At 47.1% G+C, this 72,089-nt stretch overlaps 2 protein-coding genes and 1 pseudogene across 3 annotated transcripts; 1 reads left to right on the top strand and 2 right to left on the bottom strand.

Annotated features, from left to right (window-relative positions):
* The first annotated feature begins 17,238 nt into the window (after positions 1 to 17,238).
* LOC125535533 (uncharacterized) lies at positions 17,239 to 24,174 on the top strand. The gene is made up of 8 exons (XM_087540833.1): positions 17,239 to 17,253; positions 17,721 to 18,092; positions 18,277 to 18,636; positions 21,341 to 21,430; positions 21,507 to 21,637; positions 21,757 to 22,694; positions 23,218 to 23,308; positions 23,782 to 24,174. The coding sequence occupies exons 1-6, from the start codon at positions 17,239 to 17,241 to the stop codon at positions 22,691 to 22,693; spliced, it is 1,905 nt and encodes a 634-aa protein (XP_087396959.1). The 3' UTR covers position 22,694; positions 23,218 to 23,308; positions 23,782 to 24,174.
* On the bottom strand, positions 19,088 to 20,557 carry LOC147983696 (uncharacterized; annotated as a pseudogene). Its single transcript, XR_015617820.1, has 2 exons — positions 20,418 to 20,557; positions 19,088 to 20,166 (listed from the first exon to the last, which is right to left on the bottom strand). The product of XR_015617820.1 is annotated as an uncharacterized LOC147983696 (transcript).
* A 7,698-nt stretch (positions 24,175 to 31,872) lies between the features above and the next one.
* On the bottom strand, positions 31,873 to 33,948 carry LOC125540934 (COBRA-like protein 7). Its single transcript, XM_048704455.2, has one exon. It carries the CDS (start codon positions 33,946 to 33,948, stop codon positions 31,960 to 31,962), a length of 1,989 nt encoding a protein of 662 aa, XP_048560412.1. The 3' UTR covers positions 31,873 to 31,959.
* Positions 33,949 to 72,089: the final 38,141 nt, after the last annotated feature.

The following is a 72,089-nucleotide window of genomic DNA, read 5'->3' as shown; positions in this document are numbered from 1 at the left end:
CCTTAAATCAGTTGTGCCAACTGTTTTATGTCTCAGGGGCTACTGATATACATAATTATTAGATTTTCTTACCCGTATATCCTTTACATACTGGTCCGTGGCTCTGGCTAGACCATTTTGAGCAGCTCGGATGTACGCATCTCCTGAGTTGAAGGCATCAAACGCCTCTTGAGAGAAACAAGCGTCACGGAGTACGGCCCGGCGACGTCTGTGATTCATGGCACTCTCCACCTCGGAATTCATAGCGGACAGCCTATCTGCATCCTCTATAGGAGGAACATCCGGTGTTGGCCCCACGTTAGCGTCTGCCTCTAAGTCCGGCTCTGGAGCCCGGCTGGTGGACGCATGGTCGGCAAGCTCCCCGGATAGGATCCGGTGAGCATTTTTTCTGCCAGGAACCATGGACGTTATTATATTTTCAAAAGACGACAACCATGGAGCGGGGTTCTTTTTCATACCTCTGCGACGGCGTCTCAGTCCTAACCGCCTTCCTTTTAAGCCTACCTGGTTTTGGTGCCCCTTGTTGGTGAGTCACTGCGGGTTCGGCATGGCGTCTTGAGGACCTTCCCTGTAAGACACCATATGTGTGTGGTAGGTGAAGTGCGAAAAAGGGATCCTTCTAGGAAGTTGGGACTCTGGTTATACTTACATGCGATGCAGGGAGCAGTCCAGGATAATCAGCTATGATGGCCACCAAGGCACCACCGCAGCTTAATTGATAGAACGTCATGTCGATGAGCTCCACAAATGTGTCTGGATCTTCTTCGAGTCCGGGGTCGAGGGCCCGGTCAGGGTCCTCTGGTTGTGGAGACGGGTTGTGGACCTCCCTCACAGCTTTTCGTAGTGTGACGCCCAGATAATTAAGCTACAGTGATCCCCCGCTAATGATGCCACGTCGCCTCGGTTACTGTTGATAAACTCTAGTTAATTCAAAACCGAAACAAATTCAAAATTTAATTACAGGAAAACAATAAAAGTTTTCAAACATTAAAATAAAAATGTTCCATTTGTACTAAATATTACATAGATAATTATGGTGTAGAAGACACAGTTTTATAAAATGCATAAATATTATAAATTGAATTAAAACAGAAGAGAAAATAAATAAAAGAAAGAAAATACAAAAGAGAAAAACAAAACAAAAAGAAAGAAAGGAAAAGGAACCCCTCCCCCCTCACTGGGCCAGACAGCCCAGCTGGCCGACCCACCTGGCCCAACCCGGCCGGCCCAACTCCTCCCCCTTAACCCCACTCCCTCCCGAAACCCTAACCGGTCTGCCCCAGTCCCACCCACTTCCCCTCGATCCCCCACGCCCCTCTCCCCTTTCCCGATCGGATCGGGGCAGCACCCCGCAGGCCACCTCACCCGAGCCGCCTCGCCGGCCGTCCTCGACCTCCTCGCCGACCACCTCTCCCACCGCCCCTCCTCTGTTCGATCCCGTCTGGATCGGGGGGAGACACTCTACTCTACTGCGCGCATGCACGCTCCGCACCGTCGCGGCCCTCTGCTTGTCGCGCCGCTCGGAGCCGCGCCCCGCGCCTCGCTCTCCGCCGCGCTCCAGCGCCCGCTCGTGGCCGCCGCCGCCCCTCGCCGTTCCCGCTTCGCTCCGCCTACGGCCCCGCCATCCCGCTCGCCGCCTCGCTCGTGTGCCGCCCGACCGTGGCCACCCTCGACGGCCACCGCGACTCCCTGCCCTACCGTGGCCCACCTCCCCTCTCCCCTGCAGCCAACGCCCAGCCCGCCTCGGCGGCACTGGTGCGCGCGCCTGCGGCGTCCACCCGGGTTCGCCCGTTAACGGGCACCTGCCCATCGCCCTCCTGCCCGCTAATCCGCTAAGGCCTCCCCAGGCCAATGACAAGTGGGGACCCGCCCCTGAACGTTTTAGAATAGTAAAAAAAGAATAAAAAATATATATAATTAGAAAAATTAATTAATTAATTAATTAACTTATTTAATCATGTTTAAATTAACCTAATAATAGATTACCCTAATTAAATACTGTTAATTAACCTAAGTCCATGACCATGGGGACCCACTGGTCAAATTGAGTCAACGGTCAATGCTGACTCAGATGTTGACTTTGGCTGGCCCCACCAGTCAGCCCCTGCTGACTGGGTAGTTGACCAAGTCAACTGGGCCCACTGGTCATCCACACAAGCCCATCTGTGGGTACACTTCTGTGTACCCATAGCAATTTAACATTTAATTTTCGAATTAAAATATTTGAATAAATTCTAAAAATGATTAAATCTTTTAAAATTAATAAAAATTAAACCGTAGCTCGGATGAAAAAACTTTGTAAATGAAAGTTGCTTAGAACGACGAGACGCTTCCGGATAAGCAGCCCGTTCGTCCGCTACACATCCCTAGCATAGCAAACACGCAACTTTCCCCCTCCGAATCATCTGTCCGAAAACACGAAACACCGGGGATACTTTCCCAGATGTTTCCCCCTTCGCCGGTATCACCTCCTACCGCGTTAGGTCACCCCTAACACAACGTATTGCCGCGTCTTGCTTTGTGTTACATTTGATTGCTCTATTATTTATTGTGTTCCCCCTCCGTTACTTCTTTCCGGTAGACTCTGAGACCGCTGCCGATGTTCGTGTGTTCGACTACATCGAAGACGACCCCTCCTACTTGCCATGACAACCAGGCAAGCCCCCCCCCCTTGATCACCAGATATTGCCTACTCTACTCTTTACTGCTTGCATTAGAGTAGTGTAACATGTTACTGGTTTCCGTTTATCCTATCCTGATGCATAGCCTGTCCTTGCTACTACTGTTGTTACCTTTACCTGCAATCCTACATGCCTAGTATAGGATGCTAGTATTCCATCTGTGGCCCTACATTCTTGTCCGTCTGCCATGCTATACTATCGGGCCGTGATCACTCGGGAGGTGATCACGGGTATATACTATATACTTTATACATGATACATGTGGTGACTAAAGACGGGTCGGCTCGTCGGAGTACCCGCGAGTGGATCTTTGTGGCGGAGCGACAGGGCAGGTTGAGACCACCTAGGAGAGAGGTGGGCCTGGCCCTGTTCAGCGTTCGTGGATACTTAACACGCTTAACGAGATCTTGGTATTTGATCTGAGTTGGGTCGTTGACCTTATACGCACTAACCGCCACGTGGGACAAGATATGGGCAACCGGCTTCGTGGTATCAGCCGAAGCATTTCGTGACGTCAGCGACTGAGCGGCGCGCGCCGGATTGGACTGGAACGCCTGTTAGGCTAGGTCTGCTTCCGGCCGCCCACGCAACGTGCAGGTGTGCTAAGGGCGATGGGCCCAGACCCCTGTGCGCTTAGGTTTAGACCGGCGTGCTGACCTCTCTGTTGTGCCTAGGTGGGGTTGCGACGTGTTGATCTTCCGAGGCCGGGCATGACCCAGAAAAGTGTGTCCGGCCAAATGGGATCGACCGTGTCGGGTAATGTGGTGCACCCCTGCAGGGAAGTTAATCTATTCGAATAGCCGTGATCTTCGGTAACAGGACGACTTGGAGTTGTACCTTGACCTTATGACAACTAGAACCGGATACTTAATAAAACACACCCTTCCAAGTGCCAGATACAACCCGGCGATCGCTCTCTAATAGGGCGACGAGGAGGGGATCGCCGGGTAGGATTATGCTATGCGATGCTACTTGGAGGACTTCAGTCTACTCTCTTCTACATGCTGCAAGATGGAGGCTGCCAGAAGCGTAGTCTTCGACAGGATTAGTTATCCCCCTCTTATTCTAGCATTCTGAAGTTCAGTCCACTGATATGGCCCTTACACATATACCCATGCATATGTAGTGTAGCTCCTTGCTTGAGAGTACTTTGGATGAGTACTCACGGTTGCTTTTCCCCCCTTTTTTCCCCTTTTCCCTTCTACCTGGTTGTCGCAACCAGATGCTGGAGCCTAGGATCCAAACGCCACCGTCGACGACGACTCCTACTACACCGGAGGTGCCTACTATTACGTGCAGCCCGCTGACGACGACCAGGAGTAGTTAGGAGGATCCCAGGCAGGAGGCCTGCGCCTCTTTCGATCTGTATCCCAGTTTGTGCTAGCCTTCTTAAGGCAAACTTGTTTAACTTATGTCTGTACTCAGATATTGTTGCTTCCGCTGCCTCGTCTATGATCGAGCACTTTTATTCGAGCCCTCGAGGCCCGTGGCTTGTATTATGATGCTTGTATGACTTATTTAGGTTTGAGAGTTGTGTTGTGATATCTTCCCGTGAGTCCCTGATTTTGATCGTACACGTTTGCGTGCATGATTAGTGTATGATTGAATCGGGGACGTCAGAAGTTGGTATCAGAGCCGACTACCTGTAGGAATCCCCCTTCCTTACTCCTTAGCCGAAGTTGAGTCTAGACATTGCAAAACTTTTACTAACATGGCTGTGTGGCTTACGGGCCCACGTCGCCATCGGGTGGTATTAGGATCTTTTACTCCTCGTCTATACTCTGGGACTCTGATCTCTCTTCTATTCGGGTTAAATGATATTTACTAAAATCTAACTTTAGGTTCTCGAAAATACTTTCTCCCGGAGAGCCTCTTCAGTCCAGATGATTACTTGGTGCACCGAAGGATTCCGAAGATACCTTCTGATATTCTCTCGAGACACTTGTGCCCACCGCCTTTGCAAATTCCCTACCCCTATTATATCATTATGGATAACTACATACACTTGCCCTTTCAATCCCATGGATCTTGTTATTACAAGATACCCCGAAAATTCTCTCTATAGTTCTGAGAATTCTTTGTGCCTATTGCCTTGCAGTTCATTACCCACATGAACACTCCTACGGATAATTCCTCGCACATGCCGAGTATCCACCCATCCCCAGTTGTTTATGTGTTTCACTAAGGTCTTCGAAATACTATTCAATCTTCCGTAAATCCTTAGCAGCTTATTCCTCTTGAAATTCTTGCTTGCTTTCATTGATTAATCCCATAAGTCTAGTAATCTTATTGGCATCCTTTGACACTATCATTTTGAGTCCGTTGATTCTATATGTGCGTGAATGCACGCAATCATCAGTTGATCCTTATAAATTATCTTTCTGTCTCAGACGTCTTTTGAACATGAGCTGGTTCTCGGCCAATCAGATTGCCATCGATTGTACCCCTAAGTCTATTCAACTTATCCATCCTTGATCAGAGTGTTTGCTCCTGATCCCTTGATTTGAAAATCATAATTCCTTTGTTATTTAAACATTGAATTATTCAGATGTTCTATAAATCGATGCATTTGCATTCTTTCTTCCTTTGATTGGGTATCGATACTCACATCAGCTCCATTGTGGATCGCCATATCCACTGTTGGGTTATTATCCGACAGTGTCCTTCATAATTAATCACCTTGTGAGATCTTTCTCCAATACATAATGCCTTTGGTAAATTGTATCCTCTCCTTTTTGTCAACCATGCTCTATTTTCGAGCTTGTGTTAGTACTCTTGAAGCTTGTGGTATATGTTTCTAAGATACCCCGATGGGTTGAACCTATGCCTTCCTTAATATGTGTGAACTCGAAAGTTTTCACGAGTCATACTCTTCTGGTATTTTGCCAAATAAAATTTCAACACTACAACTTCATCGAAAGCGAGAAGTGAATGAAAGGTCATGCGTTGGAGAAGTGGGAGTCGACCTTGAACTTTGTGTTCATGCCCATGGACACGATGTAGATCTTATCATTAAAGCTTCTCTTAAATTAATTATTCCTTTGGTATAAGTTCATCTTATATCTGGGATCTGGTCTTTTGCAATCGTGGTTCCGACCATGTTCTCCTTTAAATACCATTTCTCGTGCAAGTTTAAGCACTTGTCTTCTGCAGAGTAATACCCCAGTTCAACCTCTACTTTGATATGTCGTCGAGTATTACCCCCCTGGTATCTCAAGATTATCATGGAACTGCATAACCTCTTATGAGTTCTTCATCAAGTACTACATTCTCACTGATTCCAATTTTTCACGGGCTCTGAGTTATTAAACACTCAAGGACACCGATAACTAAATCGAGATCGCACTGCGATTAAACAACTCTTGGTAACCTTCATTACTTATGAATTTGAACTTGATCACGTAAGTCCTAGCCTGCTCGGCTATATCATTATCGTGCCGATTTTAACTGTGCTACCTGGTCCTTAACCCCGGAGCACAACTTTCGATGATGAGCTAAGCTTATGTCGATCTTTCTCGTCATACCATTTCACCTTGAACAACAAGCTTGACTTCGAGTTTGTGTCGTACCTGTGGTTCCAATAACCTCTTGCTTCATCATCCCTTTGACTTGATGTCATCGCTGATCGATTACATCCTCATGAATCTCTCGACAAAATTTGTCATGATCATCATCAACATTTGACTCCTTTCAGGATATCGATCGAATTCATGAGGATAAGTACCATCCTTGTCCCTTGATAATTTGAGTTGCCACTGACAACATCCTTACTCCCTTTTCATCACAAACTTGTTCAGGTTATGGATGCAATTTTCTTTCTAGCTGGTATTATGTTCTACCTTGAAGTAGTACTGTCTTTTATGTCAAGGATGTTGTGAGGATTGCTCCACCTCTTAAGAATTCTTGGTATAGTGATACTTCTCACCATCACCATTCTTTATTGGTCCCCGTGTTGATTCTAACAAGTGAACGGTGTTGTTTGGATTCTTTCCTTCTAGCAACCCTATTGCTTTGAAGTTAATGGTCGGCCGTTCATTCTTAGACTATTGATTATTGTATCACCATTCCGACGTTGGTCGTGCAACCCAGCCCATATTTCGGGTGCACCTTTCAACCAATGTTTACTTGTGTATGTTTTCCTCGAGCATACATCATTATACCATCTGATCTGACAAATGTTATCCCCTTGTTCACATAATTGTCAGAAACCATCTTTTTAGAAATCTCGATGAGTTGTCGCCAACTCCATCAGCCACCTCCTCGTCCTCTCCTTGGTTTAATGATGAACTCTTGATTCAGGTCTTGCTTCCATAGTTCATTCCTCGAGGATCTTGCAACACCACCTCGTCAAATTGTGTTGCACCCCTTCCTTCCTAGGCATCCTAAGTCTGAGGTATCCTGACACCAATCATATCTGAATCTCGCTCAGATATGATGGCTGGAATATTTTCCAAGAGTCACAACATTGGTCTTTATATGACCCGGTAAGGTGATGACATGCCTAGCACACCTAGTCGGAGGACCTATTGTTATAGTTTCCATCTTAGCAAGGTTAACCATTATTCCATGAGGAAATGGTAAGACTTATTCTATAAGTTGTTCCTGATGAATCCTTTGTATATCCAAGTCTGACCTTTGCTTGAAGACCATGTCAATGCTATCTCGAAGCATGTCCGTGGTACTCCGATTTTCAACAAGAACATTTGAAGCCTAATGCTAAATGTTTCTTGCTCAATTATCCGAACACTGCTGTATAGGTAATGTCATGAAGTTCCTCTCCCCTTACCTAAAGGGTTTTTTACATTATATATTGTCACAGATATCATGCTCTGCTTGTCCTTGGGAAGGTTATACCCCTGAAATATGTGTTTAAACACATTATCCTTTCCGTGGCTATTTAATCTAGAAATCACATTTTCCTTTCCATTTTTTGTTTAAACTTTCTTGTGCACTATATGATCTAAGCAGAAATAATTTCCTGCTTATGTAAGCACCTCGTTGTACAACTCTGTCAGTAAGACCCTGTTACCATTGTTGATGACATTCCGGTAACCACCGATGGACTTGCCTATTGGTCCGCCTCGTTCAACGAGCAGGATAATGGTTCTCTTCGTCCCTCGCCCTTGGTACCGACATTGTTGCCGACATAACTGAGAGGCTACCCTCTGACATGTCTTGCTATCATGATCGTGCAAGATGTCAACGCCCTTCCTACTTTTAACCACATGGTGGGCCCATAACCCATAGTTCCATAGGATCGAAACATGACTCTCCTGTACACCCCTTGTTCCCAAAGTTATTCCTCCCGCTTGGACTCATATGTGATTCATGGGCCACCTTCCGATGAGATCATCAATTCTGGCATCGGACACAATAATTATTCCGTTGCTTGAAACCCCTTTCACCTTCTAACTAGGCATAGAACGATTGCCTGGCTGCTTGAAACTTCTTATTGTACCTTCCAACTTTGCTCTCGATGTGTTTTATTTGTTCAACTCGAGAGATACTCGTATGATCATTCTTGGGATACCCCCCCCCCCAGATGATTTTCCCTTATAACATTCAATTGTTGTAAAGCTGCCCCTTGCCTATTCGTAAGTACGATGGAGTTCCGGAAGAAAAGACGACAACTTCATCATGATGACCTAAAACAGCAGAATGAAGATATCAATGTAATGGATCAACCTCTTCGAGAAGAACAACCAAGACCAAGAACACTCCCTAGAATTTCGTAACTAGAATCTTCTTCCCCCCTTACGCCTCCTAAATCTCGAGACGAGATTTCTTGTAGTGGAGGAGAATTGTGACGCCCGGATAATTAAGCTACAGTGATCCCCCGCTAATGATGCCATGTCGCCTCGGTTACTGTTGATAAACTCTAGTTAATTCAAAACCGAAACAAATTCAAAATTTAATTACAGGAAAACAATAAAAGTTTTCAAACATTAAAAAAAATGTTCGGTTTGTACTAAATATTACATAGATAATTATGGTGTAGAAGACACAGTTTTATAAAATGCATAAATATTTTAAATTGAATTAAAACAGAAGAGAAAATAAATAAAAGAAAGAAAATAAAAAGAGAAAAACAAAACAAAAATAAAGAAAGGAAAAGGAACCCGCCCCTCACTGGCCAGACAGCCCAGCTGGCCGACCCACCTAGCCCAACCCGGCCGGCCCAACTCCTCCCCCTTAACCCCACTCCCTCCCAAAACCCTAAACGGTCCGCCCCAGTCCCACCCACTTCCCCTCGATCCCCCCACGCCCCTCTCCCCTTCCCCGATCGGATCGGGGCAGCGCCCGGCTGGCCACCTCACCCGAGCCGCCTCGCCGGCCGTCCTCGACCTCCTCGCCGACCACCTCTCCCCCGCCCCTCGTCGGTTCGATCCCGTCTGGATCGGGGGGAGACAGCCCCGACGTCGCCGCCACCCGAAGCCGTCGCCCAGAGTCCCTATCGCCGACCACTGCTGCCACGCCGTCGCTGGACCTCGTCGCCATCATCCCCGTCCTCCTCCTCGACACCCACTGCCTTGTCCCCTACGACCCGCCGTGAGGACCCCTCCTCTTCCCCTTTCCCTCTGTCGACGACGCCGTTCGCGACGCCCCGGCCTACTCTACCGCGCGCACGCACGCTCCGCACCGTCGCGGCCCTCTGCTTGTCGCGCCGCTCGGAGCCACGCCCCGCGCCTCGCTCTCTGCCGGCTCCAGCGCCCGCTCGTGGCCGCCGCCGCCCCTCGCCGTTCCCGCTTCGCTCCGCCTACGGCCCCGCCATCCCGCTCGCCGCCTCGCTCGTGTGCCGCCCGCCCGCGGCCACCCCGACGGCCACCGCGACTCCCTGCCCTGCCGTGGCTCGCCTCCCCTCTCGCCTGCAGCCGAAGGCCAGCCCGCCTTGCAGGCGCTGGCGCGCGCGCCTGCGGCATCCGCCCGGGTTCGCCCGTTAACGGGCGCCTGCCCATCGCCCTCTTGCCCGCTAATCCGCTAAGGCCTCCCCAGGCCAATGACAAGTGGGGCCCCGCCCCTGAACATTTTAGAATAGTAAAAAAAGAATAAAAAATATATAATTAGAAAAATAAAATAATTAATTAATCACTTAATTAACTTATTTAATCATGTTTAAATTAACCTAATAATAGATTACCCTAATTACATATTGTTAATTAACCTAAGTCTATGACCATGGGGACCCACTGGTCAAATTGACTAGTCAACGGTCAATGCTGACTGGGATGTTGACTTTGGCTGACCCCACCAGTCAGCCTCTGTTGACTGGCAGTTGACCAAGTCAACTGGGCCCACTGGTCATCCACACAAGCCCATCTGTGGGTACACTTCTGTGTACCCATAGCAATTTAACATTTAATTTTCGAATTAAAATATTTGAATAAATTCTAAAAATGATTAAATCTTTTAAAATTAATATAAAATAAACCGTAGCTCGGATGGAAAAACTTTGTAAATGAAAGTTGCTCAGAACGATGAGACGCTTCCGGATAAGCAGCCCGTTCGTCCGCTACACATCCCTAGCATAGCAAACACGCAACTTCCCCCCTCCGGTTCATCTGTCCGAAAACGTGAAACACCGGGGATACTTTCCCGGATGTTTCCCCCTTCGCCGGTATCACCTCCTACCGTGTTAGGTCACCCCTAACACAACGTATTGCCGCGTCTTGCTTTGTGTTACATTTGATTGCTCTATTATTTATTGTGTTCCCCCTCCATTACTTCTTTCCGGTAGACTCTGAGACCGATGCCGATGTTCGTGTGTTCGACTACATCGAAGACGACCCCTCCTACTTGCCATGACAACCAGGCAAGCCCCCCCCCCTTGATCACCAAATATCGCCTACTCTACTCTCTACTGCTTGCATTAGAGTAGAGTAACATGTTACTGGTTTCCGTTTATCCTATCCTGATGCATAGCCTGTCCTTGCTACTACTGTTGTTACCTTTACCTGCAATCCTACATGCCTAGTATAGGATGCTAGTATTCCATCTGTGGCCCTACATTCTTGTTCATCTGCCATGCTATACTATCGGGTCGTGATCACTCGGGAGGTGATCACGGGTATATACTATATACTTTATACATGATACATGTGGTGACTAAAGACGGGTCGGCTCGTAGGAGTACCCGCGAGTGGATCTTTGTGGTGGAGCGACAGGGCAGGTTGAGACCACCTAGGAGAGAGGTGGGCCTGGCCCTGTTCGGCGTTCGCGGATACTTAACACGCTTAACGAGATCTTGGTATTTGATCTGAGTTGGGTCGTTGACCTTATACGCACTAACCTCCACGTAGGACAAGATATGGGCAACCGGCGTCGTGGTATCAGCCGAAGCATTTCGCGACGTCAGCGACTGAGCGGCGCGCACCGGATTGGACTGGAACGCCTATTAGGCTAGGTCTGCTTCCGGCTGCCCACGCAACGTGCAGGTGTGCTAATTGCGATGGGCCCAGACCCCTGTGCGCTTAGGTTTAGACCGGCGTGCTGACCTCTCTGTTGTGCCTAGGTGGGGCTGCGACGTGTTGATCTTCCGAGGCCGGGCATGACCCAGAAAAGTGTGTCCGGCCAAATGGGATCGACCGTGTCGGGTAATGTGGTGCACCCCTGCAGGGAAGTTAATCTATTCGAATAGCCGTGATCTTCGGTAACAGGACGACTTGGAGTTGTACCTTGACCTTATGACAACTAGAACCGGATACTTAATAAAACACACCCTTCCAAGTGCCAGATACAACCCGGCGATCGCTCTCTAATAGGGCGACGAGGAGGGGATCGCCGGGTAGGATTATGCTATGCGATGCTACTTGGAGGACTTCAGTCTACTCTCTTCTACATGCTGCAAGATGGAGGCTGCCAGAAGCGTAGTCTTCGACAGGATTAGTTATCCCCCTCTTATTCTGGCATTCTGAAGTTCAGTCCACTGATATGGCCCTTACACATATACCCATGCATATGTAGTGTAGCTCCTTGCTTGCGAGTACTTTGGATGAGTACTCACGGTTGCTTTTCTCCCCCTTTTTCCCCTTTTCCCTTCTACCTGGTTGTCGCAACCAGATGCTGGAGCCCAGGATCCAAACGCCACCGTTGACAACGACTCCTACTACACCGGAGGTGCCTACTATTACGTGCAGCCCGCTGACGACGACCAGGAGTAGTTATGAGGATCCCAGGCAGGAGGCATGCGCCTCTTTCGATCTGTATCCCAGTTTGTGCTAGCCTTCTTAAGGCAAACTTGTTTAACTTATGTCTGTACTCAGAAATTGTTGCTTCCGCTGACTCGTCTATGATCGAGCACTTGTATTCGAGCCCTCGAGGCCCGTGGCTTGTATTATGATGCTTGTATGACTTATTTAGGTTTTAGAGTTGTGTTGTGATATCTTCCCGTGAGTCCCTGATTTTGATCGTACACGTTTGCGTGCATGATTAGTGTACGATTGAATAGGGGGCGTCACACGTAGTTCCTGCTATGAAATAGCAAGGTAAATACTTATGACGAAGAATGCGGGAAGGTTCGGAGTAAAAAGTAGCAGCTCACCCAGTTTGGGGGTTGTACATGGAGAATCCATCCCATGGCTTAATGCGGATGAACTCCTCTTCCTCTCCTTTGTATAAATCGGATAGAATTTTCGCTGGAGCGGCGACGGAGTCCGGTCCCTTACGACCGCAGCGGGTGGCATCGTCTTCTCCATTGAAGTGCCACATGGGTTGTCCCCGATATTGAAGTGGCTGCACCCCCCGCATTATACATATTGATATAACCTCGATTATAGTCAATCCTGATTTGGCCAGCGTTTTTATCCGGCCCATCAGGTAAAGGACCTCTCCGTTATCTTCCTCCTGGGGTCTCCGAGGGCGCCAGCTGCAGCGTTTCTTCAAAGGGGCGTTGTTGAACTCAGGAAGGCCCATCCGAATGGGGTCCGGAAGAGGGACGTCCTCCATATAAAACCACTTCGAAGGCCAGTCTTCGGATGTCTTCTTCGGAGTACCGGACAGGTATCCGGTCCCAGCGATGCGCCATATCTCGGCTCTGCCAACTTGATATATTGACCCCTCCTGTGTACGGGTTACGAGGCAGAATAGTCTCTTCCATAGCTCGAAATGAGTTTCGCAGCCCAGAAACAGCTCGCAAAGGGCGACATAGCCAGCGATGTGTAATATGGAGGTAGGAGTGAAGTTATGCAGCTGGAGGCCGTAGAACTCCAAGAGCCCGCGGAGGAACAGAGGAATTGGAAATCCGAGTCCCCTCAATAAGTAAGGGACAAGGCATACCCGCTCCCCCATGGATGGGTTGGGAAAGCTCTCTGCTTGCCCCCCGCCGTTGTAAGTGGCTAATCCGGCTCGGACGGGGACCATATACTCAGGAGGGAGAAACCCCTGGGTCTGTAACTCTACTAATTGGTTGTGGGGGATGGAACACTTCTTCCAATTGCCTGGCTTAGGGCTACGGGAGCGAGAGGAGGAGCTGCGATGGCCGGCCATGATGGGATGGACTTTTCCGGGCGCGCTCCGATGGATACTCGCTGTGGGAGGATGGTGTGATCTGGATCTGAGGATCCCCGTCTTTTTAAATAGACGATTTATTTACATGGTTAGGGTGGCAAGTGTAAAAATGCCCCGACTTCTTGCATTCGCTCGACACGTGGAGGATAGCCATTATTAGGCGCAGAAGCCAAGGAGTGCAACATTCATGGGAAGCCGGACACTACTCGACAGGTACTCAGGATTGGGAGAAGAACCAGCCTTGCAATGCCGAAGACAATCTGCGCGTCGGACTCATCGTCATTGAAGCCTGGTTCAGGGGCTACTGAGGGAGTCCTGGATTAGGGGGTCCTCAGACAGCCGGACTATATACTTTGGCCGAACTGTTGGACTATGAAGATACAAGATTGAAGACTTTGTCCCGTGTCCGGATGGGACTCTCCTTGGTGTGGAAGGAAAGCTTGGCAATTTGGATCTGTAGATCTCCTCCCTTGTAACGACTTCGTGTAACCCTAGCCCCCTTCGGTGTCTATATAAACCGGAGGGTTTAGTCCGTAGGACAAGGACAATCATAATCATAGGGGAGCTTCTAGGGTTTAGCCTATATGATCTCGTGGTAGATCAACTCTTGTAATACTCATATCATCAAGATCAATCAAGCAGGAAGTAGAGTATTACCTCCATCGAGAGGGCCTGAACTTGGGTAAACATTGTGTCCCCGCCTCCTGTTACCATCCGCCTTAGACGCACAGTTCGGGACCCCCTACCCGAGATCCGCCGGTTTTGACACCGATAGGGGGTCCCAAGCTGTGTGTCTTAGGATCGATGGGTAACAAGAGACGAGGGACAAAGTGTTTTTACCCAGCTTCAGGCTCTCTCGAAGAGATAATACCTTACATGCTGCTTTTGATTGTATTCGATGTATATGATTACAGAGTTGATCTATCTCGAGATCATATGTTGTGGTCTAAACCTGAGGGTATGATGAATAATGTCCTCATAATCTATCGACTAGCCTGGCCTCGGCTTATATAATGTACCAGAGGCCTAGGATAACAAGAGTCCTAGTCGAATACGTTGGTGGAGAGGAGTCCTTGTCTTGATTACCAAGTCTCATGGAGTCTTCCTTGTATGCGGCATGGGCTGCCTAGAGTGGCCCATTAGTGAATCGCCATGGGGGTCCTTGGCCCGATCCAGCCGGTCGGGAGACGACGTGTTGAGTACCCCCTAGTCCAGGACACCGTCAAGACCCCCATAGTTTCCTCATACATATTGGAAGATTTTGATGCATTCCATACTTTGCATGATTTCCATGAGTGCGTGCACCATATGCATTCCATGAATAACAATGCTCTACATATTTCTCATGATGCATTACACGATTTGAGTCTCCATTATGCTATACATAACAACAAACCTCTCATGATGGATGACATGTTTCTATATCACACATCTCATTTATTTGAGCATTGGATATTTCGTGCTAACCAACACATGCACGTATGCATCGTAATGGATGATGTGTACATCTATCACGCACACACAATTTTTCCTTTGTATTTTTTTTGTGTAGGTACCCATGAATACTTGTCAACCTCGCAATCCCACGAGTTGACAAAACGATCTCTAGAGAGCAATGATGACTTGGTATCCCATGGATTGTCTTTCCCACTGCTCTTTTCGCACAATGACTTCGCGCGTTTCTTCTACATGGCCCTCACTTGGCTATGGGTTATTGTCCTTTAGATATTACATGCCCATCTTGCCATGTTCACTTTGCATGACATGCTTATTCATATGCCTTTACCATGCATTTGTGACCCATGCTTTGAATTACACATGATGATTGATTCTACTACTTGTATTTGTATTTCCAAGTTTGGGGGAGATATTGCTTGTTCTTTCCATGTTTCCTTTGTGATCCGTTCCTAATACATTGATCTTGCTTTGTAATCGTGCTTGTGATATGTCATGTGCATTGCCTATGCCTATTATTTGCTCACATGACATGATTGCCATGATTACCTATAGTATGTTGCATCTTCGCGCTACTAGCTTGCACGACTTGATTGCCTCGCACATGTTGCACAATTGCTATCTCATTTGTGTTGAGTGCCACACTATCTTCACCACACCATATGGACATTATGCTTGGATTGTCTTTCACTTGCCCCATGTGTTTAGACATTTCATTTCATTTGGTGTTGTAAATGACTCTTACGCCTACCATAGACCAGTCATTGAGAGTCTTATGCATGCTTGCTATGACATTGAGGTAGATGCTTATTCTCTTGACAAACATATTTGCATCGCTACCTCAAATTTACATGCTTATTTCCATGATGTCCTTGATTTTACTCAATTTATGTGCTTACATGACATGTCACAATCCCTTGTCACACCATATGTTCTGCTTGATGACGACACTTGCTCGGTGAATCACCTCTTGAATGTTTGGTTTTGCACTAATGCTAACCACATTTGTTTTCCAAGTGTTTGTTATACTTGCTCCTTTTGAAGGAATCACAAGATGGTGCGACATTGGAGAGTGCCCATTTCAAGCTTCAACATGATGAGTACTTGGTGGTTGTCCACTTCTACACGGCGACACCCTCTCTTTCCCATGGTGATGAAGTTCACGATCCGTGGACGGATCTCTCCCAGGGGGGGGGGGGAGATGATGCGGAGCATCCCTACGTCATCCCAATGGACTCTACTACAACTCATCAAGCACCTCGAGGACCAATGAAAAGAGCACGTGCACGCACCGTCGAAACCGAGGTTAACTCTTTCCTCTCCGAGTTTCGTCTGGATTCACTTGAGAATGGGATTCTACCTCAAAGAGGCACATTATGCATTCTTAGGTACTTCGGAGATCGTCACGAGGAAGCACGGAGGAATCACCAAGTTCACCAGAGACCCAAGAGGAAGGAGAGGGAGAAGAACGCGAAGGACCGGAGACCTCCTGGACACTCCGGGTGCCCGGAAAAGAGGACCCCGGGTGCCCGGGCATGTAACCGCGGGGTGGGCAAAGCCCCTGGACACCCCGGGTGCCCGACCCCTCCACCTGGGCGCACCCTGGTGCCCTGCCTCCCAACCCCGGGTGCCCGACCCCTGCTCCAGCCGCCAGCTGCCGCCCCGGGTGCCCAGGCCCTCAACCCCGAGTGCCCGCCCCCCTCCAGCCGCCCGCTTGTCTGGCCTAGGTGCCCGGTCCATCGCCCTCGAGTGCCCGGCCTCCCCTTGGCGCCAGCCCCTGACCGGTCCGGGTGCCCGGACCCCTCCGAGAGTGCCTGCGTGCAAGTTGGGGTTTTGACCGTTGTATCCCCCTCTCCCCTCTATTTCGTCCCTAGACTATATATACTCCTTCCCTAGCTCATTTGAGGGGATAGCAAAGTATTAGATAGACAAAGAAAGAGCTTTGCTCATCTTCCTCCTCTTGGAGATCTAGACCTCCTCTTGGAGATCAAGCCCTCCTCTTGTGGATATCAAGGCCTCCTCTTGGAGAAGGATCCCCATCATAGGATCATCAAGACCTCTTTCCTCATAGGATTGGGATGAACTAGTTACCTTTTATATCTTCTTGTGTTGGATTTGGATCTTTGTATCTCTCTTTGTGTGATTGGATCAAGTCAATTTGAGTGTTCCTCTTGTTTTCCCCCTTTGTGTTCTTCTTGTTTTTATGGATTTTCTATCCAATTCGTGAAAGATCCCCATCTATGGTTCCACCCTACAACACATAGGGTTTTACCTCTTCAAGAGGGCCCGAATCTGGATAAACATCGTGTCCCTTGTTCATCCTGTTACCACCTAGCTAAGATCACCAGCTCGGGACCCCCTACCCAAGATCTACCGGATTTAACCCCGACACCTGCCATCACGCTTGCTTTATGTTAAACAAGGAGAAAGTAAAAGAAAATTCCCAATGGTATTTGGCCGAACACTTGTCGGGCATGGTTTCTGCCATGGACAACATCAACGAGGGAGGACGATACCTGGGTTATGGTCAGATCAGGGTTGCAACGTCAGCGAAGTACAATGCGCCTGTGTGAAGCAGCGGAGGTCTGACAAGAACGGGATGGCGACCAAAGTGGTATGAAGGTGGTGACCGTCTTAGCGCATATACAAAGCAAGGGGGTGGGACGGAGTGGGGAAAACTCTGGGAGGGGGATGTTGGGTGGGCCGGATGTCTCAAAGTTTGACGTGGCGCGGGCCTAGACTCTCTCAAACCTCCCACAAGTTTGTTTCCGATTCAGCGGAAAGCGTTTAGTTTAATACATGATGTTAAATGATAAAAAGAAAATGCCCTGAGCATGTTGTTTTCCGGGTGTTTTGATTCACGGAGATTGGAGTTGCCCCAACAATCTAGTCCTGTCGTAAGTTACACCTTACACGTCCCCCCAAAAAAACAGTTTTGTCCTCGGCAACGGCTACGAATTCTTTTTTGCGGGGGCCTTCACCAACGAATAATAACCTATATAATACATTGTATATACATAGTTCCTCCTTTTTCGGCCCTCCTTCCATCCAGAACTACAAAGTACGTAACGATGCAACCAGGAGGAGGATACCCCCGCGGGGGTGGTGGCAAACCATCGGAGAGGTTACAGCGGCGGCGCACGCAGAGGTGGCAACAGCATCGGGGGAGAGGGAGACGACGGCGGGGCGCGTGGGCATGCGAACAAGGACGACGGCTACGCCTACGGACCCCCGCGACGTGATAGGACCAGCTGCGGCGCACGGAACAGCGGCGGGGGTTCACGGTACAGCAGCGGGGAAGGATGCTCGTACCACACCGAGACGGAGGAAGAAGACGCGTACCAAGGCCGCCACGACAAGCGCATCGCCGTCTCCGGGGAGGTCAACCGCCGGGGACCACTAACTGGCACGCGGTTCATTGTTTTGGCATCATCGACCCAAGGCCAAGAACAGGTGACCTTCTTGTGGACAACTAATTTCAGATTGCTACCATTAGTTAGTTGGATATACATTTCCTGTTAAGCCTCGGGATCGATCTTTATGTTTGTGGGATTATTTTGCTCATCGGGATCACACTTTAGAGATAGCGACGTGGAACCCTGGGAAGAAGAACGCCGCAATGGTGACCAAGGGGTAGAAAGAAACGACTCGGCCCTCGCGTCGTCCCCCGCGGGGGACTCGACGCCGAATAGGGTTTCTGTCGCGCCGCCATCCCCCCTCCCCCTCTTCTCTCCCCGTCGCCAGAGGCCCGCGCGGCCGTCGACGACGGTGGCGGCGAGTTCTTGCTACTTCTTTCTCGGGCGGAGGGCCTTGGGTGCGCCGGGGCGGCGGCCTCGGCGTCGCCAGTTCTCCAGGGGCAGCCGGCGTCCTCGGCCGGCTGGGCGGCGAGGCGGCGGCGGTTGAGGAGCTTCGCCTCCCCCCTCTCCCTTTCGGCCCGCTCCCCTGCCGGATCCAGCCGCCGCCGGTTCTGCTGCCGGGCGGGGTTAGTAGTGCCAAGGTCTGTTTTCTCCCCATCCCCATCCCCTCCCCTTCCCTTCTAGATCCGGCGGTGTCGGCGCTCGTCGCGGTGTCCTTCCTGTGTGGGCGCCGTCAAGGAATTGGGGGCGCAGGTGTCCAGTGCTCTGGTAGAACCTGGGTGCGTTTGGTTCTATTGCCCAGCTTGCTCATAGCTGAGCTAGCTTAGCCTCGGATGGGCTGCCTTTGTCTTGCTGCACGTTTGGTTCAATGCCGTTGCTGGCAAGAGCCAGCAGCTAGTCATTTAGTTGTGCCGAGGGAAAGGTAGCTCGTGCATCTATCCTAGACAAATCTTTGTTGACATAAATGCAAATGAGATGCAGCCACAAGACAAAAACAGAGGAGGCTCTGTTCATTAAGAGAAGAAAAATACATAGGCAGAACCAATAAATCAATTTAGATGCATGTTAAGTCACGGACGGAGCCAGGAAAAATCAGTAGGATAAAACTTTGTAGCAAGAAGACACATTTTCAATGCTGAATAATCTGAAGGAGTTCCTTGGATCAAGTGAGGTACACAAAATAAGGAGCTCCGTAGTTTGTTCACTGAACCTACTATTTATCTCTTGTAGCTGCTGATCAACGGCAACTGTGAAGACATCATATTGATAATGATGTCTAGCTGAAGTCTCATCTTGTTTATGAGATCGAATAAACATAGAAACCGTCCATATCAGGAACTGAAATACCATGCTTGTTGCAGAATAGCACTTCTCATTATAGGAAGACAAGACTTTCACCATTTCAAGAAAAATTCCTTGATTATTTGAATTAGGACCCTCCTTATTTCCACGGAAAGACCAAGCCTGTAGTGTTAACCATTTGACAGCATCAATTGATGTCTTGAGCCGCAACCTATTTTTGAGAATCTCCTCTTTTGACACCTTTATGACTCGTGCAATTTGGCAAAATACATTCTTCAAATTATCGTGACACTGAACAGAATAATTAAGAGCGGAATTGGAACCTTTTCCCATGTGACATATGAAGGCACACTCCTTTCCATTATTCACCCTTTTCCATTTCTGAATCCCTTCATTGTAAATGCATTGGATCCACATTTTCCTTTTGGTTTCTTTGAGAAAAGAAAGCATGGGAAGCAGAATGCAGCATCTTTTAAAGGTGAATACTCAAGCCATGTAAAAGACCCAAAACAATAATACTGAAATCTGCGCTTGTGACCGTCTTCACCAGAAGGTGGATAGACTTCTTTATTGGGCTGATATTATGCTCCACGTTGTATGTAAGCTTTTATGATTGCATCTTGTTTATCAGCAGGACAAGCCCAAATTTGACGGCGTAATGATGGATCGCCCTTTATAAAATCCTTAATTTCAGAACCAATTGATGCATCTTCAGGTTGTGCTGCATTTTCTGGATGGGCAGTAGGAATTGGATTGGCCAAGACCAATTCTAGTACATCTTGGGAATTAGAAACTGGAATCACATCGTCAAAAACTTGTTCTCTTTTCTTGAAAAAGGAAAGCATTGTCTTCCTCTAACCATGATTATCCTAGAGATAATATACAAAAATGAAACAGGTGACCAAAAGTTTTAGAAAAATGGAGGTAGCACAGCTCTAATTTGTACAGGGTCTATCTAACTCAGTTCTAAATTTTAGCAGCCAAAAATACATACTCCATTTAGTAGCCAAAAATGGAGGTATTACAGCTCTAACTTGTACACAAATATGCTGAACGTACATAAACTATCTAGTTCAATTCTAAAAATCTAGAAGCAAAAAGTCAAGATTTGAAGCTATACCTAGAGAAGTAGCAGAAGGGGGTCTGGCAAATGATCTGTTATAATTCCTAAATCGATCAATCCAGTACAAGTGCTTCACGATTCACCATCTGGATCTTGCAATATTCTGAGCGCCGTTGTGCTGTCCTGTTGGGGATCATCGGAGATTATGAGGGATTTGGCAGAGACGAAGAGGGAGAGGAAAGGGCAAGACCGCAAGAGAAGAGAGCTGGAGTCAAGAGTGGCACTGTGGCCTTTTTGCTTTTGGGAAGAGATGGTGCGGTGAGAACAGGATATGGACACCAAAGTCAAAAAGTTTCTGCTGCTCCGTGCCTCCTTTGGAATACAAGGATCTTCTGTGCTTAGATATATGATATATCTGTCTTACATAGGCATATTTTCTGCATGTTATATCATTGGACCGGGCCACACATACAAATGTAAAGACCACTCCACATAATATCTAGTACTAGAAGTAGAAAAATCTGAGCATGGGGGGAGCCATGGCCGCGGCTCGCCCCCCGCCAGCTCCGTCACTGCGTTAAGTACTCCCTCCGTCCCAAAATGTCTCAACCTTAGTACAATTTTGTACTAAAGTTAGTACAAAGCCGAGACACATATTTTGGGACGGAGGGACTAGATAGCTGTGTGTGCATGATTTAGTAGATAGCTGTATTTTAGGATTTGTAGCTTCTAGTACTAATCCACTCTTGAATAAGAACTGCAAGATGTAACCTTTTCATCTATTGATTTTTGGTTTAATTTGATCTGTGAATGTGCTTTTTATTTTGTCTCATTGGGTACATATATCTGCCAGATATTGAGGTTTGCAACTTCTAGATTTTTTGTGCAAACCGCTCAGCAAATTGTGTTCAAACTTTCTCTATGAGTCCTTTTTTTATTTATACAACTAAAATCTTCTGGACATGATTTCTATTATGCAGCAGACCAAGTATGAAACAAAAGTCTTCAATTTGGGCGGAGAAGTTATTTCATCAATCCAGTATGAGCTGGCAACTCATATTTTAACTTTGGTAAAATCTGAATCTATGAACTTTTAATATTAAACTTTCTGTCTTTTTTTTTGGACTTACACAAATAATTTAATAGGATAATATCGGTGAAGGAGCAATTAAGTTATGGACAATTGAAGGAAAAAGGGTAGTTTCTAGTGATTGGATCGATGGGTGCAACAATGCTAGTGGCTCCGATTGTACCACATCAAGCAGTAGCTGTCCAAGGTAATACTACTTTATCCCTCTGTGCAATGAATAACATGATCTTTTTCTGTATCTATAATAGTAATAAAAATTCCGTCAAAACAATATGGTAGTAATAGAGATATTTTGTGATATTTTAGGTCAGTTGTATCAACCAACAAAAGAAAAAGGTCCTGCATTGAAAGAAGTGGTACATCGCAGTCTGAGGAGAATAAAAATGGAAAATTTCATCATTGGCTGAATTGTTCATTAGATAAATCTGAAACATTTACTCTGCAAGAATTTATCAGTGATAATGAAGATCGTGTGACCCAACTTGTCCCGACACCGGGAAGTGATAACAACCATTTGTCCATTTTGGCGGCCACTGAAGTCAAACTCTATTCCAGAAAATCTTATTTAGCCATGGCAGCTATGCATGTTGATGGAATGACAATGAGAGGACAGTTTGGTGCTGCCAATTTTGTAGTTGATAGATCCAAATCTGTTAAGGTTGGCAACCTAACAGAAGGAACACTAAAGGAAATCAAAACAAATGATGATTTGGATCTAGACAAGGCGAGTTTTGCGAGAATGATCAGAAACGAAGTGCTCCTTGGAAAGGCAATACCAAACGATATTTTTGAGTGGCTTTCGATGTTGTTGAAGGGTGAACCCCCAGAACTATTATACTGCCATATTGGGTTGCTTGATGATTTCTTAGGAGGACATATCTTGATGACCCTATATGATAGGTTGATTGATCTAGAGAAAGATGATCCAGAAGCGTACAATTCTGTAATCCGTGCATTACCACAGTATAAGGGATGGCAGAGAAAGACCAAATTTCTAAGGAACTCATTTCTGGAGCAGACTTTCTCCTACGAAGATAAAACAGGGAAGAAAACCATCTACAAAGACAATGTGAGGGGATTGCTTCACCTTCTTAGAAATTGCAAGAGGCATGCAGCCATTTCTGTTGAGTTGTTCAGCTGTATCATTGGTCAGTACTTCAGGCGAATTGCCTCGGATTTTCAAAGAGCGATGCACAAGGTTGGATGCCTTCAGAAATTGAATCTCCATTATATACTTAACTAAGGTATACACTCAACCTGCAGTGCGTAGTATGGCACAAAGTCTCAGGGATATTGAGAAAACTGCATTGCTTGCTAGCATATAGTTTTGTCTAGATAAAACATGTAACTGTTCATAACTGTTTACTTGTATGTTACTCTCCAATACTCACTGCAGATGCTTTAGGTTACCGTGCAGAAACCTGATAAGTAATTAAACTTGTTAATGACACTGGATTAAGAAAACAATGTTAGTTACAACTGATATAATGCATGTATAGTTTATTGTTAAGGACACTGGAGGCATAACTTGATTTAATATGGTGGTCCATTTTCACAATTCCTAGTTTTCAACTCAAATAGTCTTTTTACTGAATGCTTTTTTTTACTACAATGTTTCTTTTTAACGCACTTACTTTTGAGTATTTTGAAAGCCAAACATTCATGTATTAAATTCTGAAGATCCAGTATTCAGCAGACTGTAATGTTATTCACCTTGGTGGGATGTTTTACCACTTTGTGCATCTTATAAGCTAATATCCCCTGCAGGCTTTACACAGAGCAATATTACGTAAATGAAATGCAGTCCGATGCCATTCCAGAAATGCAAAGGTCTAACCTTGTTTCCTGCATAATACAGGTATCTTGGCCCATTCGTTTCATGATTCTTTTAGTTACATTGTAAATAGATAAGTAGATATCATATACTTACCATAACTCGCAGTTATCAACATGTTATTTTCTTAGTACGCAGTGTTTCAAACAGAATGGTTTTTGCTGAATGTTATAATCACCCTACCTTTTGGTGCTTATGCCGTACTGAATCTAGAAGCAATTATAGTTTCTATTTGTAGTGTAACTACCTTATTTTTCTCGTTTTTAGGCAGAGCCAGACATAATATAGTGATCGGATTCTGCACTCAATGGTGTCTTTTAGAACGGCTTTTAGAACTTTTCTTCTGCTGTTGAGATGTCGATGATTCCTCCCTGCCTTGTTGTTATATTGTTCATCTCCATGTTTTATACACTTGTTCTCAAACACTATTTATCTGTGTCCTATTCTTTCTTCTGCACTCACCTGAGTATTTCTCTTGGTGATGTTTTTGTTTGCAGATTTCTTGAAGCTATCTGGTGAAAGTGTTCAAAGATATTTAGTGACTATTCTAAAGCCATCTTAGCAGCAGAAAAGAGACCCAAGTTGAAGCCATAAAGTATAAAGGCGTTCCTAAAGGGCTGGTGACTGCTGACTTTTTTGGAAAGCTAATGAAAATCTTGATCATACTGTTTAAGTCACATAGGCATTGGATCAATCACAGAAATGTGACAATTTTAATAGAACACAATGCTTATTCTTGCTGGCCTTTTAGCTGTAATTATTATTATCGTTGATATTATGAGGTTTTGTGTGACTCGACTTGTATAATTGTTGGGGTGGGTTTAATTACTTCATAATTTTGCTAATTACTATCTATGTCTTTTTTGTTGAAATGCCCAAATTATTATCCATCTCTTTGCAGTAATTTGTGTCATTCCTGATTTTTTTTCAATGAAAATATGGGATTTTTATTTTCTGTGCAATTGATATGACAATCCTTTGGAAAAACAGTATTAGTATCGATATGTTGTATTTCCAGAAAAAATATATTCCTTCCAACGTAATTTCCTTCATGGCATTCTTTTGGCCATGATCGCCCCTATTTCCCCTTGTCCAAATTGTGGTGGGGTTATCTCCCCAGACCCCCATGGTGGGAGGGGATCCCCGGCTCATGGAATTCCCCCCTCATTGGCTTAGAACCCTGGGATATCTTCCCCTAGAAACCAAATGAGCCCTCAATGTATCAAACTTCCTAGGGGGGAAATGACCTACGAAAGAAATACAAAGTTGAGTTACCTTGGGCTTAATCTTTGTACAAGTTTTTGCCTTGTGTTCAACGTTATGTTCACTGAACAGGTTTTGAGCTGTGAGTTGCACTTGGAAATTTTGAATATTTTTTTTTTGAAACGGAGGCAAAAGCTTTGCCTCATCGATTAATTAAGAAGAAGAGAATTGCCTAGTTAATTAACGGAAAACCGAACAAAAACTGATACATATAGACCACATGCGGACTACTCACTAAAGACCAAACTCCATGACTCCACGGTCAACCCGACAAACATACATAACATGTAACAAAACAGACCCTCACACTTCGATGTCTCAAAGAGACTCCCAACGGAACCAAGGTTGAATACATCAGACGTCACCAAATCCACGAAGATGCCAGACGGAGATGGAGGATGGCGGGACTGAGTATCTTCCATCAAACAGCCGCTGACGCTTTACCAATGGCGTCACTCTTCTTGCCTATGGCCCTGAGAGCCTTCTTCACCTTCTTTAATTTGCCCCTAGAACCCTCTTCCACTAGGAGGCAAGCAACCGCCTTGCCAGACCCAGGACAAGCTGCATCCAAGGAGGCGAGTAAGCGGCCAAGCTTTTTCACAAAGACCACCTCGTCAATACATGCCAACATAGCATCACGGTCAAAGATGGGCGGCCGGATGGATTTCAGCGCCTCAGGATTAGGTGCCAAAGGACCTACCTCATCATCCTCGGCACCCACAGACGCCACCTGGCCAACAACCTCAGGTGAGAGAGCAATAGCAGCATCCAAACCTCCACTGTCCATTAAGTCGAGCGGCTGAATGGGCTCCATCGATGATGGTGAGGTCGCAGTTGGCAACACTAAGCACCCTACAAGCGACCCCATCTCCTTAGGAAGCACCATCGAAATAGGCGAAGTAGGCTCCCCACAAATCTTCTGCAGCTCAGGAATAATCTGCAGCACCGGAGCCACGACCTCGACAACAGCTTCACCCCCAGAAGCAATTGGCACGACAGGCAACGGCAACCGACAGGATGTAGCACGAGGGGAGAGATCTCCATACATGCATGCTTCCCCATCGGCAGAACTAACTTGGATCTCAGATAGTAGGGACACATCAGGCACAACCCCAATCTAAAGCTCAGGCAGCGAAGACACATTCGGCACCACCTCTAGTTTGGTGAGAGAGGCCTTCGCCCTCCCCAAAACACTCCTTGCGGATGGAACCTGAATAGGCGATAAACCTGGACTAGAGACTTGTGAGGTTAGTTAGGTCGTGGTCTACACCCACGTCGGTTTTCGCTTGAAGTCTGCCGAGCACATGTCGTGTGCAGACGCTAAGTGGTGGAAACATGTGTGACGAAGTACACCCTGCAGGGTATAAAACTATTCGAATAGCCGCGTCCGCAGTAAAGGACTACTTGGTTGCCTATACAGTTCATAGACAAGTTAATGGATACTACTAAAAGACTCAAGATAAGTGTGAGTACCGAGGATGGCCCTCTCGTAGGATGACGAGGGAGGATCCCCGGTGGAGTACTGTGTTGGTGAGTAGTGGACTCGTGTGCGAAAACTATTTTACTAGAGAGGTTCCGTAGGATAGCTTAGCCAAGAGTCAAAGCTGGCTTGCTGCATAACCCCACCACCTTCTTGAGAATAAGCATGTATGGTAGGTTCTGATGTAAGACTTGCTGAGTACCTTTGTACTCATGTTTGCTTATTTATTGTTTTCAGACGACAACACTGCCCCCTCCGATGGGTTTTATGTAGACCTTGACGTCGACGAGTGACTAGCCACCCAGGTGGTGATCCTGGCCATGGAGGGCCCTATGTAGATAGACAGGCTTCGGGAAGTCTTCTTTCTTTTTAGAGTCTGTACTCAGACTAGTTGCTTCCGCATGTGCTTGTATGATTGTATGACTTGAGTGTCGGGTCATGTGACCCCTATCTGTATGACATGTTATGTATGGCTCTCTGGAGCCTTTAAATAAAGTACTTTAGTTGTAGAGTTTTGTTGTGATGCCATGTTGTATGTACTCATATCGGGCATATTGTGTGTATGATTGAAATGCTTGGTATGAGTGGGATCCGACAATCTAATTGTTTATCCTTGGCAGCCTTTCTTATGGGGAAATGTAGTCTAGTGTTCCTTGAGCCATAGTAGTCCGCTACAGCCCGGTTCACCGGAGTCCTGTTAGCCCAGCACTACTGTTCAGGACACTTGTCTGGCCGGCATGTGTTTCACTTCGTCCCTATGTCTGTCCCTTCGGGGAAATGTCACGCGGTGACTTCCGGAGTCCTGCCTAGCCTGCTACAGCCCAAGATCCACGGAGTCCTGTTAGCCCAGTGCTACAGCCCGGAATCACTCGTTGATGACCGACATGTTCGATGTGATTCATGTATGCCTGTCTCCATAGGTCTGTGCCGCTTTGGGTTCACGACTAGCCATGTCGGCCCGGGTTCTCTGTCATATGGATGCTAGCGACACTATCATATACGTGAGCCAAAAGACGCAAACGGTCCCGGGCCATGGTAAGGCGACACCCGTGGGATATCGTGCGTGAGGCCACAAAGTGATATGAGGTGTTACCGGCTAGATTCCTCCACCAACCCGACTTGCTCAGTTAAGATAGACTGGAACTGCACATTTGTCTTGGAGATGTCACTGACGGATGTAGGTGATGGAGTAGGACATCGGAGCGGCGAAGCTTGGAGAACATGCTTCTTAGCACGGTAGAAGCGGGCGATGCGGCCAGATCGAAGACAATCCGTCGAATTGAATCCTTACAAGAGTATGCCCGATGACCTCGACACAAGCATCGGAAACACCTGTCTCTCAGCCACGCTGAAGGGGGACGTCGCACATTGACAGCAGGGCCATGGAAAGCAGCAGGAGCCAAGCGGCGCTCTCTCGAGACGAGCTGCCAGCCCCCCAACGCATTCTCGCATGGAGCTACAGGAACTGTCGACGCCACCGCCCAGTCGAAACATCCTTGCCAGTCTCCACAGCCCGGGCGCACCGGAGGCACGACGAGCCCGTCGCCTGCAACAGCGGCTTGCGGAGCTGAAGCGGTAGGTACTGCGTCCAGAGAAGCCGCCACTCCCCCCTCGCCATCGATGAAGGAGCAACGGGGGACATGCCTCGAGCTGAGCACAGCCGGAGCCGGCCGAGAGACGGGACCCAGATCCGCCTGATCTGGATCGAGCGGTGGGGTGCCGATGGGGCTCGTCGCCGGTGGCTTCAGCAGCTGGTCGAAGGCGGCGCCTGCAAGGCTGGCGGGGGCGACGGGCGGCTGAGCCAGAGAGCTCATCAGTGCAGCCGGAGTGGAAGCCGCTGCAGCCTTCGGGGAGCGCGGGCGGGAGACCTGTCGACCGCCGTTCTCCACCCGGAGCCGACAGACTGGAGGCCGTGGCCGCGGGCGAGGGGTCGGAGGCGCTGGCAGGGTGGCCGGTGGGACCGAGGTGGCCGCCGCCAGCGAGGGCTGGAGAAGGGGCGCGGGGTCAGGGTCGCGAGAGCTCATCCTCTCGGCAGGCGGAGGAGGTTGGCTGGTCGGCGCGGAGACGAGGCGCCCCTGCACGGCCGGTCCAGCCTTGCGGCCGGCGAGGAAGGCCGCGGCGAGTGCGGCTGCCAGAGCAGGGGCGGTGAGCGGCTGGGCTGGAGCGGCCGACGATGACGGCGCAGCCGCCACGGACATGGGGGCCCGTCGCGGACGCGGGATCCTACAGCTTCCTCACGGGCTACCCGAGCACGGCGAGGAGCAAAGCTGGGATGGGCGGCGAGCGGACGGGGCGGAGCTTCCGGATCCGGGGCCGCCGGAGGCAGGGGAGGCCGGAGGAAGGAGATCAGCCCGGCGTCGGCACCGCGGGGTCGCCTGTCGCGGGCATGTTCACGCGTCGCAGCTCACAGAGCTCTCCAGTGCAGTTTTGGCCCTGGTGAAAATGTTGCACGCATCGAAATTTTGAATGTGATTGCAGAAGAATGAGGACGTAACTGGATTCCACGGGAAGCACAGCTCCATAAACTTCATGACAATAAAATATTCTTTCCCAAACATCTCCACGGGAAGCACAGCTCCATAAGCTCAATTTAAGTCCTTCGAGTTACTGGTTTCCAATCTGTAATGTTAAAGATAATAAATAGAAGCTGGGCATGCTATTAGAGCTTCAACCACTTGGAAAAACATCTGAAACAGAGTCTGTCAAATAGAATAACACCTGTCAAGATGCAGGAGAGCATTCTGAAGATTTTTATGTGGATATCTTCGAGGAACTGATCAAGTTTGGTGAGATTGAGACCCATCGTCTGTGGCAACCTTCCTGACCACATGATAAGCAATGTGTATCTCCAGCTGAGAGAGGAAGATCAGGCAGCAGCAGCAGCTCATACGGCCCTTCAGGGACGCTTTTACTCGGTCGTCTAATGGAGATAATTTGGCTAACGTAGGACAGTGAACGATGATTCATGCTTATTCTGTTGTAGTGACACTGAAGCAGTTCAACATCTTTTTTCTGACGGCTGTGTGGCTAAGTTTCTATGGTTTGTACTTAATGAGTTTTTTCTCTCTGTGATATATATAACACAGTCTACACAGGATATCATTCGATAAAGAAAAAAATTGGGTGGAACCAGAGGAACCCCTTTCTTCAATAAAAGAAGAGGAAAAATTGCTCCAAAATTCAAATGTAATCAGGTCAAATGCGGGCCCCAAATTCTACAAGAAGGAAATAAATTATAGATAATTGAAGGAAAAAGGGTGCTATAAAGTAATTGGACCGATGATGTCAGTGGATTTGATTTTACCACATCAATCAATAACAAATGTCGAAGGTAGTACTACAACTTTATCCCTCTGTCCAATGAATAACATATGTTTTTTCTTTATTTATGATAATAATAGAGATTCCCTCAAAGCAATATGATAGTAATAGATATGTTTTGTGATACTTTAGGGTAGTTATATTAACCAGTAAAATAAAGAGGCTCTGCATTGAGAGAAATGATACATCACAAAGAAATCTTTTCTCCGAGGAGAATAAAAATGGGAAAATTTCACCACTGACTGCATTGTTCCTTAGATGCATCTGAAACAATTACAGTCCATGAATTTATCAATGATAATGAAGATCATGTGTCCCAAATGCCCGCCCCTAACTCCGAATTCTTTATGGTGTGGCGCACTCCTCGCCAGGGAAATCAAATGCCTACTTTTTTGTGCGGGGGGAAAGAAAGGCCTACTAGCAAGCAAGCAACCCCCATAGATTTCACAGGCTGCACTCTTCTGCAAATAAACATCCTCATCTCTGCCAAGGGATGTGCTTGATGCTCATGACCCGCTGACATCTTACTTCTCGATGTTATCTCCGCAAGCTTTTTATGAATTTCTTGACTATAAAGTTATCCTTTGAGCATATCTGAGCACCCATCTTCTCCAACTTGGATCCTGTAATCCAAGTGACCTGGTTGGTGCACTGACGAGACTGATTGACTGAATACATTTGGTTGGGTGTAGGACAGAACATATAGATGTGTTTTTCTTTCTTTCTTTCTGTAATGTTGTGACTATCTCCGAGTATCATTTTCATCCTTTTTCTACAAAGAGGATGGTAATAAAATCATGATGGTAACATTGTTTTCTGAGGAAAATGATGGTAACATATTGGTCTAGGCCTGTGATTATTGTTGCACTACAAAGGGAGTATCTTTTATGGCTAAGGGCTCCTTTGATTCACAGGGTTTGAGAAGTGTAGGAATAAGAAACATACAGGAATAGGATGTACTGTCAACTGAAATCCTAGGTCAGGTAGCAAAACAGAGGATTTTTTCCATGAAGTCCAACCTCATGCTTGTTTTCCTGTGAAAATGAACTAAGAAGTTCCCATAGGATTGGTTCCTGAGGAATGCAATCCAGTGAATCAAACAGCACGTAAAGGAAAACTTCTAGAGGGTGTCAATCCTGTAAAATTCCTATGCAAATCCTATGAATCAAAGGAGGCCTAAATAAAAGCGTTGTGGGCATGATTGTGAGTTTTGGAGTTTGCAAAAGTAAAATCAAGGTTTTTTTACAGTATTTTCAGATCTGCTAAAAATTACAAAAATATAATGGAGAAGTGGGGTATCGATCCCCATACCTGGTTGTTGTAACATTGTTTTTTGAGGAAAATGATGGTAACATATTGGTCTAGGCCTGTGATTATTATTGCACTACAAAGGGAGTATCTTTTATGGCTAAATAAAAGCGTTGCGGGCATGTTTGTGAGATTTGGAGTTTGCAAAAGTAAAGTCAAGGTTTTTAATTACAAAAATATAATGGAGAAGTGGGGTATGGATCCCCATACCTCTTGCATGCTAAGAGCATCTCCAACAGAAGCGCTATATAAGCGACACGCGGTATAAAAACAGTTTTTAGCGCGCGCGGACCTGGTTTGGAGTCTCCATCGGCCGCATAAAAAACGTGCGCGCTATATAACTAATGCAGCGCGCGCATCAAAAAGGCATCGCGCACAGCATATTTAGTGCGCTTGGTCGCGCGTGCTGCAAACTCTGGGCTGTGCAGATGGGACCGCTTGATTGGGACCGCTGGACTCGCGCGCGCAGCATATTTTACAACGCTTGTTGGAGCAAACGTCTTCTAGCGCCCTAAAAAAACTATTTGCGCGTTGTAAACCCCCTTTTTGGGCGGCACGCATTGAGCGGCTGTTGGAGATGCTCTAAGCGAGCGTCCTACAATCTGAGCTACATCCCCTTGTGGTATTTGAAAAATTAGAAACGAATTAATAACCAGTATTAATTGTTTGATAATTTGCATGTCATTGCTTTTTTTTTTGCGGGGATGTCAAAGTATTTTGGGCAATGAAAAGAGTTAAACTCTTTTTTAGGGGGAAAAGAGTTAAACTGTTATTAGGTGGGTCAATATGCCATGCTACCCGCCAATAACACGAGATCATTTTTTTCATAATCGTCTCTCCAAGACCAGAAAATAAAGGGTTGCCCTCGCTAGATCTTGAGCTAAGTTTGCACAATCATACAAAAATGGCATGGTCCATTTGATCTATCGCCATTATTTATAACTTCAATCAGGGTGTAGTGCCAATGTCCAATTCGGAGATGACCCGCTTAATTCATAGGCGCAATGTTCATGTCAATGGTGTGTTCAGCTAGCTGCATTCTCCGCAACGATGGAACTGCAGAAACTTTCTCTTCCGGTTCTGCAGCTTCGGCAATAGATGCTGGAGTTTGGAGGTCTATCTTTCTTCAGCTGTGCAGACTGGTGTACAATTATTCCTGTTTCTGCACAAGTAGGCCGGAGGTGATATTGGTTTCTTTTAAAAGACTAGATGTAAATAAGCAACATCGATCATTGTATAGACATGGGATTATTTTTTGCTTCAAAATTCAATTGTAATCAGGTCAAATGCAGGCCCCAAAATTCTAGAAGAAGAAGAAGAGGAAGAGTAGCAAGAGCACGAGTGCACCACCACGGCTAGCGCGAGTGCCAGCCCCCTGGCTCGGAATCATCTGCGGCATGGCGCACTCCTCGCCGTTGAAGAAGATCTTGGTCGGGAACCCGTCGCCGCCAACCACGTCGACGTCGCCGGGGCCATTCTTTTTGGTGAAGGAGAGCACGGACTGCTGCTTCCCGGGCACGGGGTAGTCCACGCCGCTCACGTTGCTCTCCCTCAGCAGGAGCTCGAAGCCTTCCCTGCCGCGCATGAAGATGGCGCCGTCCCCGACGGCGGTGGCGTTGAAGGAGTAGGCCTGCTCGAACCCGCCGTACACCTTGTCGCCCATGACGACGGTGGCGAACCAGTCGCGCATGTCCGCGCCCTCCTCCCAGTTGAAGAGCGTCACCCGCGCGCTCCACCCGCCGGCCGCGTCCGTGGCCACGTGCCAGTTCACGCTCACCCCGCAGCTGTCGGCGCACGGCATCGGGTTCGGCGGCGCGCCCAGCTCCTCGTCGTGATACCACTTGAGCGTCTCCTTGGCCCGCCACTCGAACGGCATCAGCAGCGCGTGCGGCGGCAGGAGCAGCGCCGGCGCCGTCGTGCTGCAGGTCGTAGGCGCCGGGGTGGGGCAGCCGCAGGCGCAGGTGCTGCAGGGGATCACCGACTCGTTGAAGAACGCGGAGAAGGACACGCAGCACTGCGGCGGCTTGGACGGTTTGGCGTCGTCGACGGTCATGTTGCAGACCGCCTGCCACGTCGCGACGGCGAGCGTCGTGGAGACGAGCCCGCTCGGGTCCGGGAACTCCGTGGGGCTCACCAGCGCCGGCTGCCCGCACGCGTACGCCTGGTTGAGCGGCGACGCGCCGGAGATCCTGAAGTTGGCCGGGGCGTGCGGCCTGGCAGTTCGGTTCAGGTCCGGCGGCATCTTGTACACCTCCATCTGGAAGGCCGACTTGGACTGCGCCTCGTCCATGGTCTTGGGCAGGATGGTGCCGTTCCTGCAGCAGTGCTCGATCTGGCCGAGGGACGTGTCGTCGCGGCGCGACGGCGGCAGGTCGTGCACCACCGGCCGGCGCTCGCAGTTGAGCACCTTGGAGAAGTCGAGGTCCTTGTAGTACTGCCCCTGCGGGCCGTAGAGGCAGCCTCTGGCGTCCACCTCCCGCGGGTACGCGCCTCTCATGGAGTTGACGAACTCGCCGCGCCGCCACTCCCACGACAGCTCCCAGCCGTCGAGGCGGCCCATCGGCGCGTTGTTCTCGAGCGTCACCAGCGCCAGGTACGTGGTCTCGTGCGCCTGGAGCACGTCGTAGGTGATGACGAGGTCGCCGGTGACGCGCGGGAGGTAGGTGTTCCCGGCCGCCGGCGGCACGGCCGAGGGCTGGTCTGGCGCAATCAGCACGCAGCACGCGGAGAGGACCGTCGGCGCGGTGGCGACAGGCGAGCAGGTGTACGCGGGGTCGGCCAGCGAGATCGCGGACGGGAGCGTCACGACCGGCTCTGGCCCGGCGAACAGCGTGCCGACCAGCCTCACCGTCGCCTGTATCCTGGTCAGGTCGCCGGCGGTGTCGATCGGCGTGAGGAGGTCCGTCTGCGGGTTCCCAGACAAGGACGTCGCGCCGCCACCGGCCGCCGTGGTGTTGTACGGCAGGTCGTCCCCGAAGGTGAGCACGCCGCCGTCGAGACTGACAAGAATCTCGCCGTGCGCGAAGGCGACCAGCAGCGCCCACGAGGGGAGCGTGCGGACGCCGTTGTTGAGGACGGTGGCGCTGGCGCGGAAGGAGTAGGGCTGCCTGCCGGCCGCGGCGGCGGCGGGGTCCACGAACGGCCTGATCCTTTGGTGGGCCTCGGGGGCGTAGGTGAGGAAGACGCCGTTGCAACCCACGTCGGCAGGCGCCGGCGCCGGCACCTGCTGTGCCGCCGCAAGCGCGACGAACAGGAGGAAGGCGAGGGCGAGGCGAGCGTGCATGGCCTCCATGGTGGTCGTCGGGTCGATCACAGGCGGCAACGGATTTTCTTCTTCCCCGCTGCTTGATTCTTGGCGGGAACGGGTGCAATTAAGCTCCAGAACCCATGGCTGGGGTGGGGAACGAGTCTTGGTCCGAACTGTCCCCAGGTAGAAGCACGGGATAAATCCAAGCAGACGCAGGTCACACATCCTGAACCAGGTTGACAAGGTCGGGTTAAAAATGAGACGATGGATGGGTCTGCTGCATCCACTTGCCAGAAGCTGCTGGCATATGGGTCGGAAGCAGGCCATGAAATTGTCTGCATCTTCCTCTTTAATTTTCAAATGTGAAATAGCAGGGCGGGTGACATATGGATCAGTTTGGTTGTTCTGATCTTTTTAATTTTTATTAGTGGTGGCCGGCTGCTCAACGCGGTATCACTGCTCCTACCCTAGCTATTCGATTCGGTTGGATTTTCCGTTTGGATTTGGTGATTATAACATCAGTTTTGCTAAGTTTCATTCGACTTAAACTTCGTTATGTCTGAGTCGATATTATATTACATTGATCTTGCATGAAGAATCGTACAAAAATTTCTTTTCAGTTTTTTCTTTTTCTTCTCATATACTATATCACTTGACTGAGACTTGATTAAGTTTAAGTCGACTAAGACCTAGACACACCAACATACACGTAAACCTGCCAAGTGAATAGCCTAAACAAGCCCTGAAGATAGCGCCAACATGTTTCTTTTTCAATAAATACGACAATGCCCGTGCGTTGCAATGAGATATAAATATTGAAAAAAATAGCTATTTCATATCTAGATGTGAAATACTTACCTCACATCTAAATCCAGAAACATCAGATATACTTCCTCCGTTCCGAATTACTTGTTATAGGTATGGAGGTAGCGACGAGTAATTTGGAACGGAGGGAGTAATACGTTAAGATTCATGCATTTATTTATTTTTTGCTTCGTGCATTGTCCCCTCGTATGCTTTGTTGCATTTTTTTTGTGGATAAGCAGAAGCGAACAGCTCGCTGCTCGTTTAGTGTGGGTCATTTGGGCTTCCGTGGTCTAATGGGCTGCGTATCAGGTTCTTTTTCTTTCTTATTTAAACGGTTTTGAGTGGTAGTGGAGATGCCGAGAGTCAAACCATTTCTTTCGTTTTTGTTTTGAGCGTTTTGCGTTTTTTTCAAGGCAGTGACAAGCTGTTTGTATTTTGTTTTCTTTTTGTCTTAAAAATTTTGACTATCATTTTTTCTCTATTTTTTCAGGGAAATTTTTGTATTGATTTCTTCTTTTTTTCTTTTCCTTTTTTGTTGTTCTTCTCCTTTCCTTTTCTATTTTTTCAATTGATGATACTTTTAGCACATGAAAACTATTTGAGGTGCGCAGACACTTTTTCGAATTCATGATTTTTTTATTTAAGAAACCTTTTCAGAGTCTATGATTCTTTTAGATTTCATGAATTTTTTTTTGAATCTACCATCTACATGAGAATTAGCTATGTCATCTAGATGGGAATTATCAATATCACATCTAAATTATCAATAGTACAATTAATTTTTCCAAGATGTCTGTCCACTTTGTCAGCCTGCTTTTTGTCGGCCTTTTTTCTGGCGCTCTTGTGGCCCATTTTATCTGGTCTGCGTTGTTCAAGTGGAAGAGACAGTCTATGTCGCTTGTCGTTGCCTATTTCTATTTCTTCCAAACTTGATGTCGAAGACGCCAGTTGCAACTCCACCCCTGACATGCAACTTGGGGGCTCCTTTTTTTTGTACTGGTTGCAAGTTCACCCTCGATACACAACTGGACCCTGCCTATTTTTTATCCGAATTGCAAGTTCACTCTCGACAATTGACCAGGAGCACCCATTTTTGTCCCTAGTTACAACACCACCCTGATATACAACATGGGAGCTCGACTTTTTTTTGTCACGGTTGCAAATCTATCCTCGTCACCCAACTTGGTCCCACCTTTTTTCCTTGATGCAAATCCATCCCTAACATGTAATTTGTTTATCCTAGTTGTATGTCTATCTTCGATACGCAACTAGGCCCAGCCCATTTTTCTCACATTTGCAAGTCCACCTTCAACAAGCAGCTATGGTGAGCTGATTTTTTTGTCCTACTTGCAACTCCACCCTCGACATGCAACTGGGGGGGGGGGGTTACCATGTTTTTGTCCCGGTTGAAAGTCCACCTTCGACACACAACTAGTTCTGAACTCCATTTTTGTTCTAGTTGCAAGTCCACTCTCGACACATAACTTGCGGAGAGATGTCCCAGTTGCAACCCCACCCGACGTGCAACTGGAGGGATGCCTTTTTTTCTTCCCAGTTACAAGTCCACCCTTGATACGCAACTGAGGCCTACCCATTTTTTGTCCGAATCGCAACTCCACCAAGTCATGCGACTGAACATTTGTGCTTGTTGTGGCCTGCTCCACTCATAAAAGAAGGAGCTAGTCGATTGCCTTCTTTAGTCTCTGTTCTTTTTCCTTTGGTTTTTGTTTTCATTTTTCATTGAATTTTTTTAATTTTTAATTTATTGGTTGTAAATTCATGTTTTTCGTTTTCTCTTTTATACCTTTTTATTTTTTATTTGGGGTGGGGGTGCATTTTGTTATAATCGCATGTCCACCCTTGAGGTTTAATTGGGATGCCTCTTTTTTCTCAGTTGCAAATCTACCTTTTAATATGTAACTGGTCTCGTCATTTTTGTCCTAGTTGTAGTCCACCCTTATACGCAACTGGACCTGGCCAATTTTTTGTCACAGTTGCAAGTCCACCCTCAACATGCAATTGAGGGGTCTGGCCCTTTTTTTTCCTATTTCCAAGTCCAAACCTGACATGCAACTAGGCCCGCCTCTATTTTTTCCTCAGTTGCATGTCCATCCTTGATACGCAACAGGGCATTACCTATTTTGTTTTCTCAATTAAAAGTCTATCTTTGATACGCAACTTGGTCTAACCTATTTTTTGTCCCAGTTGCAAGTTCACGCTTAACGCGCAACTGAGGGGCCCAACCCTTTTTTGTCCTAATTGCAAGTCCATCCCTGACATGCAACTAGGCACTCCTCTTTGTTTATCCTCGGTTGCAATTCCACCTTTTGGTATGCAACTGGGCATGATTCATTTTTTTGTCCAATTATAAATGCACCCTTGATATGCAACTAGGCTTGACCCTTTTTCTTGTCCCAGCTGCTAGCCCATTCTGGACGCGCAATTGAAGGGTCCTAACCCTTTTTGTCCAAGTTGCAAATCCACCCCTGACATGTAACCGAGTTTGTCTCTTTTTTGCCAGCTGCAAGTCCACGTTTAATATGCAACATCCCTGGCTATTTTTCCTAGTTGCAAGTCCACCCTCGACACACAACTAGGTGTGGATGTCGGGCGACCCTTTTTTGCCCTACACTAGTAGAAAAAGGGTCTAATGTGAAGCCCATTAGTCCCGGTTTGTAATTGAACCAGCACTAATGTGACCATTAGTGCCGGTTCCAATGGCTAGGCGGGCGGCGCTCATTAGTACCGGTTTGTGGCGAACCTTTAGTACCGGTTCGTGCCACAAACCGATACTAAAGAAGTGGTGGCAGGCTGTTGTCAGGCTGGGGCTCCACCAGCACCTTTAGTACCGGTTCATGCCACGAACCGGGATTAGAGATGCACCTTTAGTCCTGGTTCGTCTAACCAACCGGTACTGAAGGTCATCCTATATAAACCCCTTCGTTGAGCCCGAGCCTCTGTTCTTTCCCTTTCCTCTCCTCTGTTTTCTTCCTCTTCCTCTCGAGCTCACACTCCATTTTTGCCAAAATTTGTGAAGATTTGAAGGCACCCCGTCCATCCAAGTGATTACAAAGGTTAGCAACTTTGTCCTTTCATCTCTCATTGCTAGATTAGCTCTTGCAATGCTCTATAAGTATAGTGATTTGTGGGTTTTATTTTGGGAGATATTATATGTGGTAGTATTTGATTTATATGCAATTTGAGGTCAAATAACTCTTAGTTTGCATATGTAGGTGTGGTTTACTTAGTGCCTTCCCGTCTCTGTCCTAACCACCGTTGATCGCCCACACCGTCTTGTCGCCGGCACCACCTTGTGGTGACCCTCCTGTTCTTATATTTTTATATAAAAAAAATCATGTTTTTGTTATTTAGATATGTAGTTACTTGTATAATTATCTTACCCGTACGTTGTTTGCTATACATAGTGCCATGGTTTTGATATCCGTGCCTGTCGGGCCTCGTCCGGGTTTTGATTCGAATGTGATATATTCTCTTTTATACCTATTTGTTGCATTTCGTGTTTATGACAAATTATGCCCATCGAGTTGACATAGATATTTTTATCTAGGAGGTATGTGAACCGGAAATTCCAACCAACCCTATTGTCGAGAGGTTAAATTTAGTTGAAAATGAAAAAGAGTATTTGAAAGAAAAATTGAAAAGAATTGAGGAGGAGAAGATGGAATTGGAGTTGCATGTTGCCGATGTCGTCGATGATCACATGATCAAGATGGAGAAAATGTGCTTGAAGATGGAGAAAATGTGCTTGAAGATTATGCTGTTGGATCAATTGTTACCTTAGTTGCGATTATGATCGCATTTGTTGTTGCATTTAAATGCTTTAGCTAGAGAGTTTGTATGTTGTTTTATGAGAATAAGTGTTGTATGAACTTGTATTAATTTGGTCTATTCGGTGCTGTGTAATGAAGATGAGCCGGCAATGGATGTACGATGACCGATGCTCTCCTAGTTCGTTAATGGTGTGCATACTTTTCTACTTGCGGCTGAGGCAAACAAGTGGGCAGATGGTTTTATATCTTGTCCATGTGCTGGCTGTAAGAATGATCGGAATTACTCTAAGTCAAAAACCATTCACTGGCACCTGTTTGAGTCTGGTTTCATGCCCCACTATAATGTTTGGACCAAGCACGGAGAAGAGGGGTTATGATGAAAGACAATGAAGAGGAAAAGGACGACGGAAACTATCCTGGCTGTGGGTTCCCTGAATACAATGGTACAACAATGTGGGAAGAAGCTGAGCCGACAATGTGGGAAGAAGCTGAAGAAGAGGCATCAGATGAGCCCGCTGATGATCTAGGCCGGGCCATTGCCGATGCAAAGAGAAACTGCACAAGTGAAAAGGAGAATAAGAAGTTGCAACGCATGTTAGAGGATCACAAAAAATTATTGTACTCGAATTGCGAAGCTGACAAGAAAAAGCTGGGCACAACACTAGAATTGCTGCAATGGAAGACAGAGAATGGTGTATCTGACAAGGGATTTGTAAAGTTGCTGATAATGTTAAAGAAGATGCTTCCAAAGGACAACGAATTGCCCGAGAGTACGTACGAAGCAAAGAAGGTTGTCTGCCCTCTAGGATTAGAGGTGCAGAAGATACATGCATGCCCTAATGACTGCATCCTCTACTGCGGTGAGTACAAGGATTTGAACATGTGCCCGGTATGCGGTGCATTGCGCTATAAGATCATCTGCGATGACCCTGGTGATGTCGAGGGCGAGCGTCCCAGGAAAAAGATTCCTACTGTTGGGGAACGTAGTAATTTCAAAATTTTCCTACGCACACGCAAGATCATGGTGATGCACAGCAACGAGAGGGGAGAGTGTTGTCTACGTACCCACACAGACCGACTGCGGAAGCGTTGACACAACGTAGAGGAAGTAGTCGTACGTCTTCCCGATCCGACCAATCCAAGCACCGTTACTCCGAAACCTTCGAGTTCTTAGCACACGTACAGCTCGATGACGCTCCCCGGGCTCCGATCCAGCAAAGCTTCGGGGATGAGTTCCGTCAGCACAACGGCGTGGTGACGATGATGATGTTCTACCGGCGCAGGGCTTCGCCTAAGCACTACAACGATATGATCGAGGTGGAATATGGTGGCAGGGGGCACCGCACACAGCTAAGGAACGATCACGTGGATCAACTTGTGTGTCTTGAGGTGCCCCCTTGCCCCCGTATATAAAGGAGCAAGGGGAGGAGGCCGGCCGGCTAGGTGTGGCGCGGCAAGGAGGAGTCCTCCTAGTAGGAGTAGGACTCCTACTAGGAGGGGGAAAGAGGTGGAGTGGGAGAAGGAAAGGGGGGGCGCCGCCCCCCTCTCCTAGTACAATTCGGACTAGGGAGGAGGTGGCGCACGACCCACCTCTTGCAGCCCCTCTCTCTCTCCACTAAGGCCCATATGGCCCAATACTTCTCCCGGTAGGGTTCCGGTAACCCTCCGGCTCTTCGGTTTTCTCCGAAATCACCCGAAACACTTCCGGTGTCCGAATATAGCCGTCCAATATATCAATCTTTATGTCTCGACCATTTCAAGACTCCTCGTCATGTCCGTGATCACATCCGGGACTCCGAACTAACTTCGGTACATCAAAATGCATAAACTCATAATAACTGTCATCGTAACGTTAAGCGTGCGGACCCTACGGTTCGAGAACAATGTAGACATAACTGAGACAAATCTCCGGTCAATAACCAATAGCGGGACCTGGATGCCCATATTGGTTCCTACATATTCTATGAAGATCTTTATTGGTCAGACCGCATAACAACATACGTTGTTCCCTTTGTCATCGGTATGTTACTTGCCCGAGATTCAATCGTCGGTATCCAATACCTAGTTCAATCTCGTTACCGGCAAGTCTCTTTACTCGTTCTGTAATACATCATCCCGCAACTAACTCATTAGTTGCAATGCTTGCAAGGCTTATGTGATGTGCATTACCGAGAGGGCCCAGAGATACCTCTCCGACAATCGGAGTGACAAATCCTAATCTCGAAATACGCCAACCCAACATCTACCCTTGGAGACACCTGTAGAGCTCCTTTATAATCACCCAGTTATGTTGTGACGTTTGGTAGCACACAAAGTGTTCCTCCGGTAAACGGGAGTTGCATAATCTCATAGTCATAGGAACATGTATAAGTCATGAAGAAAGCAATAGCAACATACTAAACGATCGGGTGCTAAGCTAATGGAATGGGTCATGTCAATCAGATCATTCAACTAATGATGTGACCTCGTTAATCAAATAACAACACTTTGTTCATGGTTAGGAAACATAACCATCTTTGATTAACGAGCTAGTCAAGTAGAGGCATACTAGTGACACTAAGTTTGTCTATGTATTCACACATGTATTATGTTTCCGGTTAATACAATTCTAGCATGAATAATAAACATTTATCATGATATAAGGAAATAAATAATAACTTTATTATTGCCTCTAGGGCATATTTCCTTCAGTCTCCCACTTGCACTAGAGTCAATAATCTAGATTACACAGTAATGATTCTAACACCCATGGAGCCTTGGTGCTGATCATGTTTTGCTCGTGGAAGAGGCTTAGTCAACGGGTCTGCAACATTCAGATCCATATGTATCTTGCAAATCTCTGTGTCTCCCACCTGGACTAGATCCCGGATGGAATTGAAGCGTCTCTTGATGTGCTTGGTTCTCTTGTGAAATCTGGATTCATTTGCCATTGGACCCGATGCACTAGGTATGACACCTAGATCGGATATGAACTCCTTCATCCAGACTCCTTCGTTTGCTGCTTCCGAAGCAGCTATGTACTCCGCTTCACATGTAGATCCCGCCACAACGCTTTGTTTAGAACTGCACCAACTGACAGCTCCACCGTTTAATGTAAACACGTATCCGGTTTGCGATTTAGAATCGTCCGGATCAGTGTCAAAGCTTGCATCAACTTAACCATTTACGATGAGCTCTTTGTCACCTCCATACACGAGAAACATATCCTTAGTCCTTTTCAGGTATTTCAGGATGTTCTTGACCGCTGTCCAGTGATCCACTCCTGGATTACTTTGGTACCTCCCTGCTAAGCTTATAGCAAGGCACACATCAGGTCTGGTACACAGCATTGCATACATGATAGAGCCTATGGCTGAAGCATAGGGAACATCTTTCATTTTCTCTCTATCTTCTGAAGTGGTCGGGCATTGAGTCTGACTCAACTTCACACCTTGTAACACAGGCAAGAATCCTTTCTTCGCCTGATCCATTTTGAACTTTTTCAAAATCTTGTCAAGGTATGTGCTTTGTGAAAGTCCAATTAAGCGTCTTGATCTATCTCTATAGATCTTTATGCCTAATATGTAAGCAGCTTCACCGAGGTCTTTCATTGAAAAACTCTTATTCAAGTATCCCTTTATGCTATCCAGAAATTCTATATTATTTCCGATCAGTAATATGTCATCTACATATAATATCAGAAATGCTACAAAGCTCCCACTCACTTTCTTGTAAATACAGGCTTCTCCGAAAGTCTGTATAAAACCAAATGCTTTGATCACACTATCAAAGCGTTTATTCCAACTCCGAGAGGCTTGCACCAGTCCATAAATAGATCGCTGGAGCTTGCACACTTTGTTAGCTCCCTTTGGATCAACAAAACCTTCTGGTTGCATCATATACAACTCTTCTTCCAGAAATCCATTCAGGAATGCAGTTTTGACATCCATCTGCCAAATTTCATAATCATAAAATGCGGCAATTGCTAACATGATTCTGACTGACTTAAGCATCGCTACGGGTGAGAAGGTCTCATCGTAGTCAACCCCTTGAACTTGTCGAAAACCTTTTGCGACAAGTCGAGCTTTGTAGACAGTAATATTACCGTCAGCGTCAGTCTTCTTCTTGAAGATCCATTTATTCTCAATTGCTTGCCGATCATCGGGCAAGTCAACCAAAGTCCATACTTTGTTCTCATACATGGATCTCATCTCAGATTTCATGGCTTCAAGCCATTTTGCGGAATCTGGGCTCACCATCGCTTCTTCATAGTTCGTAGGTTCATCATGATCTAGTAGCATGACTTCCAGAACTGGATTACCGTACCACTCTGGCGCGGATCTCACTCTGGTTGATCTACGAGGTTCAGTAGTATCTTGTTCCGAAGTTTCATGATCTTTATCATTAACTTCCTCACTTATTGGTGTAGGTGTCGCAGAAACAGTTTTCTGTGATGTACTACTTTCCAACAAGGGAGCAGGTACAGTTACCTCGTCAAGTTCTACTTTCCTCCCACTCACTTCTTTCGAGAGAAACTCCTTCTCAAGAAAGTTTTCGAATTTAGCAACAAAAGTTTTGCCTTCGGATCTGTGATAGAAGGTGTATCCAATAGTTTCCTTTGGATATCCTATGAAGACACATTTCTTCGATTTGGGTTCGAGCTTATCAGGTTGAAGTTTTTTTCACATAAGCATCGCAGCCCCAAACTTTCAGAAACGACAACTTTGGTTTCTTGCCAAACCATAGTTCATAAGGCGTCGTCTGAACGGATTTTGATGGTGCCCTATTTAACGTGAATGCTGCCGTCTCTAGAGCGTATCCCCAAAACGATAGCGGTAAATCAGTAAGAGACATCATAGATCACACCATATCTAGTAAAGTACGATTACGACGTTTGGACACACCATTACGCTGTGGTGTTCCGGGTGGCGTGAGTTGCGAAACTATTCCACAATTTTTCAAATGTACACCAAACTCGTAACTCAAATATTCTCCTCCACGATTAGATCGTAGAAACTTTATTTTCTTGTTACGATGATTTTCAACTTCACTCTGAAATTCTTTGAACTTTTCAAACGTTTCAGACTTATGTTTCATTAAGTAGATATACCCATATCTGCTTAAGTCATCTGTGAAGGTGAGAAAATAACGATATCCGCCACGAGCCTCAATATTCATCGGACCACATACATCTGTATGTATGATTTCCAACAAATCTGTTGCTCTCTCCATAGTACCGAGAACGGTGTTTTAGTCATCTTGCCCATGAGGCACGGTTCGCAAGTACCAAGTGATTCATAATCAAGTGGTTTCAAAAGTCCATCAGTATGGAGTTTCTTCATGCGCTTTACACCGATATGACCTAAACGGCAGTGCCACAAATAAGTTGCACTATCATTATCAACTCTGCATCTTTTGGCTTCTACATTATGAATATGTGTATCACTACTATCGAGATTCAATAAGAATAGACCACTCTTCAAGGGTGCATGACCATAAAAGATATTACTCATATAAATAGAACAACCATTATTCTCTGATTTAAATGAATAACCGTCTCGCATTAAACAAGATCCAGATATAATGTTCATGCTCAACGCTGGCACCAAATAACAATTATTTAGGTCTAATACTAATCCCTAAGGTAGATGTAGAGGTAGCGTGCCGACCGCGATCACATCGACTTTGGAACCGTTTCCCACGCGCATCGTCACCTCGTCCTTAGCCAATTTTCGCTTAATCCGTAGTCCCTGTTTCGAGTTGCAAATATTAGCAACAGAACCAGTATCAAATACCCAGGTGCTACTGCGAGCATTAGTAAGGTACACATCAATAACATGTATATCACATATACCTTTGTTCACCTTGCCATCCTTCTTATCCGCCAAATACTTGGGGCAGTTCCGCTTCCAGTGACCAGTCTGCTTGCAGTAGAAGCACTCAGTTTTAGGCTTAGGTCCAGACTTGGGTTTCTTCTCTTGAGCAGCAACTTGCTTGCCGTTCTTCTTGAAGTTCCCCTTCTTCTTCCCTTTGCCCTTTTTCTTGAAACTAGTGGTCTTGTTGACCATCAACACTTGATGCTCCTTTTTGATTTCTACCTCCGCAGCTTTCAGCATTGCGAAGAGCTCGGGAATAGTCTTGTTCATCCCTTGCATATTATAGTTCATCACGAAGCTCTTGTAGCTTGGTGGCAGTGATTGGAGAATTCTGTCAATGACACAATCATCTGGAAGATTAACTCCCATCTGAATCAAGTGATTATTATACCTAGACATTTTGAGTATATGCTCACTGACAGAACTGTTCTCCTCCATCTTGCAGCTATAGAACTTATTGGAGACTTCATATCTCTCAATCCGGGCATTTGCTTGAAATATTAACTTCAACTCCTGAAACATCTCATATGCTCCATGACGTTTAAAACGTCGTTGAAGTCCCGATTCTAAGCCATAAAGCATGGCACACTGAACTATCGAGTAGTCATCAGCTTTGCTCTGCCAGACGTTCATAACATCTAGTGTTGCTCCAGCAGCAGGCCTGGCACCCAGCGGTGCTTCCAGGACGTAATTCTTCTGTGCAGCAATGAGGATAATCCTCAAGTTACGGACCCAGTCCATGTAATTGCTATCATCATCTTTCAACTTTGCTTTCTCAAGGAACGCATTAAAATTCAACGGAACAACAGCACGAGCCATCTATCTACAATCAAACATAAACAAGCAAGATACTATCAGGTACTAAGTTCATGATAAGTTTAAGTTCAATTAATCAAATTACTTAAGAACTCCCACTTAGATAGACATCCCTCTAATCCTCTAAGTGATCACGTGATCCAAATCAACTAAACCATGTCCGATCATCACGTGAGATGGAGTAGTTTCTTTGGTGAACATCACTATGTTGATCATATCTACTATATGATTCACGCTCGACCTTTCGGTCTCCATGTTCCGAGGCCATATCTGTATATGCTTGGCTCGTCAAGTATAACCTAAGTATTCCGCGTGTGCAACTGTTTTGCACCCGTTGTATTTGAACGTAGAGCCTATCACACCCGATCATCACGTGGTGTCTCAGCACGAAGAACTTTCACAACGGTGCATACTAAGGGAGAAAACTTCTTGATAATTTAGTGAGAGATCATCTTATAATGCTACCGTCAATCAAAGCAAGATAAGATGCATAAAAGATAAACATCACATGCAATCAATATAAGTGATATGATATGGCCATCATCATCTTGTGCCTGTGATCTCCATCTCCGAGGCATCGTCATGATCACCATCTTCACCGGCGCGACACCTTGATCTCCATCGTAGCATCGTTGTCGTCTCGCCAATCTTATGCTTCCATGACTATCGCTACCGCTTAGTGATAAAGTAAAGCATTACATCGCGATTGCATTGCATACAATAAAGCGACAACCATATGGCTCCTGCCAGTTGCCGATAACTCGGTTACAAAACATGATCATCTCATACAATAAAATTTAGCATCATGTCTTGGCCATATCACATCACAACATGCCTTGCAAAAACAAGTTAGACGTCCTCTACTTTGTTGTTGCAAGTTTACGTGGCTGCTACGGGCTTAAGTAAGAACCAATCTCACCTACGCATCAAAACCACAACGATAGTTTGTCAAATAGACTCCGTTTTAACCTTCGCAAGGACCGGGCATAGCCACACTCGGTTCAACTAAAGTTGGAGAGACAGTCGCCCGCAAGCCACCTATGTGCAAAGCACGTCGGGGGAACCGGTCTCGCGTAAGCGTACGCGTAATGTTGGTCCGGGTCGTCTCGTCCAACAATACCGCCGAACCAAAGTATGAAATGCTGGTAGGCAGTATGACTTATATCGCCCACTACTCACTTGTGTTCTACTCGTGCAAATAACATCAAACCATAAAACCTAGGCTCGGATGCCACTGTTGGGGAACGTAGTAATTTCAAAATTTTCCTACGCACACGCAAGATCATGGTGATGCACAGCAACAAGAGGGGAGAGTGTTGTCTACGTACCCACGCAGACCGACTGCGGAAGCGTTGACACAACGTAGAGGAAGTAGTCGTACGTCTTCCCGATCTGACCGATCCAAGCACCGTTATTCCGGCACCTCCGAGTTCTTAGCACACGTACAGCTTGTTGACGCTCCCCGGGCTCCGATCCAGCAAAGCTTCGGGGATGAGTTCCGTCAGCACAACGGCGTGGTGACGATGATGATGTTCTACCGGCGCAGGGCTTCGCCTAAGCACTACAACGATATGATCGAGGTGGAATATGGTGGCAGGGGGCACCGCACACGGCTAAGGAACGATCACGTGGATCAACTTGTGTGTCTTGAGGTGCCCCCTTGCCCCCGTATATAAAGGATCAAGGGGAGGAGGTCGGCCGGCCAGGTGTGGCGCACCAAGGAGGAGTCTCCTCCTAGTAGGAGTAGGACTCCTACTAGGAGGGGGAAAGAGGTGGAGTGGGAGAAGGAAAGGGGGGGGGGCGCCGCCCCCCTCTCCTAGTCCAATTCGGACTAGGGAGGATGTGGCGCGTGGCCCACCTCTTGCAGCCCCTCTCTCTCTCCACTAAGGCCCATATGGCCCAATACTTCTCCCGGTAGGGTTCCGGTAACCCTCCGGCTCTCCGGTTTTCTCCGAAATCACCCGAAACACATCCGGTGTCCGAATATAGCCGTCCAATATGTCAATCTTTATGTCTCGACCATTTCAAGACTCCTCGTCATGTCCGTGATCACATCCGGGACTCCGAACTAACTTCGGTACATCAAAATGCATAAACTCATAATAACTGTCATCGTAACGTTAAGCGTGCGGACCCTACGGTTCGAGAACAATGTAGACATGACTGAGACAAATCTCCGGTCAATAACTAATAGCGGGACCTGGATGCCCATATTGGTTCCTACATACTCTATGAAGATCTTTATCGGTCAGACCGCATAACAACATACGTTGTTCCCTTTGTCATCGGTATGTTACTTGCCCGAGATTCGATCGTCGGTATCCAATACCTAGTTCAATCTCGTTACCGGCAAGTCTCTTTACTCGTTCTGTAATACATCATCCCGCAACTAACTCATTAGTTGCAATGCTTGCAAGGCTTATGTGATGTGCATTACCGAGAGGGCCCAGAGATACCTCTCCGACAATCGGAGTGACAAATCCTAATCTTGAAATACGCCAACCCAACATCTACCCTTGGAGACACCTGTAGAGCTCCTTTATAATCACCCAGTTACGTTGTGACGTTTGGTAGCACACAAAGTGTTCCTCCGGTAAACGGGAGTTGCATAATCTCATAGTCATAGGAACATGTATAAGTCATGAAGAAAGCAATAGCAACATACTAAACGATCGGGTGCTAAGCTAATGGAATGGGTCATGTCAATCAGATCATTCAACTAATGATGTGACCTCGTTAATCAAATAACAACACTTTGTTCATGGTTAGGAAACATAACCATCTTTGATTAACGAGCTAGTCAAGTAGAGGCATACTAGTGACACTAAGTTTGTCTATGTATTCACACATGTATTATGTTTCCGGTTAATACAATTCTAGCATGAATAATAAACATTTATCATGATATAAGGAAATAAATAATAACTTTATTATTGCCTCTAGGGCATATTTCCTTCACCTACCAAGGTGATGTGGTATGTGAGGGAGTCCTGGACTAAGGGGTCCTCGGGCGTCCGGCCTGTTAGCCATGGGCCGGACTGATGTGGTGTGAAGAACATGAAGACCGAAGACTGGACCCGTGTCCGGATGGGACACTCCTTGGCCCAGAAGGCAAGCTTGGCGACCAAATATGTAGATTCCTTTCTTTGTAACCGACCTTGTGTAACCCTAGATCCTCCCGGTGTCTATATAAACCGGAGGACTTAGTCCGGAGGGAGATAGATTCATTACCATAGCCATACAAGCTAGACCTCTAGGGTTTAGCCATTACGATCTTGTGGTAGATCAACTCTTGTAATACTCATATTCATCAAGATCAATCAAGCAGGACGTAGGGTCTTACCTCCATAGAGAGGGCCCGAACCTGGGTAAACATTGTGTCCCCTGTCTCCTGTTACCATCGACCTTAGACGCATAGTTCGAGACCCCCTACTCGAGATCCGCCGGTTTTGACACCGACATTGGTGCTTTCATTGACAGTTCCACTGTGCCGTCCTCAAAAGGTTCGATGTCCCCTTCAATCATCAAAACTGACACTGTCCAAGGAGAAACCTTCCTCCCCCGACAGATTTTCGTGTTCGGTGGCTTCGCACTGCGGGCCAACTCGTTTGTCCATCTGGAGCAGATCGATAGCTACACCCCTGGCCATCAGGTTAGATTTGAGAACTTGAACTACGTCGCGGACATCCGTGGAGATTTGATCTTCGCTGGATTCGAGACCGCAGCGATCACTCCTGGTCACCTCGATGAACATGACCTAAATCTGTCATCGGACTACATTCAGGAGATAGCTCCTGTAACCGCTCTGGCTTTAGATCCAGAGCATACTGCGCCATCCAAGGACCGAAGGCTTAACCCCAGCACGGAGGCCACAGACTCCCCGATGTTGGAGCCGCACATGGACTTAACTTCACATGATACCTGCGTCTCCGGAACTCCGGACTCGTTTCCGGCAGTAAGTTCCGAACCGTGTGAGTTCGCGGACACCGAACTTGATCGTTTATCGATCTTCGAATTCAGTGCCGTAGACACCTTCTAGCACTTGCCTTAGGGTGACGTGCTAAACTCATTAAAGAACCTGTCCTTTGCGGGGGACTCACAGCCGAACTATATCCGATTCGAACTAGAAGCTGATGACAGGGAATTTCGCTCCCCACCCGCCACCCACTTTATAGCCACTGTCAAAGACTTAACTGACATGCTCAATTATGGCTCCGATGACATCGACGGTATGGACGACGATGCCGGAGAAGAAGAGGCCTAGGACCCGCCGTTCACCGGATGTTGGACGACCACTTCCTCGTACGATGTGTACATGGCGGATGCACCAAAGGAGAATAGCGGCGATGACAAAGAAGATCCAGTTGAGGATAAACCTCCTGAGATACAATCGAAATGCCGGCGTCAGCGGGGCCGCTCTAAGTCACGCCGCAGTAAAGATAGCAACATCGGCACGGGAGAAGATAACACTCCAGAAGGTCCCGAAGACAACGAAGACCCCGTTGTTGCAGCTACCGAACGGGAAGATGGGCAGGTTAGCCCTGGTAAACAGGCCATGCACGAGGACTCGGAGGATAGTAATTATCTTCCGCTCTCCGAGGATGAGGTGAGCCTCGGCACTGAGGATTTCATCGTGCCTGAGGAACCTCTTGAGTAGGAGTGCTTCAAGCGCCAGCTAATAGCCACTGCAAGGAGCCTGAAAAAGAAGCAGCAGCTTCAAGCTGACCAAGATCTGCTCAACGGTAAATGGACCGACGTCCTAGCAGCCGAAGAATATGGCCTCAAGCTCCCGGCCAAAAGCTACCCGAAGCGCAAATTACTACCTCAGTTCAACGACGAGGCGCCAGAACACATACCACCATCGCGCAATGCGGCTGACCGACCACCACGTGGACGGGACAAAGCGGCAACTCAAGCCGAACACTAGCCCGCCCCGCCTCATCGCAAAGGCAGAGGTAAATCAGCTCACGGTCATACATATGACCTTCGACATGACCTGAACAATAAAGCAGGATATACCCGATCGATTTACGGATCGCGAGGACGTTCCTCGACACGTGATGATGGCTACCTATTCGGACGTGACAAACCTAGTCACACCCGAGCCGATGATACGTCTCTAACGTATCTATAATTTTTGATTGTTCCATGCTATATTATATTATGTTTTGGACATTATTAGGCTTTATTATACAATTTTATATTATTTTTGGGACTAACCTATTAACCGGAGGCCCAACCCAGAATTGCTGTTTTTTTGCCTATTTTAGGGTTTCGCAGAAAAAAAAATCAAACGGAGTCCAAACGGAATGAAACCTTCGGGAACGTGATTTTCGGAATGAACATGATCCAGAGGACTTGGACCCTACGTCAAGACATCAACCAGGAAGCCACGAGGTACGGGGGGCGCGCCTACCCCCCCCCCCCCCCCCCAGGCGCGCCCTCCACCCTTGTGGGCCCCATGTTGCTCCATCGATGTACTCCTTCCTCCTATATATACATACGTACCCCCAAACTACCAGATACAGAGCCAAAACCCTAATTCCACCGCCATAACTTTCTGTATCCACGAGATCCCATCTTGGGGCCTTTTCTGGAGCTCCGCCGGAGGGGGCATCGATCACGGAGGGCTTCTACATCAACACCATAGCCTCTTCGATGAAGTGTGAGTAGTTTAACTCAGACCTACGGGTCCATAGTTATTAGCTAGATGGCTTCTTCTCTCTTTTTGGATCTCAATACAAAGTTCTCCCCCTCTCTTGTGGAGATATATTCGATGTAATCTTCTTTTGCGGTGTGTTTGTTGAGACCATGAATTGTGGGTTTATGATCAAGTTTATCTATGAACAATATTTGAATCTTCTCTGAATTCTTTTATGTATGATTGGTTATCTTTGCAAGTCTCTTCGAATTATCAGTTTGGTTTGGCCTACTAGATTGATCTTTCTTGCAATGGGAGAAGTGCTTAGCTTTGGGTTCAATCTTGCGGTGTCCTTTCCTAGTGACAGTAGGAGCAGCAAGGCACATATTGTATTGTTGTCATCGAGGATAACAAGATGGGGTTTATATCATATTGCATGAGTTTATCCCTCTACATCATGTCATCTTGCTTAAAGCGTTACTCTGTTCTCTTGAACTTAATACTCTAGATGCATGCTGGATAGTTGTTGTGTGGAGTAATAGTAGTAGATGCAGGCAGGAGTCGGTCTACTTGTCTCGGACGTGATGCCTATATACATGATCATACCTAGATATTCTCATAACTATGCTCAATCCTATCAATTGCTCAACAGTAATTTGTTTACCCACCGTGAATACTTATGCTCTTGAGGGAAGCCACTAGTGAAACCTATGGCCCCCGGGTCTATCTTCTATCATATTAATCTTCCAATACTTAGTTATTCCCTTTTCCTTTTATTTTACTTTGCATCTTTATCATAAATATACCAAAAATATTATCTTATCATATCTATCAGATCTCACTCTCGCAAGTGACCGTGTAGGGATTGACAACCCCTTATCGCGTTGGTTGCGAGGATTTATTTGTTTGTGTAGGTGCGAGGGACTCATGCGTGGCCTCCTACTAGATTGATACCTTGGTTCTCAAAAATTGAGGGAAATACTTACGCTACTTTGCCGCATCACCCTTCCCTTTTCAAGGGAAAACCAACGCAAGTGCTCAAGAGGTAGCAAGAAGGATTTCTGGCGCCGTTGCCGGGGAGGTTCGCGCAAAAGTCAACACACCAAGTACCCATCACAAACCCTTATCTCCACATTACATTATTTGCCATTTTCCTCTCATTTTCCTCTCCCCCACTTCACCCTTGCCGTTTTATTTGCCCTCTCTCTCTATCCTCCCTCTCTTTCTCTATTTGCCTCTTTTTGCCTGTTTCTTGTTTGCTTGTGTGTTGGATTTCTTGCTTGTCACGATGGCTCAAGATAACACTAAATTGTGTGACTTTACCAATACGAACAATAATGATTTCCTTAGCACTCCGATTTCTCCTCTTACCGATGTTGAATCTTATGAAATTAATGCTGCTTTGCTGAATCTTGTCATGAAAGATCCGTTTTCCGGCCTTCCTAGTGAAGATGCCGCTACCCATCTAAATACCTTCGTTGATTTGTGTGATATGCAAAAGAAGAAATATGTGGAAAATGATATTGTTAAATTGAAGCTATTTCCTTTTTTGCTTAGAGATCGTGCTAAAGCTTGGTTTTCGCCTTTGCCAAAAAATAATATTGATTCGTGGAATAAGTGCAAAGATGCTTTTATCTCTAAGTATTTTCCTCCCGCTAAGATCATCTCTCTTAGAAACGATATTATGAATTTTAAGCAACTTGATCATGAACATGTTGCACAAGCTTGGGAGAGGATGAAATTAATGAAACCTAATTGCCCTACGCATGGTTTGAATTTGTGGATGATTATACAAAACTTTTATGCCGGATTGAATTTTGCTTCTAGAAATATTTTAGATTCGGCCACGGGAGGCACTTTTATGGAAATCACTTTAGGAGAAGCTACTAAACTCCTAGATAATATTATGGTTAATTATTCTCAATGGCACACTGAAAGATCTACTAATAAGAAAGTGCATGCGATAGAAGAAATTAATGTTTTGAGTGGAAAGATGGATGAAATTATGAAATTATTTGATAATAAAAGTGTTTCTTCTGATCCTAATGATATGCCTTTGTATAATTTGATTGAGAATAATAATGAATCTATGGATGTGAATTTTGTTGGTAGGAATAATTTTGGTAACAACGCGTATAGAGGAAACTTTAATCCTAGGCGTATCCTAGTAATTCCTCTAATAATTATGGTAATTCCTACACCAGTTCTTATGGAAATTATAATAATATGCCCTCTTATTTTGAATCTAATATTAAAGAATTTTTTACTTCGCAAAAGAATTTCAATGATTTGGTTGAAGAAAAATTGCTTAAGATTGATGAGTTGGCTAGGAACATTGATAGAATTTATCTTGATGTTGATTCTTTGAAACTTAGATCTATTCCACCTAAGCATGATATCAATGAGTCTCTCAAAGCCATGAGAATTTCCATTGATGAGTGCAAATAAAGAACCGCTAGGATACGAGCTAAGAAAGATTGCTTTATAAAAGCGTGTTCTTCTAGTTTCCATGATAATAAAGATGAAGATCTAAAAGTTATTGATGTGTCCCCTATTAAATCTTTGTTTTGCAATATGAATCTTGATAATGATGGGACTTAATATGATTCACCTTTACCTAGACAGCGTTCCAAAAATTCGGAGTCTTTAGATCTTGATGCTTAAATTGTTAAAAGTGGGATTGAAGAAGTCAAAACTTTAAATATTAATGAACCCACTATTTTGGATTTCAAGAAATTTAATTATGATAATTGCTCTTTGATAGATTGTATTTCCTTGTTGCAATCCGTGCTAAATTCTCCTCATGCTTATAGTCAAAATAAAGCTTTTACTAAACATATCGTTGATGCTTTGATGCAATCTTATGAAGAAAAGTTGAGTTGGAAGTTTGTATCCCTGGAAAACTTTATGATGAGTGGGAACCTATTATTAAAATTAAAATTAAAGATCATGAATGCTATGCTTTGTGTGATTTGGGTGCTAGTGTTTCCACGATTCCAAAGACTTTGTGTGATTTGCTAGGTTTCCGTGATTTTGATGATTGCTATTTAAACTTGCACCTTGCGGATTCCACTATTAAGAAACCTATGGGAAGAATTAATGGTGTTCTTATTGTTGCAAATAGGAATTATATGCCCGTAGATTTTATTGTTCTTGACATAGATTGCAATCCTTCATGTCCTATTATTCTTGGTAGACCTTTCCTTAGAACGATCGGTGCAATTATTGATATGAAGGAAGGAAATATTAGATTCCAATTTCCGTTAAGGAAAGGCATGGAACACTTTGCTAGAAAGAAAATTAAATTACCTTATGAATCTATTATGAGAGCCACTTATGGATTGCCTACCAAAGATGGCAATACCTAGATCTATCCTTGCTTTTTATGCCTAGCTAGGGGCGTTAAATGATAGCGCTTGTTGGGAGGAAACCCAATTTTATTTTTATTCCTTGCTTTTTGATCATGTTTAGTAATAAATAATTTATCTAACCTGTGTTTTGGTTGTGTTTTTTGTGTTTAATTAGTGTTTGTGCCAAGTAGAACCGTTGGGAAGACTTGGGGAAAGTCTTTTTAATCTTGCTGTAGAAAACAGAAACTTTAGCGCTCACGAGAATTGCTGCCATTTTTATTTGGCAAGTGCTATTTAGTTAATTCTTTTTTCATATGATTAATAGATAAATACCTCACGTACAGCAGTTTATTTTAGAATTTTTGGGGTTCCAGAGCTTACGTTAGCTACAGATTACTACAGACTGTTCTGTTTTTGACAGATTCTGTTTTCGTGTGTTGTTTGCTTATTTTGATGAATCTATGGCTAGTAAAATAGTTTATAAACCATAAATAAGTTGGAATATAGTAGGTTTAACACCAATATAAATAAACAATGATTTCATTACAGTACCTTGAAGTGGTGTTTTGTTTTCTTTCGCTAACGGAGCTCATGAGATTTTCTACTTTAAGTTTTGTGTTGTGAAGTTTTCAAGTTTTGGGTGAAAGATTTGATGGATTATGGAACAAGGAGTGGAAAGAGCCTAAGCTCGGGGATTCCCATGGCACACCAAGATAATCTAAGGACACCTAAAAGCCAAAGTGTGGGGATGCCCCGGAAGGCATCCCCTCTTTCGTCTACTTCCATCGGTAACTTTACTTGGAGCTATATTTTTATTCACCACATGATATATGTTTTGCTTGGAGCATCTTGTATTATTTGAGTCTTTATCTGTTAGTTTTCCACAATCATCCTTGCTGTACACACCTTTTGAGAGAGACACACATGATTCGGAAATTGTTAGAATACTCTATGTGCTTCACTTATATCTTTTGAGTTATATAGTTTTTGCTCTAGTGCTTCACTTATATCTTTTAGAGCACGTCGGTGGATTTGTTTTATAGAAACTATTGTTCTCTCATGCTTCACTTAGATTATTTTGAGAGTCCTACAAAACAGCATGGTAATTTGCTTTAATTATGTTAGGCATTCATGATTAATAATAAAAAAATTCTTATGAGTGTGTTAAATACTATGAGAAGTTTGATACTTGATAATTGTTTTGAGATATGGAGATGGTAATATTAGAGTCATGCTAGTTGAGTAGTTGTGAATTTGAGAAATACTTGTGTTAAAGTTTGTGATTCCCGTAGTATGCGCGTATGGTGAACCGTTATGTGATGAAGTTGGAGCATGATTTATTTATTGATTGTCTTCCTTATGAGTGGCGGTCGGGGACGAGCGATGGTCTTTTCCTACCAATCTACCCCCCTAGGAGCATGCGCGTAATACTTTGCTTTGATAACTTGTAGATTTTTGCAATAAGTATAAGAGTTCTTTATGACTAAGGTTGAGTCCATGGATCATACACACTTTCCTTCCTTCTACCATTGCTAGCCTCTCTAATACCGCGCACCTTTCGCCGGTATCATACACCCACTCTGTGTGTCAAAACCGGCGGATCTGGGGTAGGGGGTCCCGAACTATGCGTCTAAGGCGGATGGTAACAGGAGGCAGGGGACACGATGTTTTACCCAGGTTCGGGCCCTCTTGATGGAGGTAAAACCCTACGTCCTGCTTGATTTATTCTTGATGATATGAGTATTACAAGAGTTGATCTACCCCGAGATCGGAGAGGCTAAACCCTAGAAGCTAGCCTATGGTATGATTGTATGTTGTCCTACGGACTAAAACCCTCTGGTTTATATAGACACCGGAGGGGGCTAGGGTTACACAAGGTCGGTTACAAAGGAGGAGATATACATATCCGTATTGCCTAGCTTGCCTTCCACGCCAAGTAGAGTCCCATCCGGACACGAGACGAAGTCTTCAATCTTGTATCTTCATAGTCCAATAGTCCGACCAAAGGATATAATCCGGCTGTCCGGAGACCCCCTAATCCAGGACTCCCTTAGTAGCCCCTGAACCAGGCTTCAATGATGATGAGTCCGGCGCGCAGTGTTGTCTTCGGCATTGCAAGGCGGGTTCCTCCTCCGGATACACCACAGAAGAGTTTGAATAAAAAGGATAGTGTCTGACCCTGGAAAATAAGTTCCACATACCACCGTAGAGAGAATAATATTTCCACAAATCTAATCCGCTGACACGTTTCGGCAATATGACATCATGCCATGGCTCGGTGATTATTCGAACCGTTTTTCTTTAACTAGCCCCGCACATAACGCGAGGCAGTTTCTTGACACATCTTGTGAAAGCAGAGATCGTGTCCCCCTTATTACATGATTCTCATCAATACGGGCGTGGGTAACCCAACCGCGCCATAAATTACGGCACTTGGGGGATAAGTGAGTTTTACCAGGCTAGTGGGGGCGCATAGTTTCGGCTGCCCTTATAAAGGGATAAGGTTTAACCTTTTTCTACCCACGCCTTCTTCCTCCTTGCTCATCCATTCTTGCGCACTCGAGCTCCAACACCCAAGTCCACATCCTTCTCCTCAACCTTCTCCAAACATGTCCGGAACGGGACGCAAGTGGATGGCTTCCTTCGTTATGGAGGGACACATCAAAAAGCTGCGCGGAGCTGGATACTTAGCCACGAATATCGCGCATCGGCTGCCCGCTGCGGGGTAGATCGTCCCTACCCCGGAACCTCACGAGCGGGTAGTTTTCCTACATCACTTCCTCCGTGGACTGGGGTTTCCCCTCCACCCATTCGTCCGCGGCCTTATGTTCTACTACGGGCTGGACTTGCATGATCTGGCCCCGAATTTCATCCTCAACATCTCGGTGTTCATCGTCGTGTGCGAGGCTTTTCCCCGCATCCGGCCTCACTTCGGTCTGTGGCTGAAGACCTTCAATATCAAGCCGAAGGTGGTGGGAGGCCAACAAGCGGAATGCGGTGGAGCTATGGTGGGCAAGATGCCCAATGTTATATGGTTCGAAGGCTCCTTCGTGGAGACCATAAATGGGTGGCAATCGGCATGGTTCTACATCACCGAGCCGCGCGACACCAACTGGGTGGCGGCCCCCGAGTTTCAATTCGGAATCCCCATGCGGCTCACCTCCTGGAAAGAGAAGGGCCTGTCCTGGGGTTCATCGATGGAGCTGGACGGACTCCAGAAATGTATCCGGAATATGGCAAGCAAGAAGCTCAAGCTTGTCAACATAGTCCAGGTCATGCTCTTCTGCCGGATCCTCCCGTGTCAACAACTAGATTTCAACTTGTGGGAGTTCGACCCGGCCCACCACCAGACTCTGAGTGAGCTCTTCGACACGATGCACAAGGACGTCTAGAGGGTGCTGTTCAAGGGCGCTGAGGTCCCTCCTTCTCTCACCGAGGACCGCGGGCTAAGCACGAAGCGCCCTGCAAATCCGGTAAGTTCTGTACATCTGGTAGGATGTTTACGTCCCATAGCTTAACCATATGCGGGGTCTGAGCTCCCATGCCTTTGACAGGACTGGGTGAAGGCATCGGAGCAGATTGACTGCCCGGCCCCTCTGCCCGAAGACACTGCGGACGCTCTCCTGACGGAGATGCTGACTCCAGCTCCTTACAAGGTACCGGAGAAGACCAAGAAGAAGGCCAAGGGAACCCGAAAGAGTTCCCGGCGCCAGGTGGTGTCAGACTCATCGTCCGACGACTCCGCGACGCACTCCTCCCCCGAAGACGAGGAGGAAGATGAAGATGCTCCCCCTCCAGTCGGGGGAGACAAGAAAAGGAAGGCCGCCCCAACCGGGGGGGGGGGGGGCGAAGGGGCCAAGAAGGGAAGGACTCTCCTTCCGAACTACTCCACCACCGCCGCCGAAGGCGGAGACGAGTGGCTGCTCAGGGCCAAGCCCCTGGCGAAGTTGTAAGTATTCGGATACCAGAGTAACTCATAGCATACCTTTGTCGCACTGCCTCTCCTAACGCCGAATTATGATTATGCAGACCGCCCCGAGCCCGTATCGACGTATCCTCATCGGACGACTCCCTGGACTCGTTGGATATGGATAGCGATCCACTTCCGACCACCACCTCCCCTTGCCCTACGGACAATGCCGAGGTATTGTCTCAAGCGGCACCGGGTCGAGGGGAGACAGTCCCGGAGGCGCCTTACGGCGACCTTCCGGACTCCGGGAGCAGAGGGAGTAAGGCTCCCGAGGGCTCCGAGTTCGGCCCTCAGCCGAACACCGCGCCGGAACCTCCAGTGGTTCCGGACTCGGGCAGGTAGCCTCCTTCCAAAAGGGGCAAGATGCCTGTGCTGGTGACCTCTGTCCATCCAGAGGCACCGGACAACCTGCTGGGAGCGCTTCGCAGCACTTCCATCGACGAAGAGCACCACACTATTATGAGTGCGGTGATCAAGAAGGTTCAATCCGCCAAGAGCGGACTGACTGAAGCCTGTGCCAGCCTTTTGACAGGCTTTTAGGTAAGTATTTAAAAAATAGGAAAAATATTACCGCATAGACAGTAGCCCTTGATGCTCTATTTGGTGTTCACAAAGAAAAGCCGAATAGAGGATCAAATAATATCTGCAGGAGTCTGTATGCGTATGCAGGCTTCGCTGCTAACCTGCCGCACTGACTGCGGAGGTCGCCGCACTGAAGCAGGAGCTTGAGGGGTCCGAGAGAGAGCTCGGCCTTGCTAAGAGGCAGCTCGAGGAGAACAAAGGTAAATAATACCTAGTCTGTATATATATATATATATATATAAGATGCGATTGCAAAATGACAGGATCATCATGAATGTGCCAGGGGCCACAACCGAAGTGGCGACCCTGAAGCAAGCAATGTCCGAGGCCGAAAACAAAGCGGCCAAGGAGCGCACCGAGCGGGAAAGGCAGGAGGCACGGGAGGGCGAGGTGCAGCAAGAGCTCCAGGCTCTCGTGACGAAGCATGAGGCGTTGGAGCTTGACTCGAAGACACGAAAGTCCGAGCTTGCCGCGGCCCTCGAGAGCGCAAAGAATGCCCAGGCCGAAGCCCAAAAGGCCCTCCAGGAGATTGATGCGACGAGGAAGATAGCGGAGGGTAAGGCATTCAATATGGAGAGCAAGCATGTGAAAGTAAATTACTTGTTACTTACCCGAGTTCGGAGCTCTCCAGGAGCATTTGCAGATTTGCCCCGCAGCGTGTCGGATGCCGTGAAATTTTACTGGGCCGAGGAGGGAAGCTCGATGGAGAAGTTGTTCTGGGCCCAGCATAGTGGGACCGAACACCCGGTGCCTATGAGCGACCAGCTAAAGCAGTTGGTCGAGCTACACAAGGCGGCCGAACAGGCCATGCAGGGCTTTATAGTCCGGATGTGGCCTAGCGACGCCCTTCTCAACAGCTACTTCGGCCTGGTGAGGTGGCTTGTGGATGCCTACCCATGGTTGGAAGTCATCAAGCGGTCCGTCTGCATCGAAGGTGCTCGCCGGGCTTTCGCCCGTGCGAAGGTGCACTAGGCCAAGATGGACGCCGTGAAGCTGGTGAAGGAGGGGCCGCCACGGGGCAAGGAGCATCGCCACCCCAAGATGTATTATGAGGGTGTCCTGAAGGGTGCCCGTCTTGTAGCGGACGAGTGTGCAAAAGATGTAATATTTGAATGAACTTGCTCGTGTGATCTTGTATGATGAAAACGTGTTCATATGCTCTATGCAACGCTTGTTTGAATTTAAAATATTACCTTCTGTTCAGCTTCTTATCAAATCTGAGAGATGGCTAGTCGTCGGCTTCTGCCCTCATGCCACGAGTGTTGGGGTGTTCGAGATAAACCTGAGCACTCTTGTTCCCATTTTTGGGTCCTTCGAGGGAGGTGCTCAGCACAACGAACAAGGCAATCGGACTATAATGCGTTATCACTCTCACTTAGCCATAGAATTCAATAATTTTAAATTTCGGCGAAGCCCCTAGTATTCGGAAGGCCGAATTCGGGGCGCTATACACGCCTTAAGCCAGACAGGGCCGACTCCCCGCTCTAAGCGGCATAAGTCTTTACGTACTTGAAACCTCTCGAACAGCGACCAGTCTCTCACCTTATCATGACAGTCAGTTTTAGCTTTCTCTATTGAGGTGCTTAGCCCAGCAGAACCGGGCACAATCGCAGTAGTTCTCCCAGTGCTACTGTCGGTGTCAAAACCGACGGATCTCGGGTAGGGGGTCCCGAACTGTGCGTCTAAGGCGGATGGTAATAGGAGGCAGGGGACATGATGTTTTACCTAGGTTCGGGCCCTCTTGATGGAGGTAAAACCCTACATCCTGCTTGATTTATTCTTGATGATATGGGTATTACAAGAGTTGATCTACCACGAGATCGAAGAGGCTAAACCCTAGAAGCTAGCCTATGGTATGATTGTATGTTGTCCTACGGACTAAAACCCTCCGGTTTATATAGACACCGGAAAGGGCTAGGGTTACACAAGGTCGGTTACAAAGGAGGAGATACACATATACGTATTGGCTAGCTTGCCTTCCACGCCAAGTAGAGTCCCATCCGGACACGAGACGAAGTCTTCAATCTTGTATCTTCATAGTCTAACAGTCCGGCCAAAGGATATAGTCCGGCTGTCCGGAGACCCGCTAATCCAGGACTCCCTCAGTAGCCCCTGAACCAGGCTTTAATGACAATGAGTCCGGCGTGCAGTATTGTCTTCGGCATTGCAAGGCGGGTTCCTCCTCCGAATACACCACGGAAGAGTTTGAATACCAGGATAGTGTCCGACCCTGCAAAATAAATTCCACATTCCATCGTAGAGAGAATAATATTTCCATAAATCTTAATCTGCTGACACATTTTGGCAACATGACATCATGCCATGGCTCGGTGATTATTTGAACCGTTTTTCTTCAACCAGCTCCACACATAACGCGAGGCGGTTTCTTGACACGTCTTGTCAAAGCAGAGATCGTGTTCCCCTAATTACGGGATTCTCATCAATACGGTCGTGGGTAACCCAACCGTGTCTAGGACTCCTAGATTATAGGCCAGTCCCAAACGGCCACGGAGAGGACGCTTGATATTCGCCCTCTTTATAAAGGGACAAGGCTTTTACCTTTTTCCCTCCCGTGCTCAATCAAAACCTTCCCCCGCCTCGAGTTCTAACACCCAAAGCCCAGGTCAGGTGCTTCGGACCTTCAATTATGTCCGGATCCAGCCTTCAAGGCCGGTGGATGCCCTCCTCCATTACAGAAGAGGATATCAAGAAGTTGAGGGAGGCCAGATACCTGACCGCCGAGGTTTCACATCAGCTGCCTGCCCGAGGGCAGGTCGTCCCTACTCCCGAACCCAACGAGAATGTTGTGTTCGTCTCCCACTTCCTCCGAGGTATAGGCCTCACTCTAGATCCCTTTGTTAGGGGTTTGATGTTCTATTACGGGCTATATTTCCATGATCTAGCCCTGGACTCCTTTCTCCACATCTCGGCATTTATTGTCGTATGTGAGGCCTTCCTCCGCATTACCCCTCACTTCAGCCTGTGGCTCAAGACCTTTGACGTGAAGTCGAAGATGGTCGAGGGGCAGCATGTAGCATGCGGAGGCGCATTAATAAGCAAGATCGCTGGAGCTCCATGGCCAAAGGGTTCCTTTCTAGAGGTGTCCGGATTATGGCAACGGGAGTGGTTCTACATCACAGCTCCCAGAAGTGCCAAGTGGGTGGCTGCCCCTGCTTTCCGCTCGGGCCCTCCACCACAACTGATGTCATGGATTAGTAGAGGGCTGAGCTAGGGTCCAGCCAAGGACGTGCCCATACTGCAGAGCCGCATTCAAGATCTCTTCGAAGGAGATTTCAATCTGGTTATGGTGGTGCAAGTCATGCTGGTTCGACGAATCCAGCCATGCAAACGCCGGCCCCTCCGCATGTGGGAGTTCAACCCAGAAGGACCGTGCACTATTCAGAATTTCCTCGGCCTGATGCATGAGGAGATGTATAAATCATTCTTCGGACCCCAAATAGAGTGTCCGGATACCACCGAGGACGTGGGCCTGAGCAGCAACCGCACCGCCGACCAAGTAAGTAATCCTCTAGCCGAACACACCGTCTTTCATTTATCATGATGTCATTCTGAGAAATCGCTCTTTGACCAGGACTGGATAACAAAGGCGAAGATGATCCGGTGTTCGGCCCCCTTCCTGAAGGTTTGGACAATCCGGTATTGGAAAAGATGCTCGATTTAGCACCTTGCCCCTAGCCCTCAAAGGAAGATAAAGGGGGGAATAATGAGGGCGAAAGCGGGCCCCCATCGCTACCAATTCCAACTGAGGGAATGAGCGCCTCTGTGAAGGAGGATAACCAAGGGGAAGAATCCGACCTTCTCTCGCTTCGGGGAAGGAAGAGGACTGCCTCTGAAGATCCAGAAACCAAGGCTTCCAAACGGGAGAAGAAATCTTCACTAGAGGGTCCTGCCTTGGAGGGTGCTCTTGCCGCACAAAGTCCGCGCGGGGATCCGCCCTCCAACGAGTTGTAAATAATCAGAAAGTACTTTAATAGTGGAGATATACTACCTTACCTCTGAGGAAAATAACCGAAGCGTTTATCTTGCAGTTCGGATCTTAGCCCTTCTCAGCAGAGCTCGTCTTCGGGGGATCTTCTTCCGGAGATGATGGAGAGCGAAACGCCACCCCCGGACTCCCCCGCTCAAGAAGAGGGCGACCTTGAAGTGTCGTCACGGAGGGCCTCTCCGGATCCGGTGAGGCCAGAAGATAATCCTATAGTCACCCGAAATCCCCAGCGTCCGGCTCTTGAAGAGAGCAAACAAAAGAGTCCGACACCGTCTGGTATGCGGTCGGACATACTGAGGGAGATGTTGGAGCGAGCGGCCATCTCAGAAGAACACTGTATGTTGATGGGTACGGTGATGGAAAGAATTTCGACCGCCGAAAGCGGATTGCACGAAGCCTTTACGAGTCTACTGATGGGATTTGAGGTACGTGAAATGATATACTTTTTGATAGTACCGCACATTTTTAGGTGTGCCCTATGTAGATAGTAGCCCGTGAGACTCTGGTCGTCATCGAGAACAGTGGCGAACAGAGGATCGTAGTCCCAGGTAATAACCAAATTGCCTTTATGTGCAGGTGGTGGAAGCTCCGGTGGCTAGCCGGACTAATGAGTTTGCCGAACTAAAGCGGCAACTGGATGCGGCAGATGCCGACATAGAGCTTGTTAACAAGCGGCTTGACGAGGCACAGGGTAAGTAATGTTTTCTTGTGAATGTCACATAGTAAGAGCAGCATGATGCCAGTATCTTTAATATGTTGTGACTGCAGATGGAGCTGCCACCGTGGAGACACTTCGGGCGGAACTTGCCCGAGCCAAACAACAAGCAAGGAGTAGTAATGCGGCTGCTTAGAAGGCGGCCGAAGAGTTGAGAGCCGAGAAGGCCGCGCATTGTGAGAGGAAAGAGAAAATGGCCAAGATGGCTGTAAAGTTAAAAGACACTGCCGACCACTGCCAGTTCCTTGAAGAAGAAAACCGAGTGAAGGCGATGGACCTTGAAAAGGCCACGATGGCGACCAAAGACACCCGCTCTGCTATGAGGGCGAAGAAGGAGGAGCTGCGTGAAGCCAGGGATATTGCGGCTAGGAAGCCCTTTATGCTATGGAGGAAGTTCGGAGATCCGTGGTATGCCCTTCTAGATCGGCTGTGGAGTTCGGCGGACGCATATATGGACTTGGCGGCTGATGTCTACTACACAACCTTCTTCTTGTAGACGTTGTTGGGCCTCCAAGTGCAGAGGTTTGTAGGACAGTAGCAAATTTCCCTCAAGTGGATGACCTAAGGTTTATCAATCCGTAGGAGGCGTAGGATGAAGATGGTCTCTCTCAAGCAACCCTACAACCAAATAACAAAGAGTCTCTTGTGTCCCCAACACACTCAATACAATGGTAAATTGTATAGGTGCACTAGTTCGGCGAAGAGATGGTGATACAAGTGCAATATGGATAGTAGATAATGGTTTTTGTAATCTGAAATAATAAAAACAGCAAGGTAACATGTGATAAAAGTGAGCATAAACGGTATTGCAATGATAGGAAATAAGGCCTAGGGTTCATACTTTCGCTAGTGTAAGTTCCCTCAACAATGATAACATAATTGGATCACATAACTATCCCTCAACATGCAACAAAGAGTCACTCCAAAGTCACTAATAGCGGAGAACGAACGAAGAGATTATGGTAGGGTACGAAACCACCTCAAAGTTATTCTTTCCAATCAATCCGTTGGGCTATTCCTATAAGTGTCACAAACAGCCCTAGAGTTCGTACTAGAATAACACCTTAAGACACAAATCAATCAAAACCCTAATGTCACCTAGATACTCCAATGTCACCTCAAGTATCCGTGGGTATGATTATACGATATGCGTCACACAATTTCAGATTCATCTATTCAACCAACACAAAGGACCTCAAAGAGTGCCCCAAAGTTCCTACCGGAGAAGCACGACGAAAACGTGTGCCAACCCCTATGCATAGGTTCCCAATGTCACGAAACCCGCAAGTTGATCACCAAGACATACATCAAGTGTTGTCAAATCTTTAAAGACTCAATCCGATAAGATTACTTCAAAGGGGAAACTCAATTCATTACAATAGAGAAGAGGGGGAGGAGAAGCATAGGATCCAACTATAATAGCAAAGCTCGCGATACATCAAGATCGTGCCAAATCAAGAACACGAGAGAGAGAGAGAGATCAAACACATAGCTACTGGTACATACCCTCAGCCCCGAGGGTGAACTACTCCCTCCTCGTCATGGAGAGCGCCGGGATGATGAAGATGGCCACCGGTGAGGGATCCCCCCTCCGGCAGGGTGCTGGAACAGGGTCCCGATTGACTTTTGGTGGCTACAAAGGCTTGCGGCGGCGGAACTCCCGATCTAATCTCTGTTCTAGAAGTTTTAGGGTATATGGAGTTATATAGGCAGAAGAAGCACGTCAGGGGAGCCACGGGGGTCCCATGAGACAGGGGGCGTGCCCTAGGGGGGGCACCCCCACCCTCTTGAGCACCTCGTTCCTTCCTTGACGTGGGGTCCAAGTCCATCGAGTGTGTTTCCTTCCAAAAATAACTTCTCCAGTTGATTTCGTTCCGTTTCGACCCCGTCTGATATTCCTTTTCTTCAAAACACTAAAATAGGCATAAAACAGCAAATCTGGGCTGGGCCTCCGGTTAATAGGTTAGTCCCAAAAATAATATAAAAGTGGATAATAAATCCCAATATTGCCCAAAATAGTAGATAATATAGCATGGAGCAATCAAAAATTATAGATACGTTGGAGACGCATGAAGCATCCCCAAGCTTAATTCCTGCTCGTCCTCGAGTAGGTAACTGATAAAAAAAGATAATTTTTGATGTGGAATGCTAGTTGGCATAATTTCAATGTAATTCTTCTTACTTGTGATATGAATATTCAGATCTGAAAGATTCAAGACAAAAGTTCATATTGACATAAAAATAATAATACTTCAAGCATACTAACAAAGCAATTATGTCTTCTCAAAATAACATGGCCAAAGAAAGTTATCCCTACAAAATCATATAGTCTGGCTATGCTCTATCTTCACCACACAAAATATTTAAATCATGCACAACCCCGATGACAAGCCAAGCAATTGTTTCATACTCTAACTTTTTCAAAACTTTTTCAATCTTCACGCAATACATGAGCGTGAGCCATGGACATAGCACTATAGGTGGAATAGAATGGTGGTTGTGGAGAAGACAAAAAGGGAGAAGATAGTCTCACATTAACTAGGCGTATCAACGGGCTATGGAGATGCCCATCAATAGATATCAATGTGAGTGAGTAGGGATTGCCATGCAACGGATGCACTAGAGCTATAAGTATATGAAAGCTCAAAAAGAAACTAAGTGGGTGTGCATCCAACTTGCTTGCTCATGAAGACCTAGGGCAATTTTGAGGAAGCCCATCATTGGAATATACAAGCCAAGTTCTATAATGAAAGATTCCCACTAGTATATGAAAGTGATAACATGAGAGACTCTCTACTATGAAGATCATGGTGCTACTTTGAAGCACAAGTGTGGTAAAAGGATAGTAACATTGTACCTTCTCTCTTTTTCTCTCATTTCTTTTTTATATTTTTTTATTTAGGCCTTTTCTCTCTTTTTTGTGGCCTCTTTTATTTATTTTTCGTCCGGAGTCTCATCCCGACTTGTGGGGGAATCATAGTCTCCATCATTCTTTCCTCACTGGGACAATGCTCTAATAATGATGATCATCACACTTTTATTTTTCTTACAACTCAACAATTACAACTCGATACTTAGAACAAAATATGACTCTATATGAATGCCTCTGGCGGTGTACCGGGATATGCAATGAATCAAGAGTGACATGTGTCGGTGTCAAAACCGGCGGATCTCGGGTAGGGGGTCCCGAACTGTGCGTCTAGGCCGGATGGTAACAGGAGGCAAGGGACACGAAGTTTTACCCAGGTCCGGGCCCTCTCGATGGAGTTAAAACCCTACGTCCTGCTTGATTAATATTGATGATAGGGGTAGTACAAGAGTAGATCTACCATGAGATCAGAGAGGCTAAACCCTAGAAGCTAGCCTATGGTATGATTGTTGATGTGTATCTGTTGTCCTACGGACTAAAACCTTCCGGTTTATATAGACACCGGATAGGGTTAGGGTTACATAGAGTCGGTTACAATGGTAGGAGATCTGAATATCCGTATCGCCAAGCTTGCCTTCCACGCCAAGGAAAGTCCCTTCCGGACACGGGACGAAGTCTTCAATCTTGTATTTTCATAGTCCTGGAGTCCGGCTGAAGGTATAGTCCGGCCATCCGGACACCCCCTAATCCAGGACTCCCTCAGTAGCCCCTGAACCAGGCTTCAATGGCGACGAGTCCGGCACGCAAATTGTCTTCGGCATTGCAAGGCGGGTTCCTCCTCCAAGTACTTCATAGAAGATTTTGAACACAAAGGTAGTGTCCGGCTCTGCAAAATAAGTTTCCACATATTTCCATAGAGAGAATAATATTTACACAAATCTAATCTGATGACGTGTTTTGTAGTGTGACATCACACCATGGCCAAGCTTTTATTCGAACCGTTTTACTGTCCCATCTTAGCGCGTTATGCGAGGCGGTTTCCTTGGAACGTCTTGTTAAAGCAGAGATCGTGTCCCCTTATTCCGGGATTCCCATCAATACGGGTGTGGGTAACCCAACCACTTCTAGGATTCCTAGATTATAGGCAAGTCCAAACGGACATGGAGAGGACGCTTGATATTCACCCTCCTTATAAAGGGACCAAGCTTTTATTTTTCCCTCCCGTGCTCAATCGAATCCTTCCCCCACCTCAAGCTCAAGCGCCCGAAGTTCAGGTCAGGTGCTCCGAACCTTCAGTCATGTCTGGATCTAGCCTTCAAGGCCGATGGGTGCCTTCCTCCGTCACGGAAGAAGACATCAAAAAGTTGAGGGAGGCCACATATCTGACCGCCGAGATTTTGCATCGGCTGCCTCCCCGAGGGCAGGTCGTCCCTACCCCCGAACCCAATGAGAACGTCGTGTTCGTTTCCCACTTCCTCCGAGGTCTAGGCCTCGCTCTGGATCCTTTCGTCAGGGGTTTGATGTTTTATTATGGGCTAGACTTCCATGATCTAGCTCCGGACTCCTTTCTTCACATCACGACATTTATCGTCGTGTGCGAGGCCTTCCTCCGAGTTACCCCTCACTTTGGCTTGCGGCTCAAGACCTTTGAAGTGAAGCCGAAGATGGTCGCGGGGCAACATGCAGCGTGTGGAGGTGCCTCAATACGCAAGATGATGGGAGCTCCGTGGCCCAAAGGTTCCATCCCGGAGGTGTCTGAACTGTGGCAACAGGAGTGGTTCTATATCACGGCTCCTAGAAGTGCCAAGTGGGCGGCCGCCCCTGTTTTCCGCTCAGGCCCTCCACCACAACTGATGTCATGGATCAGCAAGGGTCTGAGCTGGGGTCCAGCCAAGGACGTGCCTATACTGCAAAGTCGCATTCGAGATCTCTTCAATGGAGATTTTAGTTTGGTTGCGGTAGCACAAGTTATGCTGGTTCGCCAAGTCCAGCCTTGCAAACGCCAGCCCCTTCGCTTGTGGGAGTTCAATCCCGAGGGACCGCGTGTCATTCAAAATTTCCTCGGTTTGACACACGAGGAGATGTACAAGTCATTCTTCGGACCTCAGGTAGAGTGTCCGGAAATCACCGAGGACGTGGGCCTGAGCAGTACCCGCACCGCCGAACAGGTAAGGAATCTTCCAGCCGAACATACTATCTCTCATTTGTTACGAAGTTATTTCTGAGAGTTCGCTTTTTGATCAGGACTGGCTAACAAAGGCGAAGTTGATTCGGTGTTCGGCCCCCCTCCCTGAGGGTTTGGAAAATCCGGTATTGGAGAAGATGCTCGAGACCACACCCTGCCCGGAGCCCTTAAAGGAAAATACTATGGAGGGTAATGCGGGCGGATGTGGGCCCTCAACGCTGCCCATTCTAGCCGAGGGAGCGAGCGTCTCCATGAAGGAAGACTACCCGAAGAGGAAAAGAACTGCGCCCGGGGATTCGGAAGCCGAAACTTCCAAATGGGAGAAGAAGTCTCCCACAGAGGGTCCTACCTCGGGGGGCACCGTTGCCGCACAAATCCGCGAGGGGATCAATTATCCCGCGAGTCGTAAGTGACCCAAAATACTTTAATAGTACAGATATGCCATCATTTTCTTCTGAGAAGATAACCACCGCATATATTTTTGCAGTTCGGGCCTTAGCCCCTCTCAAATGAGCTCATCTTCGTGGGATCTTCTTCCAGAGATGATGGAGAGCGAAACGCCTCCTCCGGACTCCTCCACTCCGGAAGCGAGCGACCCTGAAGTGTCATCGCGGAGGGCCTCTCCGAGTTCGGTGAGGCCAGAAGATAATCCCATTGACCCCCGAAGCTCCCAGTGTCCGGCTCCCGAAGAGAGCAGACAAAAGAGCCCGACACCGTCTAGTGTGCGATCGGATGTGCTGAGGGAGTTGGTGGGGCGAGCGGCCATCTCAGGTGAACACCGTGTGCTGATGGATACGGTGATAGAGAGAATATCGTCTGCCGAAAGCGGATTGCATGAAGCTTTTATGAGTCTACTAATAGGTTTTGAGGTACGTAAAAGAATGTATGATAATCCTGCACATGCTAGGTGTGCCCTGTGTAGATAGTAGCCCCTGAGACTCTGGTTGTCGTCGGAAACGACAACAAACAGAGGATCATATTCCCAGGTAATAACCATACTGCCTCTATGTGCAGGTGATGGAAGCTCCGGTGGCTAGCCGGACTAGTGACTTTGCCCATTTAGAACGGCAGTTGGATGCGGCAGACGCCGACATCGAGCTTGTTAACAAAAGGCTTGACAAGGCACAGGGTAAGTGTCATTATCTGGTGAACGTCACATAGGAAGAGTAGCATGATTCCAGTATCTTTAATATGTTGTGACTGCAGATGGGACTGCCACTGTTGAAGCCTTGCGGGCAGAACTTGCCCGAGCCAAGGAACAAGCGAGGTTGGGTAATGCGGCTGCTTTGATATTTGGTTGTGGGGGTTCTGGGGCCTCCTCATCGAATTCAGGTAGCAGCTTTTGCTTTGGGTAGCTCTTGGAGGGGAGATTGTCGCCGTACCTTGCTGCAGTGCTGAGTATTTTACTCCATCTGAATTGGAGTGTGTCTTGCGTGGCCTTGAGCCTTTGCTTCTGCTTTTTCAGGCTCCTCGCGGTGGCAACAAGCCTTTTACGGGCAGTCTGCTGCTCCGGGTGTCTGTCCGGCGTTATGTCGTCCGGACCCTTATCCTTGATAAGATTTGTTTGTTCGGTTTGATTATCCGGATTGCCGTTGTCCGGCAGCGGTTCGCCCTGCTCCAGCGCTGGGTCTGTGTAATCGCTATTTCTGTCGAGGCGGGATTTGGGGCGGCGCTTGCGTCACCACTTTGACTGCTTTTCAAGGGAACAAGCCTTCGGTGCATCCTCCCACTCCTCGCCGTCATCTTTTGGTGCGTCCACCATGTATACGTCATATGACGAGGTGGCATTCCAGGGCCCAATAGGCGCTGGTTCTTCATCGTCTCCTTCACCGGCGTCCATACCGTCGATGTCTTCGGAGTCGAAGTCGAGTATGTCGGTTAAATCGTCGACAGTGGCTACAAAGTGGGTGGTGGGTGGGCTTTGAATTTCTTCATCGTCCGCATCCCAATCTCGCTGACCGTAATCCGGCCAGGGCTCTCCGGATAAAGAGATACTTTAGTGATTTTATAACATCGCCAAAGGGCGAGTGCTGAAAGATGTCCGCGGCAGTAAACTCCATGATTGGTGCCCAATCGGATTCGGCTGGCAAAGGCGCGAATGGTTCGGAGTCCGGAGAGGAGTCCGACTCCTTGGAATCATGAGTCTCGCGGAGTGCGGGGCTGGTGTTCGGCTCGATCGCCGTTGGGATTGCAGCCCCCGAGGCGGCGTCCAACCACCCATCCTCGATCGGCGCAGTTGGCTCCGAATTAAGGGTCGAAGCCGATGCGGGTGCGGCCTCCAGGGCACTGTTCGGCGGCAGAGCTAGATCATGCTCGTCGTGACAGTGCGGCGCGCTCGGCAATGGCTCGGATCCGTCGAAGATCAAGTCCCCGCGGATGTCAGCCATGTAGTTTAAGCTTCCAAATCAGACCTGACGGCCAGGGGCATAGCTTTCGATCTGCTCCAGATGGCCAAGTGAATTGGCCCGCAGTGTGAAGCCGCCGAAGACGAAGATCTGTCCGGGGAGGAAGGTCTCACCCTGGACTGCATCGCTATTGATGATCGTTGGAGCCATCGAGCCTGACGGCGACGACACAGAGGAACTCTCAATGAAAGCACCAATGTTGGTGTCAAAACCGGCGGAGCTCGGGTAGGGGGTCCCGAACTATGCGTCTAGGCCGGATGGTAAGAGGAGGCAAGGGACACGAAGTTTTACCCAGGTTCAGGCCCTCTCGATGGAGGTAAAACCCTACGTCCTGCTTGATTAATATTGATGATAGGGGTAATACAAGAGTAGATCTACCATGAGATCAGAGAGGCTAAACCCGAGAAGCTAGCCTATGGTATGATTGTTGATGTGTATCTGTTGTCCTATGGACTAAAACCCTCTGGTTTATATAGACACCGGATAGGGTTAGGGTTACATAGTCGGTTACAATGGTAGGAGATCTGAATATCCGTATCGCCAAGCTTGCCTTCCACGCCAAGGAAAGTCCCTTCCGGACACGGGACGAAGTCTTCAATCTTGTATCTTCATAGTCCTGGAGTCCGGCTGAAGGTATAGTCCGGCCATCCGGACACCCCCTAATCCAGGACTCCCTCAACATGTATGAAAGAATTATGAACGGTGGCTTTGCCACAAATACGATGTCAACTACATGATCATGCTAGCAATATGACAATGATGGAGTGTGTCATAATAAACGGAACGGTGGAAAGTTGCATGGCAATATATCTCGGGATGGCTATGGAAATGCCATAATAGGTAGGTATGGTGGCTGTTTTGAGGAAGGTATATGGTGGGTGTATGATACCGGCAAAAGGTGCGCGGTATTAGAGAGGCTAGCAAAGGTGGAAGGGTGAGAGTGCGTATAATTCATGGACTCAACATTAGTCATAAAGAACTCATATACTTATTGCAAAAATATAGAAGTTATCAAAGCAAAGCATTACGCGCATGCTCCTAGGGGGATAGATTGGTAGGAAAAGACCATCGCTCGTCCCCGACCGCCACTCATAAGGAAGACAATCAATAAATAAATCATGCTCCGACTTCATCACATAACGGTTCACCATACGTGCATGCTACGGGAATCACAAGCTTCAACACAAGTATTCT

Source organism: Triticum urartu, chromosome 2A (genome assembly GCF_056163025.1).
Source record: "Triticum urartu cultivar PI428250 chromosome 2A, HENAU_Tu73, whole genome shotgun sequence".
Lineage (NCBI taxonomy): Eukaryota > Viridiplantae > Streptophyta > Magnoliopsida > Poales > Poaceae > Triticum > Triticum urartu.
The sequence above is the reverse complement of the archived record's forward strand: the minus strand, read 5'-3'. Positions and strand labels throughout refer to the sequence as shown.

Excerpts from the sequence above, each read along its gene's own strand:
- LOC125535533 (XM_087540833.1), top strand. Across the intron at positions 21,431-21,506 it reads CAACTCATATTTTAACTTTG|GATAATATCGGTGAAGGAGC; the intron begins GTAAAATCTGAA and ends ATAATTTAATAG. Across the intron at positions 21,638-21,756 it reads TCAAGCAGTAGCTGTCCAAG|GTCAGTTGTATCAACCAACA; the intron begins GTAATACTACTT and ends GTGATATTTTAG.
- LOC125540934 (XM_048704455.2), bottom strand. The coding sequence starts at position 33,948 with ATGGAGGCCATGCACGCTCGCCTCGCCCTCGCCTTCCTCCTGTTCGTC.